Genomic DNA, 71,431 nt, shown 5'->3' with positions numbered 1-71,431 from the left:
ATGAAGTCCTATGGAAAAGTGTTGAATGTGTGAAGGGAAATAATCACAAAGACACTGCGTCCCAGTTCACATCCACAGGCTGCACGGAGAAGTCACTGGCTTAAAAGCAGCAGCAAAAATTTTAGTAGAGAAACACTAATTTAAAAGAATGGGTTACATATTCATATAATTCACTAACATATTGAAAATCATGATGGGTGTTCCTCAATACTGTACTAACTACTGATTATGAAGTCATTGTATTTATAAAGAAATTAATTTTACTAGTGCTTTGAGCACAGAACCAAATATTAGTCTTTTAAGTAATCAATAATACCAACCCAAAGGCAATGTTCATGTACAACATCCTGCAAAGCACTGTTTCTCAACTCCTGGTACAGTGAGCATTACTCCTCAATTTTGGTGTTTTAAGATATGAAGCTATATATAACGCTATGACTTTTTTGAGTACTATTACAAAATCAGGTTTCCTACATCTTAATGGCCGAGGAAAGAAGTCAGTAGCCTCATGTGAAGTAACTGATGGTGTCAAGTCATCAGCAGAGGACTGTGTTTCTTCATCATCACCCGACAAGAGGTCTTTAGCGATTTCCTCCTGTATCATTAAAATAAAATAATAAAACCTCAGAGTGACTATAGACTGGTAAGCATTTAGATTCAGCCAACTGTAAACCTCATTAATTAAAATGAGTTACCTTACCATAAGAAAATTTAGCTGACCATACTCCCTTAATTAAAAAGCTAGTTTGCCCCTACTAACTCTAAGAATATAACCATTCATTTCAGAGTCAAACATAGAGGTTCATTCCCCCTCTGTCTCCTATCAAAACTGATGCACAAGAACTAACTTTTGTAAGCATCAATCCCAGATGTTCCTCCAATTGCTTGCTGTAAAAAACACCAATGGAAACTGCCCCACATATTTAGCATTCTGTCATTCTTTGCATCACAGATATACTGAAGCTTTAGAAGCCTACTGCCCCCTGAACTCTGGGGAAAAAGCCAACCAAACCAAAAAAATCCCAGCCAGGTTTTTTGTAGACTTTTGCTGAGAGGAATAGTTCCAAGTAATAGACAACTTTCCAAAACACAAAAAAATCTGATGTTTTCGTAGGTTAAAGAAATGATATTAAGAAAGAAAAAGCACACTGCGTCCACTAGCAGACATGTTTGAACCCCTCTGACTGAGATTTGGAAGGGAAAGAACTGTATTAGACAACAAGCCAACTACATTTTTGTAGCCTCAACACAATCGTGAATCCTAATGAGAATCAGATGTGCAGAGCCATCATTATACCCTTCTTTCTGTGGAGTTTACCATTACATCATACAGGAAAAATAAAAGACATATACTTACTACTTGCATACTTTCTAAGCTCAACTACAAGCTGCATGTGCTTTGTAGCAAAAATCAGAATACAATCTCAGAATTTAACTTGCAAACCACAAAAGCTGAAGTTTCAGGTTTTTATATCAGCAGTGCAACACATATAGTCACTGCACATAAAACAACCTCTCTCTCATTCCTCAAAGCTGAGACCTTCCTAAATGATATGCATTTGAAAATAAAATTACAAAGCAATCAAGAGTGCATTTTCAAGTTATTTTCATACCATTTTGGTACTTGATATGTGGTGGAAGTCGAAGTTATTTCTGGACATCGCATATGTTATCGAAAAATCCCACTTCTTAACTAAAAAAAACCCCAAAACAACTAACAAACCTCATACTTAAACGTTCTTTGCATGTGTTTTAGAAGAACTGTTGACATCCTGATTTTTCTTTTGTACTAATATAGTAACACTGAAGTTGCTATACATTTGAAACTGTCATTATTAGAACTAGATGCCCAATATCCATGAAAAGGTAGGATCCCAGAGAATATATATCAAATATAACAAGAGACGTATTTTGTAACATCAAGAGATAACGACACATAATTTAAGGCCACCGGGATTTCTGCTTTTAAACAATTCAGGTAAAAATGGTTCTGGACTTACTTTATCTAGAGTCATATCTGGAAGTTCATCTGCAAGTTCACTTGGAGAGCTATTCGCACTGGAACCAGGCATAACTGGAATTGTGGGTTCATAGCCATAGAATGCTAGTAAATCTTCCAGTGGCATGTTTCCTTCCTAATACAAGAAGAATTACAACATTTCAACACTACAGCCAATTACTTGTAAACAGGTCAGGCATAAGAAGGTAAGACATATTCTGAAGAACAGAAATAAAAACCAAAGAAAAACTCAACTGAAAGCAGGAATGATTAAAGGTTTAAGATACGGTGATTCTTTGATAACAGCAATTCATAAACATGTCTCTTGGCGTATAGTGAAGTCCTGTCAAGCTATTGGGGAAAACATTTTACTGGATGAAACTAAAGAGTAAGTATTAAAAATTTGCTCCCTGTCTGATGTAGAACATGATTTGTCAATATTTCTTCAAGAGAAATACAGAAAACCCTGAAGACTTTATTCCTACATAGCTACAGCTGCACACGTGAAAACCCCCACAAAGTAAACCAATATAGCAACTTTAAAGCCCTTCTTTTCATCTCCTGCACAATGTATTTTATATTAACCATTGACAAGGTAACAGAAGAAAGACAGCCAAGAGAAGGCAAAAATCAAGAGAAAGGCTTGATTTTTAACTTGTCTTTTCCAATAGCTTTTGATCAAGTCATTCTAGTAACTACCATCATACTTACATCCTAATACAATTAATAAAACAAAAAACAGTGAAGTTTTTTTGTAGTTACCTGGTTCAAGACATCAAAGTATTAAAAATATTTTCAAATATTTATACCTTTGAAAGTTATAACTCTAAAATTTACTGCTGAACTCATACACTGATTAAATTGCTTTTTTTTCTTTAGTCAGGCAAGGTCTTAGTCCTGTGAAGACTTTTCACAATGGGTAAATGGGAACTCATGTCCAAGTCTTTCCAGGATCAGGAACTAAAGTAATAAAGTGTTTAAGACGTGTGTCTCTCAGTTCTTCTTTCTTCTATCATAGAAGCAGTACGAGAACTTTGTGGAGTAACAACTCCACTTTAACCATCAGACCTGGCAAACTCCTTCACTACTATAACAGCAAACTCAATCAGCAAAAATGTAATTGTAAAGGCAGTAAGGCAAAAAAACCCCAGGAGTATAAGCACTGTCAACTCCACATTTAGAAAATCTGTTTTTACATGGACTACATAAACACAGCCTTGTATTTGATGCTAAAAATCAGTTTTTTGGAAGTCTGTTGACCAAAACCTGCAGTTATGCTGAGTGGTGTAAGTGGGTCACCAAACACTAATGCAAAGAGCACCAATTTGTGGGTGTTCAGCACTCAGCAGGCACTGAGAATGGGTGATGCACTGCCATGGATGAACAAGAGGTGTAAATATGAAAAACTTCTTATGAAGAAGATAAAAGGGAACAGGAAAAGCCAAAGAGCACACTGATCATTTTGTACATCCACTGAATGCTAAACTGATGAAACTAAGACACAGAAATATCATTTATATAGCAAATTATTGTGACCCATCATGCCTAAACCAGGATTGCTTGTCTGCATATTGGAAAAGTAAAACCTGACCAACATAATGAAATGCTGCTAGATGTCACTTTAATAGTACGTATATTGTACAGTTTCAACATACAAGTGATCTTAGATGACAGGACTCTAAAACCCGCGTCAGTGATTTCTCTACCAAAGCAAATGTGGTACTAAATAAAAAAAAAATATGAGTACTAATACCTTTGAGAAGGTAAGTTCAGCCTTTTCTGTGAGGATACACTGCTACATCTACATCCTAACCTGACTTTCTTTTAATCAAGCTGCAAAAGTATTTTTGCAGAAAACAGCACTATATAACACAAACTGAAGGACAGGTTGAATGTTCTTTTCACTAGAAAAGTTACAATATATATTTCACAAGGGACAGAGTCACTCTTACCTTTTCTAAATCTTCAATTTCAGAGCTGAAATTTTTGCTTTCTTCCATCATTTCCTCCTCTTCGAGAGTTCGCTCATCATCATAATCGTGTACCAGCATTTCAGCAGATGGGTCAAAGTCATGATCCTCAGATGATAAAGAGCCAACTATCAAAAAAAAACCTTAATTTGAGAAATGTTTTCCCTATACCATCATACGAAATTAAATCCCAGTAAAAAAAGTTGCATGAATTCTTTTACCAACAGGGTGACAGCTCTCAGCGGAGTAACAAATTTGTAAGTACTTCACAAATTCAGCTGCTTTAGCTGACCTTCCCTTTTCATATTTTTAAGTAATAAGCATAATTTAAGCATAATAATAAAATTACAGTTTTCTCTCTTTCTACAAACAGAATACTAGGGAGAAGCACCTAAACAAGTAAAACAAAGTTTCAGGCAGTACAATCCCAAACTAATATTATACTGAATAAAAGTTTGCTCAAAACACCCTTGAAATCATCATTAAGATACAAAGCACACACATCACAAGATATCAGAAGCTGGAAGACTGTGATCTATAGACTCTGATTTTATTGATGTGATTTATATGGTAACAAGCATAGTTTTTCACTGGCAAACAGGTAACTTAGGTTATGAATTCACATCCTACTAACAGCAAAATAAAGTGAGACTCGCTTCCAATTGCTTTAGCCTGACAAACGGGTCTTCGAATAAAATTAATTTGTAGTACTTGATCTAGAAGAAAAAGCACAGCAGAGTTTCAAGAAATATTATGGAAAATACACCAAAAATAACAAAATGCTTCTAATGGAACATATTAATTAACAAGACAGTGTAACAGGTCTGTGGTCCAACAGACACTTTTTCATTACTGAAGATGATACTCAGAAGTCATCAAAAAAGTACTGTTATTTTAAATGCACTTTGTAATTTCAAAGATTATCATTAGATTCAACAAGTTTTGAAGATGAAAATATTCTTCACCAGTAGTCAGTGTTCTACAGCAAAGAATCACCAAATTACAGGGTTGCTTTGCTCTTTAATGTTCACTTTTTTATGGCTTTCAGGTTGGAGAAAACAGACAGATTAGGATAATCCTCTTTCACTTCTGGTTTCCCCTTACATACTAGTCCTCTGTTGCAATCCTTAGCTTTCAAGCATCAATGAAAAGGTTTATCAAGAATTATTTCTATCAAGGAACTTCTTCAAAAGTGTTGAAGGAAATAGCTACAAATTTTCAACCCTCTTCAAAAAATACTACAGTATTCCTCTCTGCACTGCTTTCAGCCTTGAAAGAGACAGCTGTATATACCAACAGTTCTGAACCTTACGGAATGCAATTTTTCATCATTTATGGTAAATGTTCATTCTGTACATGCAGGTAATTGAACTTTGTTTAGCTTGCTTAAGACAAAGCAAGCAAAGTAAAGTCAAAGTTTGTACTATCATACTGCAGAGAAACACTCAGGCCAAAAGTGTTTTTTCACATGCTATTCATATTACGGTCTCATAAAACTTTCAGAAATCAATGCCGTCAATGCTACTACAGTTCCAATAACGATATTATGTGTTTAATTCTCCTGCTGCTGGCCATCACATTCTGCTCAAGCTCTAAGAAAGCATCAACTGCCTTAATGTAACATGTATTTATAAGGGTGTGCTCAAGATTATTGAAAGTAATTGCTTTTCTAACTAGTTTTCCATTTAACTCAAGGGGAAGTTCTGTTCCACAGATTTTACATTAAAAAGTTCCACTTCTCCTGTAGTTCTGAATGTTCAATACTCCATTTAAAATATTTAAAACTATACTGAAAAATACAAGTTCAAGAAGTTCCATAGTAGTTAAAGATTATGACAAACACTGCAGAATGCATTTGCATAGAAGCAAATATGTTCCCCAAATATTTGAGAATAGTTTGGCTGATGTTAACGATGCTTGGTTGGATATAATGTGTTTCAAAGAACCTTAACAGTATTTAGTTACAGCCATAAAAATTACTTGTTCTGATTTTAAACATTTTCTTTTACTACCAAGAAGTCAAAAATTTAGACAAGCCTGTTCTTAGCAGCAGCAAGAGAAGCTGTCTCTCTCCAGGCCATATGGCTTTACTGAGATGCTGTATTAAAAGTGCTAAAAACTTTGATTTCATTTTTGGTTCTGAGCAGTCAATTTCTAACTGCAACTGGACTTAAGTGAAGGATTCCGCAGCGCGCATCTCCTCTTAAAAACCTGGCAGGCGGTTAACAGCGTGCACACGAAGCCTTAGGAAAGCTACGAGGGGATAAATTTGGGAAGGAGCAGCAAGGAGAGAGCGGCGTGCGGGCGACAAGCCGGGTGCCGATGCAGGAGGTGGGCGAGGACGAACCTGGGCTCGAACTCCCAAAGGAAGCCTGCAGGGAAAAGAGAGCGAGCTGAGAGCGGGCTCCCTGCGGCCCGGCAGCAAGCAGGGCTCTTCATTTCACGCAGCCGTCGGAGCTGCCCCGTTTCCCCGCCGCCCCGCTTTCCCCCGCTCCCCTCCAGCCTCAGCCCCAGCGTCCCGCCCTGTTGGCCGCTCCATCCCGCTCACCCTCGCCCATCCCTCCTTCCCTCGCTCCCGCCCTGCCGCTCTCCGTCCCTCCGCCTCCCCTGGCATAAGGCCCCCCCAGGGGCCGCGCCAGGCCCGGCCGTCGCTCCCGCTCCCTCCGGCCCCGGCCGGGCGGGACGTGACACGAACCGGACCGGCCGCTGCCTCCTCCCCCGCTCCCAGCCCGGGGCTCGCTCCTTCTCCCTCCCTCCGGGCGGTTCTCCGTGGCCCGCGCCGCAGCGGCGACACCGCCGGCCCGTCCCGCGGCCCCTCCGCCGCCCGCGGGCCGCGCACCGGCATCGCGCCCGCCCCGCGGCCTGGTCGCGCAGACTCCGCCGCCCCGGCCCCGCCGCCCCGTCAGTCCCGCCGCGCCGCCGCGGGGGCGCCTCCCGGGGGTGCCGGGGCGGCGCGGGGGCGCTGCGGGCGCGGGGCTCCGCGGGGCGCCGGGCGAGCCCCGCGCCCGGCCCGCTCTGCCCGCTCACCTCCGCCATATTGGGACGATGGGGCCGAGCGGCGACGCCGCGCCGAGTGCCCGGATGGCGCCGTGAGCCAATGGCGGCCACGGGCCCGCCGGACCGTCCGTGCGGGCGCGGGGGGACCGCGACGGGCCGGGCCGGGACGGGCCGGGCGGGGCGGCGGAGGCGGGGCAGGGAGCACCGGGACCCGCCGGGACCCTCCTCTGGCGGCGCCGCCCCGGCCGGCGACGGCGCTCGGCCCGCCCCGGCCCGGCCCCGCCCGGAGAGGGCGCCCGCCCTTACCGGCGGGGCTGCTGCTGGGGCAGCCAGCGGGGAACTCGGGGCCGGCCGGGACCGGGTGACTCGGACACCCAGGGCTGGGAGTGTCGAGCTGGAGCGGACCCGGCCGCGTCACCTCGGTACCGGGTGCTGGTGTGCAGGAGAGCTGGTGGTTACACTGACCCCACGCCCGAAGTGTCAGGGACGTGAAACAAAACTCCGAAGCCTTCAGCCTTTCTGGTGTGCGTTGTCTGCTCTGGCAAATAGAAAGTAAAATTTACTTTGTAGTGTTTTTATCTGAAACGTGCCATGTCTGTTATGTGCAAGTTACATCTACTCCGTTTTACAAAATCAAAGAATCGTTAGGGTTGGAAAGGACCTCAGGAGATCCCCTCGTCCAAACCCCTGCCACAGGAACACATCCAGGTGGGTGTTCAATGTCTCAGGAGAGGGAGACTCCATGACTTCCCTGGGCAGCCCGTTCCAGTGCACTGCCACCCTCAATGTAAAGTTCTTCCTCATGTTTAGGTGGAACTTTTTTGTTTTAATTTATGGTCATTGCATCTCATCCTGTTGCTGGGCACCACTGAAAAGAGTCTAGCACCATCCTGTTGGCACCTGCGTTTGAAGTACTCATACGCATCAATGAGATGTCCTCTCAGGCTTCTCTAGACCAAACAGGCCCAGCTCCTGTAGTCTCTCCTCATAAAACAGGTGCTTCAGACCCCTCATCATCTTTGTTGCCCTCCACTGGACTGTCTCTGGTACTCCTTGTCTTTCTTGAACTGAGGAGCCCAGAACTGGACACTGTACTCCAGATGTGGCCTCACCAGGGCCAAGTAGAGGGAGAGGATCAACCTCTCTTGACCTGCTGGCCACACTCTTCCAGGCCTCTTAGTGGCATTTTTTGTTCCTCTACACATTAAGTTGGATTGGGCTGGTTTTAGCTTGATTCCTTAATCCCAGGCTATAAAGACTGATCCGTCTAATTCTAGATTCACAGGTTTCTGCTTCTGGCCACAATTTCAATGGCCATACTTTTTATATTAAATATTGCTCTGCTAGAGGGGTGATGTGTGTCACAGCAACACTCACAGGCAGTAGTGCCCCAGGCTGTGTCCCACATGGGGCATCAAGGCTGCACACAAAGTGAATGGCTCCTTTGGATGCATCCTAAATTGGGTTTTCAGACAGTGTAGAGATCTCAAGCTAGTTTAGGTGCTTGAGAAGGAGAGTTCTAATGGTCAATTAATTCTCAGACCTGTTGCTCTGAGAAACAGAGTAAATTAAATTGTGTCGTGGGGCACTGCTGAGTCTAATATAATTCCAGTACTCAAAGTGTCTGTAAGCCTTCAAACTACACAGCAGCTACAATGCAGTCATACTGCTTTCAGTGTACCTGGGGTAAAACGCTGGCAACATAAAAATTGCAAGCCTTTGCAGAAACACATTTTTTAGGAAAGTTGTCACAGTCACTGGTAGCTTCATCAGTACCTCAACCTGTTTGCCTGATCAGCCTTTGTGTTTTTTCAAAGTTATCTGGTAAAAATGGTCAGCGACAGACAGATGGGGTATGTCAGGGCACACTGCACATACTAAAACATTAAGAAGAAAGAGTCAATCCTTTCCACTCAAAAATTAAGAAAGCAGATTTAATCTTTTCCAGCTCTGACTGATCCAGAATACCATTATAATCCACTAGTGCTAGCTACTTAGCCTTTCTAAGTTTTGTTCCCTCCAAATACAACAAATTCAGGTCTTTATTCTCTTGAAGCCTCAGGCTGGATAATGCAAATAGTTTCTCATGAACGCAGAATGTATAACACATACACAGACCTGTTCATCTTATCAATAAAATAGCACAGAAAATGCAGCAGGAAAAAAAAAATCAATTCAGGGAAGTACATATTTGCTACTATATACATTTTATTAATAGGAATTGTCCTCAATTTGGATGCAAGTACCTATTTCGTAACTCCTGAAGTAGTTTACTTCAGAGTCATTTGACTGTTTAATATGATTAAGCTTTTCAGTTGTGTGCAATTTTACAGAAAAATCTATCGTTAATTTGCTACTTAAAATATTTTATCAGATTTAGAACCGAGTTTTTAATTATAATTCAGTTGTCTTTGATAGTGTGAACTCATAGCTCTATCACAGCAGATCATGACACATACTCGAGGGCTGCCATATAAGTTGCAGCAAGTATTCTGGAAAAACTAGTGCTCATAGCTGTGGACAGGGGGCTGCAAGGAAAATAAAAATTACTGGATTATAAAGCATAACAATGAAAAGAATTTTGACTGAGTTTTGTACTTGGAAATTGTAACTATACAGAAAGATGTATAAATATTTGCATACTCCAATACCTAAAAAAAAAAAGAGACAATCTGGATCTTGAAGATTGAAAGGAGCTGCTATGATCCTGTATCACAGTGGGGGTTGGATTGCAATAGCAATATCTCTAATGCAATTACATTCTATGCTGTTACAAGATGTTTTACCTCCCAGTGGTTTTTACTGAGTGCAGATCAAGAGAAAAAGTGAGGATGGTGAAGTTACTGGGCTAAAATTGTTTTTAATGGAAATGGAAAGAAACAGGGATGTGATTGCACTACTACTTTCTCAATTTTTCTCCAGGAACAGGGGTGAGAACCTGAAATGCTGGTGTGTAGCTTGGAAACAAAACCTTGTACTTTGGTGGAGTCTGGTATGGCATTGGTGTGGAGCTTCCTCTGCAGCCCAGTGCTTTCTCAAGTGTTTTTCTGCCCTCTGCCTTGCCTCCCTGAACAGAAAGGCAAGGTGAGATTGCTGTTTCCATTTTACAAGGACTCAGAATTAGACATGGCAGAACAAAATATACCAATGCATATACAGAGCAAATAAAATAATTGCATCAATGCAGATGCAGTTTTCCATAGCTACCATGCATATAAAAACCCATGGAGTTCTGTATTTCAAGGTGTCTTATCTCTTGAATTGGAATCAAGAAGATGGGACAAAAATCTCCCTAAACTATACTTTACGAAGTAATGGAGGATGATACGTTATATATATGTTTTGGCTATATTTTATCATCTGACTTAATCTCAGATTAAAAAAAAAGTTTCATTTGATTGAAATAGTAAAGAAAGTGGAAGCAACTATAATTAATTAAAAAAACCTGAAACAAAAAACCCAATAATGCAATGAAGCTGAACAGTTATAGATGGGGAGTTGTAAGATAAAGAGGGAAGAAGCTCTAGAAAAAATCTCTTGATCTATAGCAATTTTTTCTCCTTCAATGTTAAAAAGGGTAAAATTTAGTCTTTTGCTTCTTAGTGTGTGCTGTCATGGACATGTCTAACAGACACGTGATGATCAGAGATTACCATAAGCATGTTTGGAGTCTTAATTAGCATCTGGGTGGTGTCAGTGTGATAGTACTTTTTCACTTCAGTCTGCAGTCTTCCAGCAAATGGTTGCCCAAAGCCCTAGAGTAATGGCCTCGAATAGCCCTTTCTAAGCAGGCATAAGAAAAAGTAAAGCCTGCTTGTTCAGCAAATCAAGCTGGTCTTAGACCTTTTGGATGTATCTGTGCTAGTAAATTAAATATGCTCAGGAATGTTTGCTTGACATTAAAATGACCAAGAAGCACAGAACTGCACATACCTCTGCTTCTGCCAGAGACCACCTGTTGTAGGTGGACAGCTGAACACAGTAACCTGAAGGGTAATGAGAAGGAAGGCTGCTGGTCATGAAGCACACAGGAGCCATCCTACTAGTCTGATGTCAAGGATGACCATCTCACAGCACTATTCAACTTACTGGAAAAGAAAACATTATAAAAATACAAGGCACTATCTCCCACCAATCTATATTTGAGCTTTGGGATGGCAGGATGAAAGGAACCCCCTCTGTGTATTAGGCATATCACTTACTACTCTTAATCACATTTCTTGTTGTGCAGATGCCATCAATTTGAGGATTTTATTTCAACAGAGAATGGATGTGCAGAGTAAGTTTTAAAATCCCCCAGTTGTTTGTCATGGTTTAACCCAGTTGGCATCTAAGTACTGTGCAACTGCCTGCTTACTTTCCCCAGGTAGGGAGAAAAGTCAGAAAAAAAAGGTAAACTTGTGGATTGAGATAAGAACAGTTTAATAATTGAAACAAAATAAAATATAATAATACTAATTATAACAATAACATCTTCATCATCAACAACAATAATAATGAAAGAGAGAGAGGAATAAAACCCCAGAAAGGCAAGAGATGCTCAAATGCAGTTGCTCACCACCCAGTGACAGATGCCCAGCCTGTCATCCTGCACCAACAATCAGTCCCTCCCAGCCAGCTCCCCCCAGTTCACACCCTGGCCATGTCGGTCTGTGTATGGAATATCCCTTTGGCCAGTTTGGGTCAGGTCTCCTGGCCATGCTCCCCTAGCCTCTTAGGCACCTGATTGCTGCAGAGCACAGGACACTGAAATGTCTGTGACTATGGAAAGGATTTAATAATAAAAATAATAACAATAGCAAAACCCAACAATAAACAACAACAATTTTAGTAGTGAGCAAAGAGGCTTACTTTTGGTGAAGCTTACAAAAATCAGCAGATTTATAGCAAGATGTTTTATCCAGATATACAGATATATGACTTACACATGCAAATAATGACAGCACTGTTAATTACACAAGAGATGTACACAAGAGATGGTGTAATGTGAATACTTTAATTTAGGAGATTTTTACAGAGGTCTTCTAAGGAAGGCTTCCTGTCAGGGATATACCTTAGGCTGCAACCTTCAGCCTTCCTTAGGTTTTAACACCTATGGGATGGATAACCCTGGTGCGAAGGGAATGAGTCTTATGTTCCAGTAAAAGCACCTTCCTTTCCCAGGAAGGTCTTCTTGCTTAGAGAAAGCATCTTTCTGATTGTCTTCATACTGAAATGGGACTGCCCTTGCAATATAACTGAAAATAATTTTTACTCAGCTATGCAAAGAAAAAAGACGATCGAGTACCTCCTCTGTTGGTCAAGGAGGAAGTTTTTAATGAAAGGGTAGGTATGTAATTCAATTATAAACAATTAAGAGCCTAATGAGAAACAGATTCTCCTCAGTATTGCACACTGCAATTGGATATTTTCATTTTATAACACTGGCAGTTGTGTCACACATTATGAAGGAAAAAACCCCTTGTGCTTTTTGATGTCTCTCAAAATATTTCAAATGCATACACAATAGCCATCATAATTCAAAAAATATTTTCAAGAAACTTGCCTTTACTTATTAAAGATATGCTATTAGCCTTTCTGGCAACATTACTGTAGTGTAATATCTTTGTTTTGGGAGAAGTGGAGAGGAATACTTCCTAAACAGCAGGCCCAGTACTTGTTTTTTGAGGGTGTTTTGCCTATTTCTTTTGAGCCAATTTGTAATAATTACAGAATAACAGAATCCTTTATGCTGGAAAAAAACTCTGAAATTGTAGGGTCCAACCTCTGACTGATCACCACCTTCTCAATTAGAGCAAAGTTCCACTTCCAGTATTTCTTGAACACCTCCCAACTTGGTGTTGCTCAGGCAGGACCTGTCTTTCCTAGACCTGTGCTGGCCTGATCCCATGGCGGTCCTGTGTGCATTGTGTGATGACACTTCCGATGAGCTGTTCCATGACCTTGCTGGGGACCAAGGTCAGGCTGAGAGGCCTGTAGTTCCCTGGATCCTTCTTCTGGCCCTTTTTGTGGATGAGTGTCACATTTGGCAACCTCCAGTCAACTGGGACCTACCGAGTTAGCTAGGATTGATAATAAATGATAGAGAACAGCTTAGCGAGCTCTTCTGCCAGCTCCCTCAGGACCCTAAATGACCAAGTTCACAGAAAGTATCACCACTGTCTTTCAAAAAGTTCACAAAGATACACATACTTTCAAAAAACTTAGTACTATGTACATTGATGGGCAAAACTTGCAGAAAATCCTTACAAAAATGGTTTTCTTAACTTCACATGGATGTACAAAGTTTCTAAATTAATCTAGTCATTAAAAAATGGCAGCAATAAACAAAATGGCACAAATTGGTGCCGATACAGATTTTTAAAGAAAAAAGGGCTAAGGAAATAGAATTCGCTATGAAACAAAATGGCTTTAAATTGAGATCTGCTTATATTTAGGTATGTGCAAGATCCTGATATCATTCTAGTAATCTGGTCTCCTTATTTCAAATTTAATATGCTCGAAGTTCACAAGTTAGAAAGGTGAATTTTAGGGAAAACACAGGAATTTTACTTCATAGAGAAAAGAGCAGGATAAAGACAAGCATCTTGGGAAAATTAGTCACTTGGTATTGAATGTTTAGTTCATAATTCCTTCAATATAATTTATTTTCATCTAAACAGTTTCTTGTCATTCACAGTTACTATTCTAAGGTTTTTTTTTAAATATAAAACAGTGCATATTCACTTGCTGTTACTTCATGGGTGGCAGAAGTTGAGTACATTTAGAATTCAGATGTGTAATATTTTGCAGAAGGTGTATACCATGACTTTATCCTTCAACAGAAGAAATGTAATGTAGGCAGCATTCATCTGGGACATATTTGGAAAACACTTGCACCCTTTTAACCTCTATTTACTATCTCTCATGACAAGGAAGGAATACTACATAATGGAGATAAACCATTCAATTGGCTTCAAATAGCCCTTAGCTTAATAGTCCACAGTGTTTATGGAATGTGTTATTGGAGATGGATGCTTTTACTGTTAAAGGAGAGAAAACTACTAGTCAGACTATTTTCAGTCACAGTATATGTGAAAAACTTGAAATGGAGAAGCTGCTCTTCTAAAAGCTTGGTTCCAAAAGAGTTTCTATCTCTAATCAGCATAAACAAAAGCATGGCCTCCCAGTTCTTGTGCTGGCTTTTCACTAGTGTCACCAAGATAAAGATTATTTGAGGTAGGAACAGCCATTATCTTGAGAGAGGTAAAATGATCAATAGTATAGGTCAAATTTATACTTATGTATCATTCAAAATTTGTACTGTGTATTACTTCACAATATGGACTGTTAACTACAGCTTTATTGAAGCCTTTGCCCAAAATTCTGCTCCTGTCAAAATCAGTGGTAATTTTAATATAAAAGTTCTTCAGAAAATAAGGAGTCAACAAGCACTTACGTTTCAATTCCCAGATCTGTCTTGTACTTGCTTATTGTATTAAATGCATTGGATGCAGAGATGCCCAGACCTCTTGAAAAATCAAGTAACTGGAGGTTATACATAATACAATGCAAATAATAATAATGGCCAAACATTTAATACAGTCAAATTCCATTGTCTTATTTATGTAGACAGACCCACTGAAATCCTGAATAAATTGGCAAAGTCATCTTACCTTCCTTTCCTGGAAGGGATAATACATAAAAATAGACAAGCCCAGACACTTTATACTAGTGTTCATCATGTTATTGCAAATGATAATGACTATACTGCTTCCATTCTTCTAATTTTGCTACTTAAAATGTAAGTGAACATGCAGCTGAAAGATATTTAAAACTTTGCAGTAAGGACTAATCATTAGAACTGTGTTTGTACTGAGGAATTCTGTGTTTGGGAGCTGATTATACAAATAATCATTTGCTGGTAAGAACATATATTAAAGTTGAGCTTTTTATTGTTAGCATTAGGTGGCCATTTGCTTTCTAGTTTTTAGATACTGGGCTCACTGCATCAGACGTTTTCTGGATCAAATCTGTATTAATCAATTAATCAATAAACCTATTATACGAAAATTTTAATTTTGGCTTTCTGCCTGATCCTTTGATTCAGATTGGTTGTATGTTGGGCACACTGGGTTTTTTAAAAAAAGTTGAAGTGTTTTGTACATCTTCTGGAGTGACACAAAAATGTGTAATAGTAGGGAATTAATTATGTTTCTGTATTTTTCTATAGTATTTGCTTAATTAACAACATAAGTGTGTACTATACTCATGTATAATATCTTGTATTCTATTACTAGAAATGAAAGCACATTTCAAGTGCCTGTCAAAATACATTTTTGGTCTCATACTTCATCCCATTAGGTGAGGAAGGAGAGGTGGTGGGGTGTCTTTGTATAGTAGGGAGTATTTCAACTATAGTACAGAGTTCAAGGATGAACTCTATACTCGAGTATAGAGCTCAAGGACAGTGACACATAAGTTTGAGTCCTGATGGGTAGGAATCAAGGGGATGGCCAACAAGGCAGATATCCTGGTGGGAGCCTTTTTAAGATCACCCAACCAGGACAAAGAGGAAGACAAAGCATTCTACAAGCAACTGGCAGATGTCTCATGATCACTGGCCCTTGTTACGTGGGAGGCTTTACTTTAAATTGCTGGATCTCTGCTGGAAACTCAGCCCAGTAGAGAGGAGGAATTCTAGGAGGTTCCTGGAGCGTGTGGAAGACAATTTCCTCACACAGATTATGTGTGTGAGCCAGCAAAGGAAGACCTCACTGCACCTGCTGTTTGTGAATAGAGAAGAACTGGGGCTGATGTGATGGTCAGAGGCTGTCTTGGGCATAGTGAGAGCTCTCACAAAATGAGAGGTTTCAATTCTTGGTGAAAGAAGAGAGGGCATCAACAAAACTTCTGCCTTGGCCTATCAGAGGGCAAACTTTGGCCTGTTCAGGACAGTGGTTCAGAGAGTCCCTTGCAAAACAGTCCATAATAACAAAGGGAACCAGGAAGGCTGGACATACTTTAAGAAGGAAATCTTAGAGGCACAAGAGCAGCCCATCCCTATTTGCCGAAAGATGAGCCAGGGCAGGGAAAGAAGACTGGCCTGGCTGAATAGGGAGCTTTTCCTGGAACTCAGGGTAAAAAAGAGATTTTATGACCTTTGGAAGAAAGCAACTCGGGAAGTGTACAAGGATGTTATTAGGTCATGTAGACTGAAAATTAGGCAAAAGCTCAGCTACAACTTCATCTGGCTACTCCTGTAAAAGACAATTAAAAGAGTTTTTATAAAAAAAATAACAACAAAAGGAGGACCAAGGAAAATCTCCATACCTTATTGGATACAGAGGGGAACATGGTAATCATGGATGAGAAAAAGGCTGAGGGATGAGAAAAAGGCTGAGGTACTTAATTCCTTCTTCGCCTCAACCTTTAACAAGAAGACAGTTATTATAAAAGCAACCAGCCCTCTGAGCTGGTAGACAGGGACAAGGAGCAGAATAGAGCCCCTTTAATCCAGAAGTTAGATGGTGGCCTGCTTAGACACTCCAAAGTGTAGAGAGCTAGATGGAATCCACCCAAGGATACTGAGGGAGCTGGTGGAAGAGCTCACCAAGCCACTCTCCATCATTTACCAACAGCCCTGACTAACCAGGAAGGTCTCAGTTGACTTGAGTGGAGGTTGGCCAATGTGACACCCATCTGCAATAAGGTTGGAAGGATGTTCTGGGGAGCTACAGGCCTGATGTTGGTGCCTGCCAAGGCTGTGGAACACATCATCTTGAGAGTGATAGTGCAATCATATGGCACGTGCCGGACAGCCAAGGGATCAGGCCCACCCAGCATGGTGTCATAAAAAGTAGGTCCTGCTTGGCCAACCTGATCTTTTTCTATGACCAGGTGACTTGCTTAGTGGATGAAGGAAAGGTGTATGTTGTCTACATGGACGTTAGTAAAAACTCTGATACTGTCTCCAATGCCATTCTCCTGGAAATGTCGGCAGCCCATGTCTTGGACAGGTGCACTCCTCACTGCATAAAAACTGTCGGGATGGCTGAGCCCAGAGTGTGTTGGAGAGTGCAGTTACATCCAGCTGGTGGCCGGTCACGGGTAGGTTTCGCCGGGCCTCAGTACTGGAGGCACTTCCGTTTAATATCTTTATCAATGATCTGGATGAGTGGATTGAGTGTGTATCGTCAGTGTTGCAGACAACAACAAGCTGGGTGGGAGTATTGACCTGCAGAAGTGCAGGAAGGCTCTGCAGACGGATCTGGACAGGATGGATTAATGGGCTGAGGCCAGTGGTGCGAGGTTCATCAAGGCCAAGTGCTGGGTTGTTGGTTCATAGCTGGGCCAGGTGTTTCCTGTTCACAGTTTCAGGTTTGGCATCAGGCTGTGCAAATAATCAAGGGGCACAGGGAATGCTCTCGCACCCTGCCTGGGAATCCTTGCTTCTGCAGCACAGGCAAATAAAAGGACAAACAGTTTCAAGAATGAGGAGAAAGGAGATGTCACTGCAGTCAAGATTGTGATGAGAACCTAGAAAAACACTGCTGGTGTCAGAAATCAGAACTGGGGTTTAACTGCTCAGAGTTCAGCTGAAGATTAATGTAACCATAACTGTTTCAGAGCTGTTTCAGAGCTTCTGTCAGTTTAAAGATGAAATCAGCATGTGCTTTTTCTACTTTATTTTCTCAGCTGTTGATTTTTAGTAAATTTTCTGGTAATTGTTACTTTCTAGTGATTTCTATTAAGTTATGAAAAATAGTTTACTTTGGCCACATCTACAAGCCTATAAAATGCATTTTTAAAAAAAGAATTCTACAGCTTGAGACAATTTTTGCCAAAAGTGAGTGCATAATCTCACAATATACAACAACTTAAAACTTGGGAAGGAAACTGCCGAAGAAAATCTAGAATCAAATGCAGGGGCTACAAACACTTGCCAGCATTCTTTCTAACGATATCTAAATAAAATTTTCTAAGTTTAATTTTTACCTAATCAATTGAAAAAAACAATTTTAGTTGCGTTGGTAACAGGATTTCAAAACTGCAAACCCCCAATTTAAACAGTCAGATCCCAGGCACTAAGAATCTACCCGTCACGTTTCTCTCAAAACTGCACGCGCGGAGTAACTGCGCGGAACACCTGAGTATTTCCACTCGTGCTCTTGTACACCGAAGCCGTTTCCATCGATTTAGAGAAGATACTGGTATTTGGTTTGGTTAACTGGTGGTTATTGGTTCTTACTGGCCTCGGCCCCCGCCGGTGCCGCGATTAAACCGCGCTGCGGGCGCGGGCGGCGCTCGGCCCAGCGCCGGCTCTGTCCGCAGCTCCGGGCACGGCGAGGGCTCTGCGCTTGCCGGTGCCCGCCGCACCCCGCCTCCTCGGCCGGCGGGGACCTCACCGGCACACAGCAGGCTGGCGTCGGGCCGCGCTGGGCGGGCGCTCCCACCCACATACGCGGCGGACGGACCTTCCAGCCGGGGTCCCGCGGCGCCCACCCGGGCCGGTCCGACGGACCCGCGGCCCGAGCCCGTGTCTCGGTGTGGGTGCCCCGTGCCGGCACCGCCTCGGCGCTCTTTCCGCGGGCGCAGGCGGGGCTGCGCCACTGCACGGTTAATTACGGCGGCGCCGGGGTCTCCCGCCGTGGGGGCGGGGCGCGCGCTGGGGATTCCCAGTCCCGCGCGGAACGTTCGGGATGGTTCCCGTGACGTCACGGCGGGGGCGGTGCCGGGGAGCCCCTCCCGGGCTCCCGCGCGGGGGCTCTCGCGAAGCTTGCGCGTGCGCGCGCGCGCGGGGAGCACTGCGGCGCGGAGCAGCGCCATTTTGATAGAGCGGGGCGAGCGCGCGGCGCGTGTGTGCGGGGTGCGTGCGTGCGTGCGTGTGTGCGTGCACGCGCGTGAGGCGGCGGCCGCCGGGGCGTCCCTGGGGGGGACACTCGGGATACCCCCAGGACACTCTCGGGAACGAGCACGGGGCAGACACGGAGCAGCCGGGCTGCCGCTCTCCCTTCCGCGCCGTGCTACCCGGACCGCCCTCGAGGACGGCAGGGGGAGGTGCTCCCGGTGGCGGGAGCGGGGCGGCTCCCGGGAGGGCAGAGGATGAGCGCCCGGCGGAGGCCGTGTGAGCCGAGAGCCGGGGTTCTGTGTGCCTGCACACCCCGGCAGCGGGGTCTGTCTGTCCGTACACGCCGGGAAAGGTCGCGCTGGAGCTTCACCGGCGGCTCGCTGGCCCAGCTCAGCGCTTCCCGCCCGGGTGCCTTCTGCAGATCTGTTCACCTTTACCAATAAAACGAGAAATGACCCTTTCTTTCCCTGTTTTTTCTGCTTCTCTTTCCCCCCAGCCCCCACTCCCTGTCTCCCCTCGCTCCCGCCCTCTCTTTCTCTCGGGATTGAGAGGCAGGGGAAGGTTTTCGCTGATAGGCTGCGTCCTCCGTCAAGCGTTCCTGCCGCCCTCTCCGGGATGTGAGTGGAGGTGTAACCGAGGCTTCCGTTCTCGGGCTCGGCTCCCTGACTGCATCCGTGTTTGCTCTTTAGGATCCAGGTTTCTGCTAGTTTCTGGTTTTAAGATTCAGGTTTTTCGGTTTTGTTTGTTTTGTGTTTGTCTAGCGCCAGTCCAGATTTCATAAGGGAAAACTGATTTTTCTGTGTTTTTTTTTTTTTTTTTTTTTTTTTACCGTAGGTGGCTTGAACGACAGAGTCAGTCCTGGATGTTTGCAGCCTTTTGCTTCAGCTCGCAGAGAAGAAAAAAGGTGAAAACTGACCTGCAGCAGCTGCTTCCTCTGAAGGAGAAGAAATATCAGCCACTACTCTGGGATTACTTGTGCGTGCTTCGTCCTGAAAAGGCCTCTGAAACAATCAGACATCTGAGAATTGAAAAAGTCTTGAGGTTTTTTCTTCTAGCAGTGTCGAGCACATCACCCTTGGATTCTTTTGTCCACATGGCATGGATACATGGCTAAATTTATTAAGTTCTGAATACTTCAGCTGCCAAAATGAAGTGCTTTCCTCTTTTTAGATATCCTTTTTCTTCTCAGCAACATTTTGTCTGAGTCAGAGGCGTAACCAGTTTTGTTAACTGGCTACAGGTTAAATGTGGCCTGAGTCACTCTGGAGGCATTGCTGAAAAGTTTCATGGCAGATTGTTTTTCCTCCCTTATTTTATTTTTTAGATTTTCTGGCATAGTCTTCTCTCACTTTGCAATAAGACCTATTTTCTAAATGAAGAATTTAATAGATGTTTGTTTATCCTTTTATATTTTATTTAATATTTTTGTTTAAAAATGTTGTTGCCTATAGGCAGTATGGCAGTATCCAGATAACTGTTGTTTACAGTTGCCTGTGCTGCCAGAAGGTAGGAAATGTTCTACAGTTCATATGTGAAATTTGGGGTTTTGCCTTCACAGTCTGTGGTCTAAAACCTGTATTTATTTCACCTGGAACTGATGTTGCGTATAGTGATATCTACATGGAATAGACAAGAGAAGAAGCTGTCAGAGAAAAGAAAAGGTTTTTAGGACGGACATTTGGCAGACTTTGTAAATAGCCTTGCAGGATCTGTAAGCAAGAAGGATGGGTAGCTGATTTCTGTGAGGTCAAATCTATGTCAAACTGCTACGAATGTAGTATCAAGGGGAACTCGGGATATTATCTCAAGGAAAACAAACTGGAAAAATATAAATCACGCAGTACCTAACACCTTGTGCAGTCCTCTTGGATTAGGTAAGTGTTGTAGTGTTCATAAATCAATTTACTCTTGAAAAAACATTTTATCAGTAGGACAGTTAAACCAGTAATTTTTACTGACTAGAGGTTCTTTTGTTGTTGTGGTTTTTTCGTTGTTGGTGGTTTTTGGTTTTTTTTGTTTTTTTGTTTTGTTTTGGGGGGGGTGTTTGGTTTGTTTGTTTTGGTTTTTTTGTTTTTGTTTTTTTGAGAATGTTGAATATTGAAGCTTGTTAATTTTTACTTGCTGGTCTTCATAATTAATGAAATAATTCCTTAAGAATTTGAAGAATACAGGTACAAGAAAAAATGTGTAGGTGAGAGTGTGATTTTTATGGGCGACTAAGAAGTAAATAACACCTAGACTAAATCCATAAGAAAAAAGTAGATGCATTTAGACTAAATCTATAAGAAATTTAGCCTTCATGTTGATGTTCTAGTCTCAGCAGTTATTGTTACATCCTTTTGACCAAGTCTTCTGGATAGCTTGCATGTTTCAGTCCTTCCATTTGTGTTAGGTGTGTTTGCAGCATCAGAGTAGTAACACTATAGAGGTTTTTTTACTCTTTTTTTTTTTTTTTGCTTTCCACTATTCTTTGTCACTTATGAAAGCCAGAGGTTTTTTTACCAAAAGTTATTTTGCTGCTTATGCAGGCTAGCTTTTTTCTGTGTTGATACTTTAAGATTGGCTTCAGTGTATTTTTTATTCTGTAATGGGAATGAGTTAGTCTGACTGGTGTGCAAGTATAGCACCATAAAAAAACCTTGTTTCCTTTGAAGGATTTGAAATGAAATCTCGTGGTGAACTGGCTAATCTTCCTTGTTATTTTTAGATGTATTGTAGTTTCCTTCCTCCCACAGTGATTAAATATTTTTTAATTTTGGAATTAATGTGTTTATAATATTTTTTGTAGGTTTGCATTCAGCTGAACTGCTACTGCCTCAAAGAAAATTAAGATGGACAGAGCAACTTAATTCAGAAGTCAGTGGTAATTTTACTGAAGTTCTCTATCCCCTACCCCACCTTGATGATTCATAAGGCTTTAAATAATTAAAGCATTATTGGATAGACTTCAAACTGAGCGTCTGGTAGAGGTTACACATTTACCTCAGTTGTCACCTTTTAAAATATTTTTGAGAGCTTCTGCGATACTGAAGTATTATTAGTAGTGAATGAAAAAAAAGGTTTTCTCTTAAGGGCAGTGCAAAGATATTTGGGAAGATTGCTTGTGTTAAAACCTTGTAGAAAAAGTGTAGTTAAGCATGTGAAACTTAAGCCTAAGTATTTAAAAATTACTGTAGTGTGTGTTAAGTCCTGTAGCTTGTTATTTTGACCACAAATGAAGGACTTGCATCTACATAAATTTTGTAAATTCTCGGTCTCACTAAAGTTCTTACCTGTGTGTGTCAGTATCTAAAAGTTGAACTGGCTTAGGTTTTCTGCTTTGGATGTTCTTGCTGTTTTGTTATTTTAACTTCTGTTTCAGTTTTGTTGTTTTGAAAATATGGAAACTATGGAACGTGAGTAGGGGGCTGTTTCTGTAATTTCTGGCTATGACTTGTGGCTCTTCTGTGTTGAGTCTTGGTGTGACTGGGATTGACTGGTGAGCTGAGCCACTTGTTAAGGAACCAAACTAATGGAAAGAATGATCTTGTACATTCCTTTACTTGTATCAATACGTTTTGTTTGCAAGCATTTGGTAAATTGAGAGTTCAGGTGTGAGTAGCCATTTCATTTGATTGTTGTCTATTGTATGCTCATGAGAGTAATAGAAATATTCACTTCTTAACTCATAGAAACATGATGTGTTGCTTTTTTTCCCAATATATTAGTTTTCAATGCTGTGAGATACTTTTATTTCTTTTCAAGAGGCTCTCACTGAAATCAAGGAGCTACAGCCCCCACTTACTATTTTGGGTGACATATTTATCTAGACTCTTCTCCTGCAAGTTTTGAAGAGTTTGCTTTTTAGCTTCATTAAATTAATTCTGTATTTACACCTCTCTGTTTGCTGGTAGGATAATTCTTTTATTCCTTTCACAGTACATACGCTTGGGAAGTTGTAGTGTCCCACACTTAAGGGGAAAGGAGAGCCCAAGATTCATAAATGCTTGTGGTTGAAAGGGACAACAAAAGTTAGTGGAGCCACAAAAAAATCACCAAAATTACAGTTTTGTCTGTAAATTGCACACTTGGCATTGAAACGGGTATGTCTGTCCCTGGCCTACCATATAAGCACACAGCTTACATAGTAGGGATAGGGTAGAAGGGAAGAGATGAATTGAGGAGAAGGGAGAGAGAGGAAAAGAAAGAAAGAGAGAAAAAGAGATCGCTAGTCCTGGTTCCTAGTGTTGGTCTAGCTGATGTGATGTCCTGGGGTGTGCAGCCAGGGCTTGACAGGGTACCTTTTTATAGATAGGTTTTCTTCCCCTGAAGCTAAGGTTTTCAGTTTCTATGCAGATCAGTTATCTTGCATGGTCCATTCTTTGAGGCCTTCCTGGAAATGGGTTGGAGGGGTTTGGGGGGACCTTGGTGGTCTCATTATCCCCCTACTGCATTGGTCTTTGGTTAACAGTTCATGCCCGCTTCTGTGCTGATGCTATGTTTTTGTTGTTTTGTCCATGGATTAGAATAAGGATGTTTGTCCCAGAAGAGTGCTGCCCTACCTCTGCATGGCCCCTTCTCCGGCCACATCCCGTTTACCAGCAATCATTGGTTGGCTCTGCAGTCATCCAGCTATTGATGTTCAAGATATACAAGTTAGTCCCTTACCCTCAGGGATTATATAGAAGGGTATTTTTTTCTTATTTGTGTGCATATGTGTTTGACTAGGATTCAGGAATATTTTACAGCTGTGCCCTTGTACCTGAGCAAAATTCGTACCTATTAAGGAGAGAATGCCAAGCATGCTGGTCCACTTTAATTTCTTCCCTAGATTTTTGTTTTTCAAGTGCTTATAGTCTGTTAAGTGCTTTGCAGACAACTATGAAGGTAATGTCCTTGCACCCAAAATCTTACACTTTAAGCCTTGATGTAAACTTAGCTTTAATAGTGGAATAAATGCCATCAGGTATCTTTTACTGATGTGTTTATTCTGGTAGGTTCATAAAATGGGTACAGTTGTACTGGCTAATTCTTTAGAATGGTGTAGGCTGCTCTACTGTTTGAAAAAACTGTTGGTGGAAACTTGGGAAAATAAGTACCCTTTAATCTTGCAGCAAAGCTGAAATGGAATTACATCAGTAAAATGGTAGAGGCAAATTGTGCCGATATTTAGTGTTGTACAAGTTAATGTACTTTGTGCTCCTTTTATTTTGTCCTCCATTCTAATGAGATTATTCCATTTAACATGTGTGGATGAAGCTGTTACCGTGACAGTTCATCAATAACGTCTGAGGAAGTTGCTTTTATTTCATTTTTTTTAGTAGTAGTAGTAAATTCTGTCCTGCAGCGACAACTATTTGCAGACCTCATAAACAAATGTGAATGAAACTTGGCATGCTTTTTGTTTTGTTTTTTCTTACTCTGTGTATTTGAGTAGCTGAACATGGCAACTGATGATAATGCCCTTTGTGGTGCTATCAACTCTTCCACAGTCTTCCTCCTTTCGTATCTTGGGTAAACGTAGGGAAACAGCTGAAATAGGGAATTGTTTATCTGCTTTATATGCTCAGCACAGGGCAAAACTTCTACCTTTTTCAACTGCTACTTATTCCTTGTGATGACTCCAAAGTGCTAAAGAATTCCTGGTGATTTCCTACATAATGTATGCTAACTAAGGCAGTGATGTAATTGGACTAACACTTCAGCTTTTGAGTTTGAACCTTGCTAAAGGGCAAAAAATGAACATCTATCAGACTTTAGGCTAAATGATCAGTACCATTTAGTTGAATCATTACACATCAAAGTCTGTAGACTCTCAAGTGGGAGAACCTGTGTGGCTGTGGTTTACTTTCAATTGTGAAGTTATTTCGTGTTATAAAATAGTTTGCATTTTGAGTTTTTACATCAACATTTTGGTACAGTGCCAAAATGAAAACTTGTGGCTAAAAAGTCATCATTATGTTATTTGAAGCACTTAGCAGCTTCATCTGCATCTAAAACACTTCTTAAAAGATGTTTTGATTGTTGTAACATCTATATTTGATTCACAAAGATGAAGTTTAAAACCTGTTGCTTGTGAACCGTAATTATACGTAGAAAAGGGGACCATATGATGAAGACCAACGCTCACATTCTAGATCCTTATGCAAAACAGTGTGCTTTAGTTAGTTCATTCTCCCATAAAGAACTTGCGCCCTAAGTAGAAATGAAGGTGGATTTTTTTTGGGTTAGGTTTTCTGGTTTTTGGCTAAGTCTATGTACAGCTAGGTGTTAAGGCTGTGGCCTTACTAAAGAATGTGTTGGCTTTAATTGGTTAAAAAATTGACCATTACATTTTGACTCTGTACACTTCTCATGCCTAAGCGTAAGTGTTCAGATCTAACAGAGGACCTTGCTTCTTCCTCAGTGCTCTGCAGGAAATCTTAGTTTTTATGCTTGTTTTTAAAACATGAGGCAAGAAGGTAAATTATAAATTCAATGGGTATCTTCTTTTGTACTTCTCTATTGTCCATTGGTAGAATATATATGAGGACAGTTCTGTATTAGATGGTGGGGACAGCAAAACTAAAACTAGAGATTGTGCTTGCTCTGCAGTAGCGTGATTGAAAAATTAGAGGCTGCAGTTGAACTGCTTCAGAATTTTTTGTTTAACCAGTGGGAGAGATTCTCAAAAATTTAGCTCCCTTTCCTTGCTATTGAAGTTACGAGTGTTTGGCAATAAATTCTAGAAAACAAAAGAATGTGAGAGAATTACCATACCCAAACCTAACCTTTTTTTAAAAACAGTTTTACATTGAAATGTCACAAGGGGTGACGTGACCACTTTCCCTTCAGAGTGTTAAAAGTTTGACTGTGAAGATGTAAGTTTACTCTGTTGTTGTGGCTGTTCAGTTACAAAGAGAGAAAAGAAAGGAAGAAACTTCAACTGAAGATTCTATTTGTCATGCTTTTGCAGCAAGTTATGATCGGTAGAAATGCTTCCAGTTTCAAAAAACTTAAAAAGCTTGTGTAAGGATTTAGTATTATATTCTGATTTATTAACATGCAAATTTTGGATAGCAAAATAACTTGAAATTAGCTTATTTTGATTTGTTGAAACTACATGAATCACGGAGTAGTAAGGAAGATGCCTAGTAAACTGTGTCTTCAAAAGAGAAATGAAAATTTGGATGTATAGGTTTTAAATAGAAGTATTGCTTAGAGCTTAATTTTAGCAACTTGACTTCAAATTAGTGCTACTCTTGACTAGAGATAGCAGAGAGGTGTAACAGGGAAGGATCTGGTATCCCTGGAAATTTTTCTTTTGAGAGAAGATGTGTTTTATGGCAGAAGAAGAAACCTTTGGTGGCGTGGGTTATTTTGAAAGCCTGCTTAGTTTGAAAAAAGTCCCGAATGATTCTTTATATAAAGAGAGAGAGTGTATAGTCTGATGGCTGGGTCTTGTGCACATAGTTTCTTTGCTTAATTCAGACCAACACTTGGTAGTTTGCCTATGGCTCACGATAAAGAGCTGAAGCCAAGATTTGAAGCTGGCCCATGATGGGAGGACTGAAGGGACAGTATTCTGACTACCTTGTTGAACCCTCTGAAATTCATACATATGCTCTTGTTTGTCTTCTGATGAAATAAGAGTTTGATATGTATGCTGGCGCTCATTATAAAGGAAGCAAAGCAGCAGCAGTAGCAACAAATTGAGACACTGAATATAACCTTTTTTTCCCCCCTGCTCTCAACAACATTATAGTGTACTTTAATTCTCATGGCTTACAACCTTCTTTTACCCCATTTATTATATTATGCTAAAAATTACATTGACAAAGTGAGGGTGGGTTGTCAGGTGTGTAGAGTAGAAATGGAGTGAAGGGTCCCCTATGTAATTTGTGGTGTGTTGTACCTACTATAATGATGATCTGTGAGGCATTAGATAAAAGCTCATAGGAATGTGCCACTTAGATCTGCATACATGCTAATTTTAGACTTCCTTGGAAAATACGAATGCAGATATCATCTCAGTGCTTTTAACATTTATTCTGTTCGCGGTTTTCTCTGTGCTAATCAGTTGACTGAACGTCTAAACTGGTCTTCAGGGAGCGTGAAGAAATTTGTATCTCTCTGCTAATTCACTGAATTCATGGCTTGAACTTTCCCCCCCGCCTCCATTACAAGATTTGAAATTCCATTCATAAGCTTCAAGTATTCCTACCTGTTTGAGTTTATATTGCCGTTTATTTTAATGGTCTTCTGACAATCTCTCAAGTTCCCAAGTGTCACAGAAACTATTTCCTGTAAGATGATACAGACTACACAGAGACAGAGCATAAGTATAGAACATGAAAATACAGAACTATTTTCCCTTGGTTTTGCTTGTCTTCTGGTGATGGGTTCACCTGTCAGGATTTGGTTTGGTTTTTTTCCAATTTTAGATTTATTTTAAAATTTGTTTGTCCTACAAAACTTCGGTGAGCTTCATTTAAATAGGATGTAGTTATACTATGGTAAATCCATTCCAAAAGCACACAACTTTCAATAGATTAAATTTTTAAAATGTAGGAGTTTTGGCTGTTTTACTATGTTATTGGCCTGTTTTTTTCTTGTTATAGTAATGACACTGTTTTATCTGTTTCTTCATGTTAGAACATTATGAAAAAGCAAAGCTGTTTTTATTTATTCTCACAGTTCAGACAAATAGTGTTACCAAATGTATCTTACCTGTAGTAATTGTTTAAAGTATTGAAGATAGCTTTCTGAGCTAGAGAAATACCTTTATTTTGTTCAGTGAAAGAGACTTCCATGAGGTTGGATCTATTCAGTTCCAGTGAGACTGTCTCTGCCAGCTGAATACTGGTTAGACAAGTTAAACAACGCCTTTCAAATTGGGTGGGGACCATCTCTGGTCTCATGTCCTTGTCATCTTCAAGCTGTGCTGTGCTTTTTTCTCCACCCTCAGTGAAGAAAGAATCAGGTTAGGGAGCACTTAAAAAACTTGTAAGTCCAAGGGGCTTGACAGGATGCTGAGGGTTCCATGATGGGTGTTCCATTCTTCCATGAGTGCTGATGCTATTGCAAGGCCATTCCTTATTGAGAGGTCTAATGGTCTTTGGGAGGGGTTCTCAAGTAAGAGAAGAGAGCAAGTATTAATCTTGTCATCAGGAAGGTTGAGAAGGAGAATCCAGGGAACTACAGGCCAGTCAGGGACACTTCGGTCCATGGGAAGGTTGTACACCAGCTGATCCTGGAAAGGTGTTTCCAAACACTTGAACAACAGGAAGGTGAGTGAGAGCAGTCAAATGGCTTTAAGAAGGGGAAATCACACTTGAACAAGCTAGTAACCCTCTACAATGAGGTGACGAGCTTGCTAGACGAACAGAGAGTGATGTATGGTGTTCCTATTGACCTTAGTAAGGCTTTTGATATTGTCTTCCATGACATCATCATGGAAAAGCTGACAAGTATGTGTGGAGAAGTGAGCAGTTAGGTGTATCCAGAACTATCCGAGTGGTCAGGCACAGCTTGGCAGGGACGTAATCAGTGGCACAAAGGCCATTTGGAAGAAGCTGAACAATGTACCCCAAGGATCAGGACTGGAGGTCCTGCTGTAGAACATCTTCATTAAAGTGCTGGACAGTGGGGCAGAGTTTACCCTCAGCAAGTTTGCAGGTAATATAAGATAGGGAGAACTGGCTGATACAGACACTTGGTGTTTGTGCTGCTGTGCAGAAGAATGTGAATAGAGGATCCTCATGAAGCAAAGGGAAAATGTGAATTTTCTGGAATAGCAGCTGCATATGCCAGCTACAGAGAAGGACCTGGGAGTCCTGTTGACCAGCAAGCCAACCATGAACCAGCACTGCATCCTCATAATGAGTAAAGCCAAAATCTCTCTGGGTGACAGTGGGAAGAGTGCTGCCAGCAGGTTGAGGGGAGTTCAGCTTTGTCTTGTATGCGGCCCTGGTGAAGCGACATGTGGAGGACTGTGTCACCCTTGCAGGCCGTGTAACACGGTTACAGGGTCTCTGATATAAGAAAGGGTGGGACTTCGTGGAGAGAGTTCTGTAAAGGACCACAAATACAATAAAGGGACCACAGTATCTTTCCAATGGGCAGAGGCTGATACTTGGTTTGACGTTCTAGGGAGGTAAAATTCGCCATTAGTCTTGGTTTGAAGTTCTAGGGAAGTAAAGGTTGGCCATTAGTCTTTCAGAGTTATCTCTGGGTGTTATATTTTAATTTTTCAGAAGGTTCTTTCCGCATTTAAAATTAGTAAGCCATTAAACTCACTTCTCATGTAGAATTGTGTAAAGGTGAAAATTATGAGGGAGACTTTAGTTTTGTTAATACTATTGATGGGACTAGAGACTCTTGGTACAAGAGTAAGACAGGTTTCCATCAGAAGATGTTGCAAGGTAGCTTTGTTACAGGGTGGTGCCTAAAGTTCATGGGCCTCTTTGTCATAAAGAGTTGCATTGTTGAGATTTTCCTGCTATAATCTGTGAAGGGTGTGGACCTAGAAAAAAAAAGGTAGGATTACATGTTTTTACTCTTGATCCTTAGGAGCTGTGAAATTGTTACAGTGTTTATAGGTAAGTATATTAAAAAAGTAATGCTAAATGTATTTCCTCTAGAGCTACTTAAACTGAATAATGAAAATCTCAAATCACAGCACTTAAATTGAATGCATATTATTTTATATTCCATGGTCCTTTCCGGATTCTGTATTTTAATAATCAGGTCTATTCTTTTTCTTATTTGAAAATTTTCTTATTTTTTCTTATTTGAACTTGTTTGTAGAAAAACATAACATGGAACTGAAATCCCAAATGCTTTTATTACATCTTCTTTCTCTGTCCTGCCATCTTGCAGTATTTCAGAAGGTGATTTCTTTTACCCTGCCATCTATGGGCTCTCTTGTCCACTTATTCAGACAGTGCAGAGATTGCCTCCAGCTGAATTCTCAGAACAGTCAGTTTTCCAATTCCTGTATTGTGCCCTTCCAGAGATGCTCTGTGGCTATTTTTAGTGTTGTGTAAATAGAGATATTTTTTTTAATGCTGTAAAGGTTTGATGAATACAGTTGAAACAAGAAGAAATTCTGGGTAAAGGATTGTCTTTAAAAGGAACCAGGAGTGACTAGGTGAATTATGTTTTTTGTGTAACCAGTTTATTCCAGACCTCAGTAGCCTTTGTTTTCATGATACATTTAAGGCCAGATTAAATACTTTTGTAGAGGAATTTGCTATTCTACTGTGTTGTCAGAAGCAGTGCAGAAGACACGATGTGACTTTCTACTATGTGAAAGTAGTCTGCTTACACTGTAAATTTTCCAGAGTTTGAACTGGAGACTTCCTTATTTTATTTTTTTTAAATTTTATTTTCTTTTATTTTGAATTTTATTTTTAGTTTATTTGTAGCTTATTTTTAGTGTAGCTTATTTTGTAGTTTATTTTATTTTTCATTTTAGTTTTAATTATTTTAAAGCTTTGTCTGTACTAACTGTTTCCAGCATTTTATAGATGCCTGGCATGGGGGAAAAAGAATAGTCTGTGTCTGTCTTCATGTCTTATCCTTTTTCTTGGTAATGTTTCGCAGCACAACTGCTTCTTGGTGTAGTGCTGCAGCTAAGTGAGGTAGTAAATACACACAATTTCGTCTGTACTGGCTCTGCAGTTGCCCTGTACTGGGTCTGGTGTGTGACTGCAGTGTATTCCCATTTTTGATGTGCTACGCAGAGATACAATCTGGAGTAACAGATGCTTGCTGGGGTTCTGCACTGTGCTTAGCCAGTGGTGCTCTCAGGCTGTACTAGTGGTTGGAAATACTGCCACATACCGCCAGCCAGCCTGCCTACTTGGTGGAATTGCCCCAGGGTGAAGGGTGTGAAATCCATGACTAACATGACTGTGGTGGCAGCAGTCCCAAATTTAGCACAAATGGTGTGAGAATGAGCAAGCATTTTTTTCCCCATGTCCCCATAGTAAATAGAGGAGAAAAAACCCCAAGAATTAAAGAAATTAATTTTTGCTGCAAGAAATTACGTAACTTTATTAAAATGTGACAAACTGTGTTTGTTAAAGCCAAGATGTACTCCATAACACTGTTTCAGCTAGTTTGTTTATCTGCATCTCCTTGATCTGTGTATTTCATGCCCCTGTTTCATGTGAGAATTGCATGGTGGAGGTTTTAGTTTATAAAATAGCTTTGCAAATGAAACTTAAATGTTATAAGTTTGCTTGTCCTAGTAAGAGTGAAGTAAATGTTGCAGACAAAGTAAAAATTTTAATATTAAGATGAAGTTTGAGGAAGCACTTTACTAAAGTGATCTGAAGGCAAGCTAATCTGAAAGTTGTGAATAGAAGAGTATTTCTGCTTTTGTACCATATTGAATTCTATATGTGTTATTGCAGGAAAAAACCAGGATTTTACTTGCATGTTGGTTGTAGTGGGTGTTCTTCATGCTTAAAAAGTTAGTTTTTTAAACTGTATATTGATTTCAATTAACAGCGGAGAGAAAAAGAGTTGCTGGAGAGACATCAGTCTTGTGTGGTTAGCACTGAAAACGGGGAACAAGTGGATTAGCTTTTACAGTGTTACCTTTGTGTAATGCATCATCCTGGACGTTAAACTCTTTAATTACAATTATTAGGGTCTGATTTAGAAGTGTAATAGACATCGTCAGGATTGAGTATTTGTCTAAGTCTTAAAGCTGTTTCAGAATATTGTTCTTCTGATCTTCAGGACCGCATGTCTGTCCACCCACCTTCAATCTACTGTGACTGATACCTTGTGATTCTGGTGGTGTTTTGGATTAAGATACCTCCTTTCTTGCTGAAATTTACTCCTTTGGATGTTCATAACCACTTTCTAAATACACCTTATGTCATTATTTTTTGAGGCAAAGTAAGCCAGTAGACTTTTCTTGTCTGTGATCACTGTAATAGCTTGTTACTGCACCAAGTAAAATCTTGAATTCCTGTGCTGTTATTCTTAAGTGTGATTTCACTTGTATCTTGTTCTGTGGGGATTTAAAAAAGAAAAATGTAGTAGTGCGGAGAAAATGGACTGTTGTCTTTAATGTTTGATTTCTTCATTTAATTTGGTAAGCACAAGATAAACTAATGATACTTGCTTTAGCTTCATTTTTGTTTTGCAGGTTTGGGTGTTGACTCTAGGTGTTGTTTCTTAGCCTTTTCCCAGAAGTCCTGATTCATGCAATTGCTTTCTGATTCCCTTTTCATAGCATGTTACTTTTTTTTGTAAAACAAAGGCAATGCAACAATTTTTCCCAGATGCTATGCAGATAACAAATTTGTTTAGAATATAGTGTTTCCTGCTGGTTTACAAATGGTGAGAAATAGTGTCTGTCACAAAAGAACCGATTGACTCAACCATGAAAGAAGCCTAGCCCAACCTCTTCTGTGTGTTGGTTGAGTGTATTTGGTGCAGTGTTCCTCTTTCAGCTGCAAAAGTGGCTCAAAGTAGATGACTGAATAATACTTATGACAAACCTCTTCACTGTACATCATCTGGAACCAGCTATTCATTGCTCCTTGGTAGTCACTGACTTATTACTGAAGATCGTATGTCACAAAACTATAGAATTAAATTTTATTTAATTGAATATTGGATTAATTATTGCATGTTACTTGAAGAAAAGTGCTTTACAGACTTCTTTCGGATCCCTCCCTCAAGATCTAAAACTTAAGAACAGGATTTCTTTCTTTGCTGTAAACTATTCTATTACCCACAACACAGCAATACATGACTTTTATCTAAATTTATGGGCTATAGAAGACTTTGTTTATTGAGGTCACTAAGGTCGCTACATACTACTTGAATTGGTCACAAGAGGCTATTGCTGAGATGAGACAATAGTTCAGACCAGTCTGATTAAAGATGTTTAAATGTATTTGAGTGTTAATAGTATGAGGATAGCAGTATTTCAGTATCTTTTTCTTACCTTTCTAGAATTGTGCAGCTCTGCTTCAGCAGCAGAGAACCTGAGCCAAGTTAGCTTTTGCCACAGTTCGGTTGAAGAATGGCAGATTTTGTGCTAATAGGTAATGGTGGCTTAAATATTAATGATAAATTTTGGGCCTGCTCTTTTGTTATGAAGAGAGTTTCTGAAAGCACTGGAATTGTGTTTGAATCGGTGGTGTTTACCTCACTGAGTTTACTTCTGATAACTGTATTAAGGCTGGGAGTACATCAGGTGCTTTGTTAGTGTTACTGAACAGCATTTATGTGGTGTGTATGCAAGAGAAAATGTGCTAGTAGACATATGGTTTTGTGTCAGTGTAATTAAAGTAGTGTCATGCTACTGACTTACATTCTATTCAAATACTTTAAATATTGTTTTTGTTTAATTTAAAAGTAGTAGATAGTATGTATCTGTGTAAAGATTGGAAGTACTTTGGTGGACGCAGAATGCAGACACTCTTGACTTTTTGGGATAGCTTAGGTGGGGGACCTGAATAGCAGGAAAGGAAGGAAAAAAGAACCTTTTTAATGTTAGAATGTGTTGCAGAATAATTTGCTAGTTGTTGGTCTAGCTTAAAGTTGGAAAACAAGCAAGAAACACACTAGTGTTGGCAACCAAGCTGATTGCAAAGGGTTTAAGCATAGTAAATCCTGCCTGTGGCAGCAGAGTTGCCTTGCTGACATCCCATTCTTATGTTTTGTGATCTGTTTTCAATTTATCAAAAATACCTTCCTGAGAATGAAGAGTATCCTAGAACTATCATAGAGCTATCAAATATGTGTCAGATCATTTGAACAGAGATCATGGTTGTAATAAAAATGTTTTTATATATGGGGCAAACTTGTTGACAACATCAGAAAGCTAGAAGCTGTAGGAATGTTTATGAAACCTGGTAAAATATGGAACCAGCAACTTTAAGCTGGGTAGGCTATGTCCTTTAAAGCAGTTCTAAAATATCTTTTCCTGACCTGCCCTTTGTTTCCCACTTTAATTACGGCTGGGATGTTCGCGCCTATTCAGAATTAGATAGGCTTAATAATGAAAGTACTCTCAGTTCCCATGTCTAATTGCTAGACCAATCATATGTACAACGAGGTGAAAGAAAATGTTTTCTTGACTTTGGTGTGGAGCATCCAGTATCCACAGGAGTTGTTTTTCATGTTAGTCCTTAACTGCAAACCTCTGAATTTGGTCAGGTAGTGTTTTAGAAATACATCTGTGCTTTTTTTCTTGCTAGTTTTTTATCAAACCTATTTGGAAGAATTAGCCCAGAAGTTTGTCTCTATAGGCTTATTGAAACTTATGTATATATTCTGTTGCTGACTTTGTGCTCTGAGTTTTGTGTAGTTTTGGTCTCTGTCTTTACCGTCAGTTTATTGCTTTCTAAGAAGGGGACTGACTCATCTGACAGAGCAGCACTGATGAAACTTTTCAGAGCTTTTTTAGCTGAGAACATGAGGAAGACTTGAATCTGCTTCTAGAATAATTTTTGTGTGAAGAAATAGCCAGTGTCAGTGAGCTGTGGGAAAAGGTATTTTTACAAAATACCTTTCCAGTCCTTGGGATACTTGGTGATCACCCAGTCTTTTGTGCAAAGGATTAAAGGTAAGGATGTTAGTGAGTTAATAACAAACTTTTCTCATAGCAGATGCATAAATAATGTTGGAAAGCTTGACTAGTTTTCTAAAAACAGTAAGATAAATCTATTAATAAAGTTAGAATGTTAATGTATTTGTTGTCCTGTACCTAACAGTTGATGCACCAGTAACTTGATAATACTTTGTGGAATCTTTATGGTCTTACTCAGTATAAACCTAATCTTACTCATTGTTTCTCAGACTGTAAGTGCCTCAGTCTGAAGACTTTGTTGTTGTTGTGCTGATCGTTCAGTACTGAAAATCTGTGTTGATAATTTCTGAAGATTTCATGATTCTTCTGCTTGGAGATGAGAACTGTGTCTAAGTGAAGGAGAATGAAATTTTTTGTTGCTGGAATCTGCTCAGATTTGTTGTTTCTTAATTTGACATCTCTTGGTTCATTTGTAAACATACGCCTTTTTGTATATTATTGCTGAATTGGATGTATCAGTAAAAGTGAACATGGTTCCTTTCAGAAGGAGAATCCATTTCTGTGATGGTTCATTGACTCTAGAACTTTTTTCATTTTTATTTTACTGCTTTGATATAACTCGAATATTTAGAAAATTTCTCTGGAGTTTTTGTTGAAATTAGTTCAGGAATAAGTGTTGAATGATTTCAGCAGAGTAATTTATAGTTACTTATAGTTACTTTAACCTTGTCTTTATTTAACTGTAATAATTGTACATCCTACCTTACAGTTTTAACTACGGTATTGGAGGTACCTAAAAAGTTAAGTATGAGCTCACATCATTAAAAAGAACCAACAGCTCATTTAAGTACAGTTCTATACTAAGTTAAATCTAACAAATCTGTTAGACTTTGTTTTAGAAGCTGGAATAGTCTTGTCTGTCAATGGAAATCTGCTATAGCTTGCAATATTCTGGTTCAGGCCAGAGAACAGCAATAATTATAGTTACCAAGTTCAGATTCTACATCTCTTACTAATACTAACATTACAGCAGCCATAGATTGAAGTGAACTACCTCTGTGCTCACTGACTAAAAGATATGCACTCTGCTGGGCAGAGATGTGGAATATACATTTATCTGGGTCTCCCTATGAAATGTGTGTGGGTGTTTATTATGTTTTCACTAGCTGGATTTCTAATAGCATGTATATCATGCTTAAAATATTTTTGAGTCATTGGCTGTTTTGCAGTGATCAGCTGCAGAGCATGATTCACTTACACTTGTATAATTCAGGCAGTGTTTCATCCATGTCTTTCCTGTCTGTGCTATAGTTCAGCTTCAGGTAATGCAGTTCACATTACCTTGCATTCTCTTGCTTATTGAGAAATATTTTCTTACCTGTGGAAGAGTGTAGGATAGAAAAAGTATTCTTAGGTTTTAACTGTAAACCATTACATTCTTTGGCCCTTTTTCAAACTGGAGAATTTTACTGGATTTTGACACTCTGGACATGCAGACTCTGTTTCCATTGAATCTAGAGACATCGTGAGGTTTGTGATGATCCCAAATATCTAGGTTTTTCATAAGGAACTTTCATATGGCCACTGAGACTAACTGTTAGGGATTAATTTTAAAAAATCAGCTTCTAGGAAGCTAATAAGATAGCTACTGAAATCTGTTCTAGATAGTACCAGAAAGTATTTTAGCAAGCTAATTCTGCCATAGTGTTCTGGATCAGACCTTACACAAGATGCTTCATCCTGTTTATAAGAGGAAATAAAGGAAGAAATGTTACAGTATTTTCATTATTCCTGTGATATATTTGATTTAGTGACATTTTATTTAGTTACAAAAGCACACATTTGATGCTGTAAATGAGATGAGGATAGTTAGATTCTAAACCAGATGTGAGGAAAATAATACAGAAAAACAGGAGGGAGATACTGAACAAAAGACAAGTGTAATGCCCTTGTAAAATAAGCATCTGAAAGGACTAATTCCTTTTCTTCTGATTACAGGGACTTGCCATGAGGTGCTAAGCCTTTTTTTCTTTGATTCGGGGAGACTGGACCTAAATGGCGCAGCATGACTTTGCTCCAGCCTGGCTTAATTTTCCTACTCCGCCATCATCAACAAAGGTATGTTTTGTACTGTTCTTTTGAAAAGGCACTCTCTTTATTAGGGAAGTCTAAGTGTCATAACCTTAGTCACAATAAAAATGCAAATCTCTTCATGAATACTGTGATGACAGATGACTCCAGTAGAGTTTTTGCTTGAGCAGCTTAGTTCATGTAAAGAAGCACATGCCTGGCTTTAGCTGTGGTTGGGTTAAGCTTGCCTTCATCAGGAGTTTAAAATGAACTATTGTGTTCTATGCTACGAGTACCAAGATGGGGCATGTACTTGATGTTCTTGCTTCTGATTTTTCTCTGTGTCCTGTAAATTTTACAGAAGTATTATCCTGTGTCATAGGTTAGCAAGCATAGTCCCGGAAGGGATGTCCTTGCTAAGGGGTGCTTACAGTTTCCTCTGGGACCTGACAGAACCTATCAGCTGGCCAGTTTGAATATGGACAATTCTCTAAGCCACTTAAAGTTGTGATCACCTCTGTGATCCACACTTAAGAATAGACAAACTCCCCCCCTACAGCTCTCTCTTGTTTCTGGTGCTGGGACAGGTGGCTGCAGTCCCATGTGGGGGCCAGTGGGCCCGGCCAGGCCCTGCTCGGGCCAGGCGGGCCGGGCCACGGCCACCCTGGAGCCGAGGGACCTGTTCCAGTCGTGGAACCCCCTCCACTGCCTTGCCGTGGGCAGCCAGATCGGCTTGGCTCTCCCCCCTCTCCACTGAGATAAGCCACATTCCAGCTGCAAGGCCGAGGTGAGATTAACCCTTTTATTGCTGTGAAGAGCTGAAAACCTGACGGAAGAGAGAGAGGAGATGCTTAAAGCTGGAATTCTGTTGTGAAGCTATGATATATCAGAGTATCCTGTTGTACTTTCATGAAGATATGGGGGTGGAGTGTTCAGCTCGTAAGCAGAAGCACCTGCGCTGAGATAGGCAGATGCTGACGCAGCTGTAATTTCATGAGAAGTTTGGACAGGGAGACATGGACCAGATGGGGACTTTTGCTCCAAACGGGAAAGGAGAAACCTCAGTTCCTAGAGATGCTCCCAGAGATAGTCCTAATGATGATGATGATGAAGACCCTTTGCTCCCAGGGAAGGAGAAGGGCCTCTGTTTTTTGTTTCTGAATGGCTCAACCTTAAAATTGTACCCCAAAAAACTTCAAGAGTGGACCCTCGAAAGCAGTTGTGGGAAAAGCTGCAAGTCGGGGGAAGGGACTCACATGCGAGCAGAGAGACTCCTCTTCCTAAATGGACTGAACAATATTTGGAAGTGGGCGGCTGTCTCGTTGTGATAATGTTTTCATAGCACGAGCAAGAAGAGACTTCTCTTTCTAAATGGACTGAACAAGGTCATTATGGAAGTGGTAAACAGACTGAACATCTTAAGGGTTGTCTTTTTACATTGTCAGTGGGAGAAGGGAGGAAGGTGGGGGGAGGAGGAGAGTTCTGAAGGTGGTAAAATTTTTTTTTCCCTTCTTTTAGGTCTGTTAATAAACTTCTTTATATTCTTTCAAGTTTGGTGCCTGCTTTGCGTTTCTCCTAATTCTTATCTCACAGAAGATAAACAGTAATGAGTATTTTAGACCAAACCACTACATCCTGTCATCCAAGTGATTAAAACTATGCTTTTTTAGACTTTCTGAAATGGCTCTGCAGTTGATGGTGGAATGCTTGTTGCTGCTGATGGAGTGTGATGCTTTCACTCTGTTACACATCTTTACTCTGGTTGTTTCATCTAGACTGCTGTTACTTTATATAATGGGACAGCTTGGAAATAGGAAATAATAATCTCTTAATTGTTAGAATTTGTAAATATTCCTGGAAGTCTTGAGTATGTCTTTCTCAGAAATGTTTTTTCCTGGCCTATCTTTCTACTCTTCATTAATTTGTGGAATGCAGAAGCAGAGTCAGCACTGGATATTAAAACTCTTCTCTGCTTCCCTATTCGTAGACCTATCTTCACTGTAATAGTTTGAATTCTATATTTGTATCTGCTGCTCTGAGGATTGCTTTGCTTTTCTTCAGGGTATTTATATAAGCTTCATGCAGTCTTTCATGTCCATGTCAAATGCTTAGCCTTGAGAAACTTAACGGCAGTAGGCTTGTGGTATTGTCAAATGCACAGATAGCTGACAGTGTTAGTTGTGTTCCTAGTGCTTTGCTTATGTATGTCTACACAAACATGAAGGCATTTTTTTAGTCAGGTCATTAAATGTCCTTATTTATATCACTCTGTTTATGTTTCTTCTACCTTGACCTAGCTAGATTGATTGTTTAGTATAATCTGCTTCTGGGAACATCAGGCCTATCCGTTCTGGGATACGTAGTCTCTGAAAATCCAAATTAGGATGCAGACTCTTTGTTTTCTTTCTCTGTGATTTCTGATGCATTCAATTGTTTTAGTCTGATTTTTTCAACTGAATATGTTTTAAATTGGGAAAGTATTTGGAGCTTAATTTAGTATGGTGTCACAACTGCAAAACAATCTTCACCACATATTTGAAGAGTCTGCTGCAAGAGGTTTACCTGCATGCTTTGTGTCAATATAGCAGGATAAAAGTAAGTTCCAGAACTACTTCACTACCACTAGAATATAACTGGGTTGTACTTGTCACCTCATTTCTGAATTGAGTGAAATTTCATTGGAAGTGTATTTTGTGGCTTCTGTTCTCTTCCATGATTCTTTGCCTCACGGAGTTTAGTTAGATTTTCTTCTCTTTCAAAAGCTCCATGCTGTATGCTTACTCTCTTTTAATATTTGTGTGTCATTGTCAGAATGCACCTTATTTCCCTGGATTACTTGCTCCCTCAATGATGAGCATTCTGTGATACACAGCACATTTGCATATTAAGTTCTTGAAAAGTCTGTTTGGTAGTTCTTAGTTCACAGAATAAGACTTGTAGATCCTCTACAAGACAGGTCTCAAATGTTGTGGCCCCCTGTCCCCTCTATTTCCTAAAATAGATTTATTTTCTGCTTCATGCGTATCAAAAAAGATGAAGAGAAGAGGAGATAAGAGGGATGAAGAGGAAGGTTGGGGTGAGAAAGCAAAGGTGTCTGTTTTGTTCAGAATGGAGCTGGAGTGAGCCTATGGTATCAACAACATTTAGTCTTGAGAAGGAGAAATTGAGCTCTACTTGGTCAATTTTTGTTTTCCGGAACTGTAATCACTTTCAGGGGTTACACCTACAGGAGCCTGGTTTTCCCTTTGAGCACTTACTAGCTGAGATGTGTTTCCTTACATAGCTCAAGGCTGGCATTATAGAAACCTGCTGCCAGGAAGCTGTGATTGTGAATGAGCTGTTTAATGTGACCTAGAGATTACAGCTTGATTGAAATCCATCTCATCTATTGCTGCTGATTTCCTTTTAACAGCAAGCTTTTCTCGTCTCTCTCTCTCGATTACAGCAAAATCCACCTAAGTGGGTGTGTATCTGTCACTCAGCGGGTTTTGTTCCGGTCTGGAACTAAGGTGTTTGTGTCAGTGCAGTCTTGCAGATGGGCAGGTGGAATGAGAAGGTGTTGTAAATAGTGAAACCATCTTGGGATATGAACAAAACTTCTAAGAAAGTATTGCTGTAAAAAGGATATAGAGACATTGCAGATAAAGTCAATTTTTACAAGTTCACCTTTACTTCTTTTTAAGCCGTTAGACTTCCTGTATTTCTTAAAATCTGTTTCGTTTCTATCCCTTTTTCTTGATTGGCTGAACCAAATCGGATAATTTCTCAACTTCCAGAAATTGCCAATAAATTTCCTATTAATTACAAAGCTTACTGTGATCTCTGCCTTGAGAGGCTTTGTAGACTGGTATCTCCATCATGTGGGGAAAATGGAAACTGCATGATCTTTGCACACTATTTAGAAGCTTCAGATTCGTTATAGCATGTACTGCTCAAATACTATATATAAAATGCTGTCAGTTATACTTTGCAAAAAAATGTTGATAGTTTTGACGTTAATACAAAAAAATTTAAATTCCAAAAGCAATATTAAGAGCTTGTTGTGTGTAAATGAACAAATGAAGCATCTTCTAAAATTTCACCCAAGATTGGCAGATCTAGCACTTTCTGAAACTTTTGGCAGCTTAGTCAAAATCTGTTTAAGGATTTTCTTTTACTTAAATATTTAGATCAATTTGGTAATTTTTGAAGTACTTTTAATAGGTTTTTGAAGTTTTCTGGTTTTTTCTCTCTCCAAGGAGAGTTTGTCAAGTAATTCACTTCCTAGGTCTCAAATTGAGAGGGTAGTCCCTCTTTATTTGACTTCTGTACAATTTGGAAATACATGCTTTGATTTTTAAATATATACTTATTTGAGTTTGAATTTTGAGAAGTGAATATTGAACAGCACCTTGAGCTCTACAAGGGCATTTTCCATAGAGCTTTGGGTATCTTTTTTTGTGTGTGGGGTAGGTGGGAAGAAGGAAGTAATTTTAAAGGTGCACCCAGACATAAGGAAGACATGGGTTGTGCAAGGCAAGATATTTTTTTGGTTTAATCCCTTTAGATATGAATTCTAGTCAGGATGTGGTTGATTTCTTAGCGCTATGCTCAAGATAAGATTTTATTTTATAAACTACTTCCTACTGATACATTAAATATTTATTTCTTTAAAATTTCTCTAATGCATACTTATAAGCTGAAAATTTGAAGTATCTTTATAAATCTGGACACTTTTGATTCTACATTTTATTAGTATTTCGTAACTACTTGTGTTTGCCTTATTAAGTTAAAATGACAAGGTTAATGAACCACACTTTATTTGGGTATAGCTGCCTTGGGTGGAAGTGGTTCCTTGCTTTCTGTGGAATGCATGTATGTAGTCTCTGAAAATCCAAATTAAGATCCCAGACTTCTTTTCTGCCTTCCAAATTGTGATCTTCTGTCCTTTCTTACCTATTAAAAATTTTTTTTCTTCTGCTGCGGCACATGTCACTTGTGCTCTGTTCTGCTGCCAAAACAAAAGTAGATGCTTTTTATCTTGTGTCACAAACATGTGACTTAAAGGCTGTTTCAGTGTCCTGGAGCAGAAGATGCAGCTTCCACTTTGTTAGCCTGAGAGATGGCAACACAGCTCTGAACTTGACACAACCCTGACCTCAGAATGTGAGGACTGCTTCATGGTCTGTCATTCAAAGTTCTTGAAAGAATAAATTGTATATTACCATAAACAATGTGCATGTTACAGTTCTGATGATTAAGTTTTGTTATTAACCAGATCTCAGGTCTACCACTTGTGCTCCTTTACAGTCATCACTGAATTTTGAGAAACATTCTGAAAATTTTTCATGGGCAGAGAATCGTTATGAAGCAAATCGTAGAAGACACAACTCTTCAGAGGGATTTGATCCTAATATTGGAAGGCCGAATGGAGGTATAATTTATGGAACACTGTGAATATGTTTGCATCATTTCTTTGTAACACTAGCTAGAAAAGAAGTCTGATGATGATAGCTCATGTATGCTAAATCCTTTTTCTGCAGTGAAAGACTGATAATGGAAAGACACATCTTGGAGAGGATGTGAGCACTATGGGTCGGTCAAAGTAATGTGATTCCAGGTGTATTTCTCTCTTGAGTAGAATAAAAGTGTTGAGTTAATACTCTAGCCAACAGCATATAAATGAGCAGCCAGAAAAAGAGGTTGACTTGGCATAGTGTTGGCTGGGTATCTTCTTTCTCTGTCACTGTTTTGTAAGATCCTTCCCTGCTGCTTATGTGAAATAAAACTTGTTTACTGTGCTATCGTATCCCAGTATATGGAGCTGCTGACTTAACTACTTTAACAATTCTGCAAAGTAAAATATGCTTTTAAAATTGTTTGTAATTGTATTTCTTTAAAATTTAAAAATCCAAGGTCATTTTGGGCGAAAAGAGAGGAATGGTTGGCGTTCACAAGGCAGAAATGGTCCAGAAAATATAAACCATCGTGGGGGATACCATGGTGGAGGTTCCCGTACTCGTAGCAGCACCTTCCATTGTGGAAAAGGCCAAGGCCTGCATGAAAACAGTGTACCTGATAATGAAACCTGCAAAAAGGAAGACAGAGAAGTACCCAACCAGTTTGAGGCTGAGGATTTTGTAAGTAAATTATAATTACCATAAAAAAGGTTTATTTTTGTGTGCGTTTTGTCCATTACAAGTTACATAATGAGATTTTACCAGTTTCAGATCGTGATATAAGGAATCATCTTTTCCATAAGTAAGGGAATGTTAGTAGTTTGTCCATTAACTTGTTTCTCATTTTATATCCAGATTTTGTCACTGTATGTTTATTACTGTTACTTGTGTATTTAAGTGAAACTACAGTTGGATTCCAGTTTGGTGTGGTATGTGTATGTATTAGATTCTACACAGTTACCTTATTGGAAATCTGAAATAGTAACAAGGTAATCTTCATGCCTATGGCCTTTTGAGATCCCATGCTTCAACCTGCAATTAAGATGTAAGGAGAAGGGTGATCTTGCTCTTTGAAGAAACATGCATTGCTGTTTTTTGCTTTCTCTGGGCACTTCATGTAATGACATTGGCTGCTGCCTGAGATATTTTGTTGGAGAAGAGAAACAAGTGAGCATTGACCTGTTTGGTTCATGGGGGAAGTGTTTAGTCTGTCAGCAGAGGTTGTGCTGCTGGTGTTACTGTGATTATTTCATTCATCCCACAATTCAAGAGTTAATTTTTTAATAATGATAAACCTTTCTTTCAGCCATCTTTAAACCCTGAATATGAGAGGGAACCAAACCAGAATAAATCTCTAACTGCAGGTGTGTGGGGTGAGTATTTTTGGTGTTTTTAAATGCAAAAATGTAGCAGAGATCTGAAGTTGTTTTATTTGAAACACAAGCCTCTTTTTAGAATTATAAAGGTATAGATTGAGAAAACTTCAATACTGTTACAATGTAGGTAACTTTTTGTTAAAGGGCTAGCACTTCTATTTGAATATCAGTCAGCTGGTCTGCATCTACAGATGCAGCCACAACTAGTATTCTTTCCCAGAAGAAGTATCCATCTTTTTTGTAAAGATGTCAAGAATTTATCTTCATCTTTGTTTTCAAGAGGCAGTGCAATGAAGGTTGGTCACCTAAATTAGTGGTGTTGATTGCTAGCTGAAGGGTTTGTAAAAGAATGCTTCTGATTGATCAGATATGTTGGAAGAGTTTGGAGAGAAACATGGGAGAGCTGGAAGAGTAGGTTAGCTTGCAGAGATTTAAGGTCTCTTCCTGGAAGCAAATGTCATATGCTGTTGGTTGTGTTTGTGAATTATTTGTATAACAAATACAATCCTGAGCATGGGCATTGAGCAGGCCTGTAGTCTAGGACTGTTTTCTCATCTTCATCTGATTACGTTTGGCTATCATTTACAATTCTAATTGGCTTTGTGTAGTCAATTGTTTACCCCTAAGAAGGTGGTAGCTTTAGATGGCAGGGGTTTTAAAATAATAAATGTACTCAAAATAAGAACATTTCTCTTTATTTAAAAAAAAATAATTAAACATAAAAGCTTTTACTTGTATACTTAAACTACTGCTAGTACTGAGATTTTAAAGGTATTTTAATTTGCTGATTCTGGTTCTCATACTTAACCAGTTTTTTTTGCACTCTAAAGTGACATTAGATATAGGCCAACACCTCAGTATAAATATGTAATTGCTATAAACCTTTGCAGCATCATAAATAATTGGACAGCTTTCTGGTTTTGTGGTGTTAGCAGCTTTGCACGTGATAATCTACCTTTCAATAAAAGAGTCTTGTTTTGTAATTGAAAAACTGAAATTAAGGCTGCTATTATTGCCTTTAAAAGGGAACAGTATTCAGGACAGAGGAGTGTTACAGTCCCTTCTAATACCTGTTAAAAATGTGTGCATCTTTTAGATTGCATTTTACCCTGCGTATATGTGATGGGAGCCTGTGAGTATTGTGGAAAGTCTTGTCATGAGGTTTAATGAGAATGAAGTTATGACAAATATTTTGTAGCATCTACCTACTAAACAAAGCTAAAGTCATGTATGCTTTTAAGATAGGGTTTTGGTTTTTTTTTTTTTTTAAACTGAGGATATAGTGACTCTGAAGTAGAATTGCTTGCAGGGAGAGGAGGTAGTACTTGAAAAGGTTCTTAGCAGTGGAATGCATGTACAAAAAATACATTTTTTTCACTTTTTGGCAATTTTAGAACTGTTTTTAGTAAATGTTCCTTAATACTGCTAAAGGACAGTTTCTCTAGTTAGACAGCTGACTGTATGTCTCCTAATTTGTGCTCCAGCGAACAGGGAAATTTTGTCCTGTTGTGTCCATCTGAGGCATGGAGCTAGAGAAACTGGTCATTGCCATGGTCTAAAGTGTAGTGCACATCTTGTCTCATGTTTATGGAACCTCAGTGTGGAGCTCTAAACTGAGCTGTTAATAAATGTATAACTAATTATTCTTTAGGAAATCTTAAGGGGAATACGAAAGCCATAATTTCTTTTGAAGTTTGGGGAGCTATCAATAACTAACAGTATTTTGATTTTAGAATTGCTATGCAGCATTCTCTAGAACTGTGTAGCAGACTTCTTTGAAGAGTATCTTTTCTTTCAAAAAATGCAATTCCTGCGTTGCCAAGTGAAATATTTTTAAAATTATGACAGTGGGGAATGGAACAGAACCTGTGTTTTACCAGACTCGCACACTGTGTTATTTGTGGAACTAATTCTGAACTAAGTTCCTGATTTATGCCTGTTTACTCTAGACCATATGGCTGTCCCATACCTTAGGAACTAAAAACTGGCAAGATTGTGTACACATGCACATACACACACACACATACATATATATATATCTATATACACACACTTCTTTTTTTTTTTGTTCCAGAGTACCCTTTAAATCCTAAATCTAGATCTCAGAGAATGCTGGTCATTAAAAAAGGCAGTACAAAAGAACTGCGAATATCTGGATTCCCAGTAGTGGGAAGTCTTCATTCACAGCCAGTAAAGAATGGAACTGGCACTAGTGTTTATAAAGGATTAGTCCCCAAACCTGTCACTCCACCGGCAAAGGTGAGTATTGGGTACCAGTGTCATGAAAAACATGCTGAGAAAAATCATACTGTAATTCTGAATGTGCTTATTCCATCCCTTAGAGTACAGTTCCTGGATTATCATGTATTCAACACTTGCGAAGTGCAACACAACCCAAAAATGAGTAGAAACAACTTTGCATTTTTTTTTCTAAATTATTTATTTAGTCTCTCTTTGCTTCTCAACTACCATTTTTGAGAAGTGTAGGAGCTGCACAAGTGAGAGTAAAAATGATATTTCTAACTTACAGAATAGCAGTGCATTTTGTATATATGATTTTAACAGCACAAAGTTAGATGTGTAGTGGAGAGGTATAGTCAGCATGATAATACCATCAGAATTTATCCCAGTTGTAGGCAAAGATGATATTATAACCTATTAGTGTCATTCTGGTCTCTTTCCAAATGCAGCTTTCCGTGTGCAGAATCACAGAATATTTTGAGTTGGAAGGGACCCACAAGGATCATCAAGTCCAGCTCTTAAGTGAATGGTCCCTATGGACTTCAAACCCATGACCTTGGCATTATTAGCACCAGGCTCTAACCAACTGAGCTATTTTCAGTGGCTTCATCTCTACTTTTTTGTTTCCGGATTTTTTTTTGTGCTCTTGAGAGCATGTGATGGATTAGTTCTTAACTCTGTAACATTCTGAATCTTAGATAATACTTCCAGCTGTTGAAGTCCCATATTTCATTTTCAATACCTGAAATACGAGGATCTTAATGGTTTTGAAATTTTAGTCTTTATAAAAACAGTGTGAACAGTATTTATGAGCAGATGAATTGCTCATAAACAGCCTCTTTTCCACAAGAAAACAGATGTTTGCACTACATTAAGGTTGCAGTTATGATTTGCTTTTGCTTAATCATTTTTCTGAAGATTCTTGAAACGAATCCTTTTGTAGTTAATGGTTCTTTACATTTCTGTTTATATTTCTGTCTAGCCGACACAGTGGAAAAGCCAAGCAAAAGAAAATAAACTTGGGCATGCATTTCCTCATGAACCTGCATATGCTGTTGGCAATTTCAGTTCTTTCAAATCAACTGTCAAGGCATTTGCTGTAACACAAAATTCAGTTAAAGAGGTAAAGCAGTGTCTGTAGTCAAATCTATGTAACATTTAATGTTATATATGATAATGTTTAAGTGAGGGCGATCAGTAAATTTTATGCAGAATTATATTAAATATGTTTTTTTGGAAGTTAGTGTGTGAGAAAGATGGAAGGCACATCACTGGCCTTAAAGTACTGCACAGTTCGCTTTGTGGGTATGATTTGGAATAAAAACCTGCATTAGGAAATAAAGCCTGATATGTTTAGACTTCAAGACTGCTAAAGGTATTACATGTTTCAGAAGGCCCACTGTTCATGAGCAGTGCTCCATAAACTTGCATCTCTGGGTTTACATCTACAAACTGTATACCAAAATACAAATCTTCCCTCTGCTTTTGACTGTGAATATATGTGAAACCTAAAACAACAGATACCCTTGTCTAAAATAAAAATTTTCTAAATGAGAACACTTCTACCATTCTTTCTTTTTCTGACTTCCTACACTAGTATAATCGGTCAAGTTCTTCATCCCCTGTTGACAAATCTGGTCAGCCTCGTTTAACAAAATTGACAAGAATGCGGACTGATAAGAAGAGTGAATTTCTGAAAGCATTGAAACGAGATAGAGTGAAAGAGGAACATGAAGATGAGAATCATGATGGACAAGAGAAGGTAATTTTGTTCATACCTATTGTAGATCCAGTAGGTTTCAGGCAAACCATAAACTACTTTTTATTTTGCTGTAAACAGCTCTTAAATAATGGTTTTGAATCTCTAAATGATGGAAAAGAATTATACTTTGATGAATTTAAAAACATTTTTCCAAGTACTACTCTTCCTCCAGTGCTGCTTTGTAGTTTCTTTTTGTCTTTCTGCAGTATCTGTTAGTCATGTTAATGACTTAGGTACTTGTGTGTCTTTAGCAACAATAAAAAGGATAAATTAAGCTTAGTAAACTAACCTAATCATAGATGAATTTATGTTGGGAAATACCATTAAGATCATCGAGTCCAACCATTAACCCCATAGTGTCAAGTCTGCCAGTAAACCATGTATTCAGTGTCACATCTACATGTCTTTAAAATACCTCCAGGGATGGTAACTCAGTCACTTCCTTGGGCAGCCCATTCCAGTGCTTGACTACCCTTCCTGTGAAGAAAGTCTTCCTGGTGCCTAATCTGAGTCTTCCCTGACACAACTTGAGGCCATTTCTCGTGTTCTATCACAGGGTTGGCCAACCCCCACCTGGACACAGCCTCCTTTCAGGCAGTTGTAGAGACTGATGAGGTCTCCCCTGAGCCTCCTTTTCTCCAGGCTAAACACCCCCAGCTCCCTCAGCTGCTCCTCACAGGACTTGTGCTCCAGACCCTTCCCCAGCTCCGCCGCCCTTCTCTGGACTCACTCCAGTACCTCAATGTCTTTCTTGCAGTGAGGGGCCCAGAACTGGACACAGCACTCGAGGTGTGGCCTCACCAGTGCCCAGTACAGGGGGACAATCCCTGCCCTGGTCCTGCTGGCCACACTATTGCTGATCCAGGCCAGGATACCATTGGCCTTCTTGGCCACCTGGGCACACCCTGGCTCATGTTCAGCTGCTGTCACCAGCACCCCCAGGTCCTTTCCAGCCCCTCTGTCCCAGCCTGTGGTGCTGCCTGGGGTTGTTGTGACCCAAGGGCAGGGCCCACCACTTGGCCTTGTTGAACCTCACACCACTGGTCTCAACCCATGGATCCAGCCTGTCCAGATCCCCCTGCAGAGCCTTCCTGCCCTCCAGCAGATCAACATTTACACTCAGCTTGATGTCACCAGTGAACCGACTGAGAGTGCACTTGTCAGATCATTGATAAAGATACTAAACAGAAGTGCTCCCACTGCTGAGCCCAGGGGAGCCTCACCCATGACCGGCCACCAGCTGAATATGACTGCACTCACAACACTCTCTGGGCCTGGCCATCTAGGCAGTTTTTATCCAGTGAAGAGTGCGCCTGTTCAAGTCATGGGCTGCCAGCTTCTGCCGAATTCTGTGGGAAACTTTGTCAAAGAAGGGCTTTATTAAAGTCCAGGCAGAAAACAACAACAACCTTTTCTTCATCCACTAACCAGGTCACCTTGTCATAGAAGGAGATCAGGCTGGCCAAACCTATACACTGGGCCCGATCCCCTGGTTGTCCTGCATGTGCCGTGTGATGGCACTCACAGTGATCTTGCCCATGACCTTCCTTGGCACCAAGGCCAGTCTGACAGGCCTGTAGTTCCCTGGAATTTCTTTCCAACCCTTTTTATAAATGGATGTCACATTTGCCAACGTCTGGTTGCTTGGGACCTCTCCGGTAATCCAGGACTGCTGGTAAATGATGGAAAGTGGCTCAGTGAGCTGCCGGCTCCCTCCGTACTCTTGTGTGAATCCCATCTGGCCCCAACAGACTTATGGAGGGCAGTATTTCATACCTGGGCTGCTAGTTATCCTACAAAACAAAAACCTTGGTTCTGCTTCCCAAACCATTTCCTTTCCAACTATTATTTAGGTAACCAGAAGTTCTCTATTTTGGTCTAATCATAGGAGCAAGAGCTCAATATATGCAAAAACCACCGGTTTTTTACTAATTTGGAACTTGAAGGCCTATAATGTCTGTGTATTATATGCATCAGGTTTCTTTCAGTCTGAATTGATTTATGCAGTGCTTGACTCATACCCGAGAATATTTGTGCCAATGCTACCAGCCACCAACAAGTTATCATACATAGACCAAGTGAAGATAAGTATTTTATTATTCAGAATGAGATGATTACAAGCCTTTTTGCTGTAAATGAGTGGTTTAAAATGTCTTATTAAAACAAGAAATTCCATAAATTACAAATCAGCCAGATAAAAAAGTGATTTTGAGAAAGAGATATTAGGTTTCTGAGATACTAAAAAGGAACTGTGCCAGTGTACATTGCTCATAAAAGTGAGATTGACTTTTCTGATCCTGATGCTATTTCAGCCAAGATAGAATTTACTGTAATGGGACTGTACAACTTAGCTATATATGTGAGCTATCTTTTCATTGGGCATTCTGTGACTGAGTGCCCTGAGATGGATATTGGAGGTAGTTTTGTTCATGTGTTCAGAAAATACACAAAGATTTTGATTTAAGATTAAGAAGATCTTGAGGTTCAGAATTCTGAAATAATTAGGCAAATTTTACTCAGCAGCTGAATCACACTTGGAAGATGTTTTTCCCTATATATTGCAATTGCTTAATAAATTTCTAAGTTTTTCTTGATATTATGTGACATTCTTCAGGCATATAATGTAACAGCTGAATTTATGTTTACTGGGATATGTGTTCTTAACAATATCATGCTGATGATTCTAAAATTTCTGAAAGCAGACAACATGTGAGTGGGAGGGAAATGCTGATGGTCTTGATCCTGTGCTCTGAGGTACGGTTTCTTAGAGCTGTAGAAGATTGCATGATTTCCTCCTGCTATGGGTAATGCTTTTATGTGCCCAGTTTAGGGATTTTGTTGTTGAAACGGTGTTAACTAGATAATGATTGTACTCTTCTTTGTTTTTACAGTTGGTAATACTTCAGAGGCTCTTTGGCTCATTCATAAATAAGAATTACGGGTTGCTGAATGAGTAGAGTAGAAAGAAATACCTCACGTTTATAAGATAAAGACCTTTTAATCTTTGAGTGAACCGGAACAGTTTGCTTTCTAAATAAATTTTCTTCCTGGTTTGTATTTCATGGCTAGTAATTTACAGTTGCTGTTCACAGTAGCCTGAGAAGGTGGAGTTGAGTGCATGTGAGTAAGTGAACTTGTCTGAATTTAAAGAGCAGTATCCAGTCTTTCTGAATTCATGGCAGAGAATTTGCTATTTGAGATACGGGTGTTGTGACCTGCCCCTTAAACGAAGTAAATTTGAGAACTCATATATTTTCAGACTTCTCCTGACACACATAGCTCTGATATTTATTAGGAAAATTATAAATTCAACAGCCTGTTACTTTCGTGAGTATGAAGGGCAGCTGAAGTAAGTTTGAATTTTAAGGTGTGTAAACTTTGCAGAAAAAAAATGTGGAGAAAAGCATGCGAGTTGCTTTCTGCATTACTTGATCAGTAGCATACCTTAAGAATTCTTTAGTATGCAGGTATTGCAAACGCCAGAAGGGTGAACAGAATTACCCCGAAGTATACAATCTCTGCACTTAATTTAAACTAAACAGAACCACTGAATTCCAGCACTTCTGGATACTTACTTGTGGATGGAATTCACTTTAAATTTTGTAATGTAAAATTATTTTTATATTTAGGACGAGGAGTCCTTCAGCGTGCATAATGGCAACAGTCCTCATTGTGAGAGAGATATAAACCGAAACTTTGAAAATGAGATTCCACAGGAGAACGGCAATGCTTCAATTACACCTCAGCAGATCATTCAGTCTTCAGCTTTCCCTCAGGCAAATGTTCTTTCAAGCTCACTTGAGGCAGAGCATAGGTATGTACTTTATATAACATAAAGAGTGTTCCTTCATGGTAGCTGAGCATGTTCATAAATACCTACTAGTTCAGAAGTCAGAATCTGAAAACTGAGAACACATAAAATGTTTCTTGAGTAATGTCAAATTTGTCTTTTAGACATGTACTAATTTAACATGAGATATACTTTGTTTCTTAGACCTGTGTATTGACCTACATCCAATTTTTAGGGAAGAAAGTTTATTTCCTAGTAAAGAATATAGCAAACTGCATAGTGACTTCATCCCTCTGATTTTGGTTTAGGTATTTGGGAGGAACAATGCATGTAATTTCTGTTTGTATGAATAATATTTAAAATGCTGCATCTTATATAAAACTCCAGCAAGTTTTTCATCATTATTAAAGTAATTAATTACTTTTGTAGCTGATTTGTTGACACTGTTAGTGATATCACAGGATAGTCCACTGGAAGGTAGGAAAGTAATTTCACAAAAAGGATTGAAACAATTTTATTATCCCAGTAAAGCAACTCCAGTAGCAATTGGTAGATATGAGAATGATGCTGCTTGGAAAATCACAACCAAGTCTGGAAATGAGCTAGTCATTAGCTCTGTCAGATTCTTATAGTTTCTGGCAACTACAGAATTGCAGTGACAGATTAGACAGATTTTTTTCTGTGATAGAGTCTATACATTGGACTAGAGGACTCTTTGTTTTGTAGCACCTGTAGAAGAAACTTTCATTTCCTCTTACTCCTCATGAGTATGAAGAGTACAACGCACCCTGCTCTGTTCCTTTTTTTCCACCATTGGCTATGGAAACAGAAAGCCTTGGCCTAGTCTTGGAGTAGCAACATCACTGACATGAGTGATACCAGGTGGGATGAGTTCTGTCACTGGAGTGTTGTGGATGGTGGCAGGCTCCTCAGGACGCACAGACAGGCAGGAGAGGTGCGGGAGTGGCATTGTATCTAATGGAGGGGCTGGAATATATGGAGCTTGCAGCTGGCAGTGGCATGGTTAAGGGTCTCTGGATAAGGATTAAGGAGCAAACAAAGAAAGCAGATGTCATGGCTGGAGTCCACTGTAGGCCACTCACTCAGGATGATGACACCGACTGTCCTTTAAGGAGCTAAGGAACGCCTCTAAATCAACTGCTGCTGTCCTAATGGGGGACTTCAACTTGCCAGATGTTAACTTGGAATACCATGGACATGTGAAGGCTACAAAAATGCTGCTTGTCATTGCAGGGAGAAAATCCGTGACTTTCAGAAAGAGACAATGTTCTTCATTCAGAGTGTGGCTGGGCACTGGAACAGACTTCCCAGGGAAGTGGTCACAGCACCAAGCCTGAGAGAGTTCAAGAAGTGTTCGGACAGTGTTCTCAGTCACAGGGTGTGATTCTTGGAGTTGTTCTGTGCAGGGCCAGGGGTTGGATGCAATGTTCCTTGTGGGTCCCTAGGATTCTGTAAAATCTTTGGCTGCTAGAGGCTGATGATTTTTTAACTGGAAGATGGCAGTCAAATCTAACTCTTAGTTTTTCAATTCAAATTACTTTAAATGGCCTTAATAGGATTTCTGGGAAAATGTATTTCTTTTGTGATATCTCAGAGGGGCTGTGTCCATACTGCCTCAGCCCTTTGGCTGTGAGCTCAGCATGTACATGGGACAGATTTTATGGTTAGCCTTTTTGTGGTAAATTTTACTTGGGGTCACCAGCTTAGCCCCCAGGTTACTTTTGCATACCTAGTAAGAGTATTGGCACATTTTGTAGAAAAGGGCTTCCTTCCTACTGGGGAAGTTTCCAACGTGCAGCAATCCTGTTACCAAGTTTGCTAATCCAAAGTGATTTTTTTACGTAGTTCACACTTTTAACCATTCTAGAATGGTGTTGATTTAAGGGACATTGGTGCTGCTAACTTTACACAATGTTGCTTTAAAGTTAGTTAGCCATTACCCTAAATTTTACTTCCATTAACAGGAGCTCTGTAACCATTTACTTAATTGAATGCAGTGTTAGTGTCTGAGCTTGCTTGCAGTAAAACTTGCTAATTCAACTATCACTGAACTCCATTTGGCCTTATGTTTTTCTGTATGGCTATACAAATGTATGTATTCTCTTAGCGTTTTGGATGACTTGCATATATTTTTACTGCTTCCTGATTATTTGATTGTTTCTGCCTGTTACACTGTCCAGTTTGGTCCAAATGCTACAGGGGATTCAATTTCCATTTCTTTTACTCTCTTACTGATGGTTTTTTTCCTCCTTCTACAGTTTTCTCCTCCTTCTACAGTTCCAGGCTTTTGTTACGGTTCTAAAAACAGTCATTGGTGGCTTTGGTTATCTTCAAGTTTCCCCAGTGCACATCCACTGTATTGGGATATAGAGTTCTTTGTGGGGAGGTTTGTGTTGAAGGGCATTTTTTGCTGATGTCTGCCTAAATGAAGTGCCTGGCATATGATATCAGCTGTGAGTTTGTCTTGCTTTCCCATTTTAATATGTTCACTGTTTTTTAGCTTTTAATGTCAGCTCTGGCATATATTTTAGAAACCTCTTTATTTTCTGTGGAATAGCTTTAGTCTGCTTTAATGTTTAAGGTCAAAAGATGCCTAGTTTGCCTGAAGAAGGTGCTAATCCTTTTGGCAAAAACTTTGCAGCAGCAAACTTAATAACTTCACAGTTATTATGTCACAGTGTTTTCATCCCTCACATGACCCCTGTTTTCACAGCATCTTCAATGTAAAACCACTGTCTTCTTGCTCAGATACTTCCATCCCTCTTTTGGAACTAGCCAAAACATCTTTGTATATCTCAGGCTTAGTTACAGGAGGAATCTTTCTTCTTCTCATTTTTCCCCTTACCCCAAAATTCACTCCTAGGTGTTCAAGCTGAAATACCAGCACGTGCTGTTGGGTGAGACTCAGTTGTGAAGAAGCCTGACAGAGCTCTTGACATGAACATTTTTGTAAAAAAGAAATTACATGAGGCCATTGCATTCTGAATTGGCTTCCATTGAGGGACACCACCAATATTCCTCACTCTTTGCTTTGTTATTCAGGAGAACTTGCAGAGTCCCTCAGTGTGTCTTTGTCTCTTCATACTGTTCTCAGGGGAGTACATTGCTACTTCACTAACAGTTATAAGTTATGTTAAGAAAATACATTCTTACTGTTCCACCTGACACAGATATTAGAATGAAATTACTGTTTTTACCACATATAGTGGTAGAATAGGGTCATCTTTGAGGGATCTGGGAACTTAGCTTCTGTGCTTTACATATCTTTTATAAGACTTTGAACTCACACTTATGTAAGAGTATGTTTAAAAAAAAATACAGGCTGATTAATCAATGCATTTGTTGCAGATCTTTAGACATGTAAGTAGGCAGAGCTTGAAATATCTGAGTGTGTGTAGCAAATTCCTTAATGTTGTCCTTCATAACTTAAAGGTTGTTAAAGGAGATGGGCTGGCAAGAAGACAGTGAAAATGATGAAACATGTGCTCCACTAACTGAGGATGAGATGAGGGAGTTCCAAGTCATTAGTGAACAGGTAACATTAAGTTAATTTTCCTTTTTAAACCTGTAGTTGGTTACCCTAGATGCCTATTTTTGAGGAGGATGTGCAGTAATTTTGATTGTTAGGGACGTTGCTGTTCTACTACCATTTCAGGACTGTGCTTTTAGAAGTACAGTTGCTTCAAAAAACCAATGCTGACTGTAGCTCAGCCTATTCACAGAGTATCAAGGGAAGGGTAGGGGGTGCTTCTGAGTAGTCTCAGTATTGCTGTTGGTAGAAGTGCACAGACTTTAAAGCTCCTCAGCTTAGCCTAAGGAAAGAGAGTCTTCTTCCAAGGTAAATTTTATGTAGTTTCCTTGCTACTCCGCAAGGTGCATTTTCTTTTTTGGGAATTGAGAGACATTTAATTTACTAGTAACAAAGTATGAAAAGGCAATCTAGACTTGATTTTTCCTTAATTTTTTTTTTTTTGTTAGGAGTGTTGAGTATACTTGGTGGGGTCAGTGAGAACGAGTCAGAAGGGAGAATTGTGTGTGGTGCTAAATCTGAACATTCAGTGTTTCTATGTCTAGCAACATACATATTGAGTAGAGCATTTGGAATATTGAACTCTCAAATGCTTGTCTTAGTGCACACCTGCATTAAACGTGAAAATGCAGTAATTCCTTTCCTTTTATAGAATCTGTGTCTTTGACTTTCCAGTTGCTGAGAAATCCATTCCTTTCTGCTGCATCTCTTCTGCGCCCCTTCCCTATTGCCCCTTGCCCTTCTGAGCACAGATCTTTGCAGCACTGTGGGAAAGGGGACTGCCTTGCAGGGAGAGACCATTTGGGAGGAGGAATCTGTGGGCCAAGATGTGTGGGGACGTGAGTCAGAACAGGGTGAACTCTCGTTGACTGCAGGAGTTCAGCACAACTGGAGACACGTGGATACAGGTGGCTGGCCAGGAGTGAAGGCTTGCAGGGGAGTTATCCTTTGTGTGTGTATCTGAAAAGCTGTGGATCCAATGTAGCCCAGAGGTGAAGATGCAAAGTGTTGAATTGCAACAGATGGTTGTGTTTGGCATTTTCTTTCTCTAAATGTATCATGTTTTCACATTTCAGTTACAAAAAAATGGCCTTCGGAAAAACGGCATTTTGAAAAATGGCCTCATCTGTAATTTTAAATTTAGCCCCTGGAAAAACAGCACTTTCAAACTTGCTCTGGAGAATGAGGATTCTGAGACGAGCAGCAGTGATACATCTGATGATGATGATGTGTGAAGACTTCTGTAACACCTGTAGAAGCCCATTTGTTCTCGTGAAGATTTGGGGATGTGTTGTCCAAAAAACAAGAATTATAGTTTCTGTAGTTACATGCCCACTACAGGGACAATGATTGGATTTTTCTGTGAAGGAAGCAAAGAATGTTTTGTTGGGTGTGTTGAAAATCACTATAATTTCTCTGTAAATGAATGTTGTAGAATGAGGCCTTGGGTTCATCCAGCATTGACTTTCATCACCGAAGCATTTCTGACTAGCAGTGTGACAGTGTTACAAATCAGACTTTCTCACTTAATAATAAAAGCAAAGAATTGTGTAATGTCTTGGAAAGCTTCTGTCTTAAAATGTCTAAGGAGAAGAAGCGCAACTTGACACAGTGTTTTGCTTGCCAAATAATTTCTTTCCTACAGTGGAGATCAGTGAGTCCACTTTGTACACAAAATGGGCAATGTAGCATGTTGGCTAAAATGAGCAAAGTGCACTAAAACTCTTTTCCTTAATTGAGCTGTTGAACTGTTCTACAAATAACTGCTCTCTAGCCATTTGTAGTGTTGTCGTTATTAATGGCAAAAGACTCTGATGTTACAGTTCCAAATTTCTAGAATTAACTTTTAAATTGAAAGCTTTAAGGGGGTATTGCAAGACCCTTATTTCCCACAGTGACTTGTGGGAAAATAAGCAGTTTGATTTTACAATTCAACATGCAGAAAAATCGTTACACTGACTGGATTTGTCCACTACATGGGAAATAAACTGATTTACGGAGTATTGTCTCAGTGCACAGCATCATGGGTATTGTTTTTAGATCTGCTAAGTTTTGTTTGCATTTATATTACATGTACTCTGGCAGCAATGCAGTTCTGTATTTCAGAACAAGGTAAAAATACTTGCATCACCAGATCTTGCTTTTATAGCAGCAGAAGTATATGTGTGCAATAACCACCTGTTTTGCTTATTCTGTGTCAGACTTTTTCTTTATGATCTCACATTTAAAAAACAATATTGTATTATTTATAGTTTTATTTGGTTTATTTTAGTTTTTAAATATTTTCCACAGTTGTATAAGCTGTGTAACATTAATTCATAAGCACAACTGCTCTCGGGGATGTCACATATGTTTATAACATAGCAGATATATATATAGACACTTCCCTTTCAAGATGTTTTTGAATTCTATAGTAAATTATTTCCAGTTTAGAACTTGAAAGCAAAAAATATTTGTAAAGTTGAGATTTTGTCCATATTTCTTTAGGAAAATACTTTTTTTATAAGGTGGCATAATTTTGGGCCAAAGTTGGTACGTTTCCCTTTTTTATTTATTATTAATTTAAATAGATATTTCTTTTCAAGAGGCCAGTTTTTGTATTAGAAGAGGCTTGCAAATGTTGATGTAGTTAATTTTAGCATGGTGTATTGAAATACTCCATTTTCTAATCTCAAGAGGATGAAAATGATTCTTTTTTAAAAAGTAAACAGCCATATTTGTAATGATGTTTTTCCTACCTGCATGCCTTATACACCTTTCTCCTTCCCCTCTCCTGTAGTTTTTTTTTAACTGACTTTGACACGTTAGTGTCTTGTGTTCGCTCTCTGGTTTTCACGTAGTATCAATAGGATGTTCTGCCTATCCTAATTATGTAGTGAAATGTGGATGTGCTATTCTAATACTAAGTGAAAATGGTTTATGCCTTGGCATTTCTCAGAGAGCGTTGTAGCCTTTCCCTCCCTTCTTTATTCAGTTTAGTAGTAAGTGTCACCTCAGCAATTAACTCTTTGGGAAGATAATGTAATTGCAGAAGAATTGTGTTAAAATTGTGTGGACTTTGGAAATTTACAAGTTGCAATTGAGAAAATTCTCTTTAGGGAAAGTAGAAATACTAGTCATACTTGGTACTACTTTTTTGCTAGTTTATATGCTGAAACTGGTAACGGAAGCACTGATTATAATGAGCTGTGATCAAAGAAGTTAACAGGAACTGGGCAGTGGTTTTGCTTTGTAGAGTGAAACACTTTTGCAGTCTTTGTAACTTTTCTCTGTGTAGTTTCTTCTCTTGTGTCTGCTGATACATGTGGAATAATTTCTGGTCCCGTTCAGTGGTCCATTCTGCCAGTTCAGAGATTCCTCAGAGGTCTGGCTGGCCCCTGGCTTAAATGGCTATCTGCCTGCTCTGTCACTTCTGTTTGCCCTCACGGCAGTGTGGGAATGGGTGAGATTTGGTATTTCCACTGAGGAATTGGATTCCCTTATGTTTATATTTACTTATGATAAAGCTGAGTAGAGTATCTGTCATCTTTTGTGTCACCTTAAGAAACTCTTAGTCACTTACTGTGGAACTCTCAGTTTTTTATTTTCTTGGGAAATGTCACTCGAAGCAATTTTTGGTTTTTGTAGTGTACTTCCATAAAATGTATGAAAGCACTTTATTGCACAGCTCCCCTCCCTTTTGTTCAGTGCTTGATGATGGTAGAGAAGAATGAAATCTGATTCTCTAGTATTTAAAAATGAAACTTCATCTGTCTTTGGCTTTGTTCCTTTCCCAGAGCAATTTAAGTAGTGCCTTGGCCTCTTTCTTCTCTCATATGTGAACCATGATCCATTCCCAGAAGAAGTTCTCTAGTTTTTCTACTTGAGCAGGTGTCTGCCTTAAAGGATTGAGAAGCTGGTGGCTAAGCTTGCCCATTTCCTTAGTGGATATTGGTAAGCTTTGGAGGTAATTTGTCAGTAGTGGGCTGACAGAGCTTGACTTCAGTGATGGTAATCACAGATGGCTGCATGCATGCATGATTTGAAGTCACTACCATTTCTCTTCATCTTCCTGGCTTTATTGCCAGAGAACCATGTGTTTCTGGTTCCCTGTTCCAGCCCTCTTCAAAAGCAAACAGGAATGATCAGTCACTTACTGATTTTTCTGATCCACTGTTGATGGAGAGTTTGTTCTCTGCCTGCTGCTGGCATGGAGGGTGCCTCAGTTTATGGTGGGGAGCTTGGGATCCTTCACCTCTTCCAGAATGACCAGAGGCCTCCCTCACTGACTTGTACCGGGCCTTTCTCTCTCTTAAGGCCTAAGAAGCCAGTTATCTTTGCTGAAAAAAAACTACATTAAAGTTGTCCACTGATTCTTCCAAGTAACCTGGGGTGTAAAAGTGCCCTTACCTAAAAGATGCATCACTGCTAGAGTAGGGTAGGAGTGGGGAGAGAGGCCAGAGTGCTCTGAGGAGGTAGGGGGAACTGGTACTTGACTGAAACGGAATAAAAAAAATTATGCACAGTTTGGCCTAGGTCAACACTGGGCAGCTACAATGCAGGTTAAACCTTCATTTTCCTTCACTTTTTGTAGTTGGTTGGTTGATTGGTTTTTGGGGGTTTTTTGTTTGTTTGGGGGTTTGGTTTTGTTTAGTTTTTTCCTGGTTTGTTATTGTTTTGTTTTGTATTTGAATTTTTGGCTGCTACTAAAACTTCTGAAAGGCAGATGGATTCACCTTTGAATTTTTGTTGATGTTGTGGTGCAGAGACAGCCAATTGGTAGCAAAAGAACCTGCTCAGAAGCTGCTCTGTTTGGATCAAGGGAGCAGGACACAGCCAAGACACCTTCACGCACTAGGACTCATTGGCTTCTTTCCCAAATGCCCAAAGGCAGGTAGCAACTACAGGTAGAGCTGGCTTCAAGGAGTGAGGGTAGAGAGATAAGGCTGGAGTAGAATCTTCTGAGTAGTGGAAAGCAGATTCTAAAGTAATAGTGATAACCAAGGATGAAGAGGACTCTGCAGAGGCATAGCTCTCATGGCTGGGTGGTAGAAACAGCTGGGCAAAATGAAGGATGGTCAGCTTGGCTGTGCTGAGTAGAGGGGCTTTGGCAGTGCTGCAGCTGTGGATGAGGAGCTGGGCCTGATATGCCTGGTGGGGCTGTGGGAGCACATAGGGAGAGAGCCATGAGGGCAGCTGGTGACACTCCAGCTCAGAAACCTGCCTGGGGGAAGAGAAGCTGCAAGGAGAAGGACCAACCATATGAAGTTCAGCAAGGGAAAGTGGTGGATTCTGGGCACCTGGCATGGGGCAGCCCTGGGGAGTATGGACAGACTGGGGAGTGAGGGGCTGGAGAGCAGTGCCATGGAAAGGGCCCTGGGGGTCCTGGTCAGTGGCAAGTTGAACATGAGGCAGCAGTGCCCTGGCAGCCAGGAGGGCCAAGCGTGTCCTGGGGGGCATCAGGCACAGCATCGCCAGCCGGGCAAGGGAGGGGATTGTCCCCTCTGCTCTGCACTGGGGCGGCCTCACCTCCAGTGCTGGGGCAGCTTTGGGTGCCACAGGATAAGAAAGGTATTTTAACTACTAGAAGGAGCCCAAATGATGGCAACAAAGATGGTGAAGAGCCTTGAGGGGAGGTCGTATGAGGACCAGCAGGGTCACTTGTTCTGTTCAGCCTGAAGGAGACTGAGGGGAGACCTCATTGCAGTTACAACTTCCTTGTGAGGGGAAGAGGAAGGGGCAGGCACTGATCTCTTCCCTGTGGTGACCAGTGACAGGACTGAGGGAATGGCCTGGAGTTGTGTCAAGCGAGGTTTGGGTTGGATATTAGAAAAGCATTCTTCACCCAGAGGGTGGCTGGGCACAGGGACAGGCTCCCCAGGGCAGTGGTCACAGCACCAAGCCTGACAGAGTTCAAGAAGTGTTTGGACAATGCTCTCAGGCACATGGTGTGACTCTTGGGGTGTCCTGTGCAGGGCCTGGAGTCGGACTTTGAGATACTTGTGCGTCCTTTTCAACTCAGCTTTATTCAGTGGTTCTGTGACTGATGGAAAGTGGGTGCTTACTGTTTCATAGGGCAGCCTGTACCTGGCACAGGCTGCAAATACCAGTAAGTAGATGAGCAGATGTCTGAGTACTTTAATGGTGTTTAAGCCCTGTTAAACAGTAAACGTGGAAGCAAGTGGAGGAAATGTGGGTGAAATAGTTCTGGCTGAGCAGTGAGTTTTGCTTGGTGGTTATGTGGATAAGGGAGGCAGGGAAGCTGAGCAAAGGAGACTGGTACTGCCACTGTTTCACTGTTAATTTTGTTTTAAAAGGATGATAGAACCCCTCTCTCTGCTATATGATGTAACTATTAGGATTTACCAAACCAGGGTAGACACAGACTTTATTAGCTAATATGTAGCAAGCCTCAGCAAAGCTGGTACCTTTTTGATGACCTCTGAAACGGTGGCAATCTTGGCAGAGCTGTGGTGTGACAAGGGGACGTGGTGTTGTTGGCTTTCCTGGGAGGTGAGCTGAGGGACCTGGTGTGGGGGAGCTGGGTGGTCAGTGGGTTGACCCCGTGCTCCATGGAAGGATGCAGGGAGCTCTGTGAACCAGGGAAAGATATTTCATAGCAGTGCTAAAGTTAGGGGTGTCCAGCAGCAGCAATATGCTGGCTGCTGTTTCATCATGTGTCAGTGTATGTCGAGTGTGAGGAACGATCCTTCTACCATTGAAATTTCTTCCTGAAATTTTCAAAACAATAGGATAACATATATAAGTCAGTGCTGCAGAGGGCACTAGCACCCTGTCACTCCCCTCTATGTGTTTATTAATTGCCTGGGTCTATTGATGTCATTCGAGCAGAAGGGAGGTTTTTGCAGTGGTGCCTGCAGGCTCTAGGAGCCAGAAGATGGTGCTGGAGATCTTCTGCTTGCTCTGCTCCTGCTCTGCCCACAGCTTTTGTGCAACTACTATTAATATGGTGTTGTTTTTCTCAACTAGTGTAATTAAGTATTCTAGGAGTTTTTAATATTTTACTGCGCCAGCACCTAAATGTAGAGACAATTACACTGTTCATGGAATTGCCCGACTTTGGTACAATACATGCCTGTACTCATGAAATGTGTGAAATGGCAGTCTGTTTTAAATTGGAATTTGGCTAGAAATGTTTTTAAGCAGAACAGCCTGCATGGATAGGTCTGTTGTAAATCAAGGAGGGAAAGACTGTTCTGACATATTTTTAGCTACACAAACTCTGTGCGTGCAAGAAAATTAGTTTAAAGAAAAGACGGAACTAAAATCGGTTGCGTTCTCTATTCTGCTGTGATTCTCCCCTGAAGTAAATCCCCTGTTTGAGGTTTGCAGGTTGCCTTATGTGCTGCAGTGATGCTGTCTGAAAGTTAGCAGTTAGGTTTGGGTAAAGGTGATGTTTCTCAGTTAAAACTTGGCCTCTTTTGAGACGTGTCCTTGCCAGTTCGCAGTAGGACAGGTACTTCTTTGCTTTAAAAAAACTAGTTAAAATGGACAACAGAAAAAGGCTTATTCTGATTCTGTTAATCACTAAAAGCTGACACTAGAGGGCAGAAGAGAGATAGTTGAGACGTGCTGTCATTTTTTTATTTGCAGCTAGATTGCATCTCTTCAGAGCTGGGATGACATGGCTTTTTATAGTCTGCAACTTGCAGCTCACTTCTAGGAGTTTTCCAGTGGATTTTTGTAAGAAGATTTAATCTCTGTCTTGCCCTGCAGTTCTGGTGCCGATGCATGCTTATTGGAAATGAGCCATGAGCACTTCTAACAATTTTTGTGGCTTTTGGACAAAAATCTTCAATTTTGAGGGGCTAGCATTAAGCACCTTTATTTGGATATGTAATTGCCTCATTTTTCAGAGATGGAGAGCAAATCCCTTGCTGTTCACCAGTGGGAGTAACAAATACAATGAATGAAAACAAGACTTCACAACTTGATTTTAGACTTCTAATTAGAAGAAAATTTCCTTTAGTTATCCAGACCTAAGGGAGTTAGGCAATAACATGTATTAATGTGCCAGCCTGCCCCTGTGGATATAAGGTGATACTGCCTCTCTTGCTCGGGGAGACAGGCAACACGCCTCCCTAGTTTCTTCTTTAATCACACTGCTGGAGAAGGAGATGCTGCAGGTGTTTGTGTCCTTGGTTAAATGCCCTTCAGTTCCTCAGTCACATTTGTAGTTGTGGGCACATTGTCCTGCTCTGTGGGGTGAGAGAGCTGCTTAAGCATTTTTATAAATAAAAATCAATGGCTACATGTGTAATGGAAGTCAAGTATTTACACAGCACAAAGCTCTTCTTTGGTAGGGCTTTGGGGATTCATGCAGGTACAAGTGAAATAAAGGTGCCCACTGTTGTCTCCATCTCCTTGGAAAACGTCAGGTATTCATCCAAGAATGGGAAAATAAATCCGTAGACCTTTCTCCTGTTACTTCTGTACTGGAGGAGTTAATCCCCCAACTGCCCACACAAGAGTTTTTGCTCTATCTCTCATGCAAGCCTCCACTTTGTTCACCATTCAAATCAGGGCCCAGACTTTCATGCCTTCAAAAAAAAAACCAAACCAAAACACACTTGCAAAGGGTAATTGGAAAGAAATCTTCTGCCCTCATCTTCTTCCAGATCTTCAATTGCTTTTTTTGCCCTGTAAGAAGAACTTGGGGGTTCCAGTTCTCCCTTCACTCAGCAGCAATACCTTGAGTGTTTCAAATCTGAGGGTTTCTCTCAATCGTGCCAGAGGCAGAGCAGATCACATCTTTCACAGGTTGGTGGTGACAGCGATGGTGCACAGGCTGGGGCGTGCGCAGTGGGTGCATCACGCTGCTGTAAGCAGATGGCATCGCTGCCGCAGTGCTTGAGGCAGAGCTGTACGACAGAGGAAATTCTAACAGCTCCAGACCCATTAAATCATTTTCATTGCCTGTAAGTCGGGCCCAAATCATTCCTTTTTATAGGAAAGAACATTTTGTAGTCTATGTTGCTCTACTGGTAAAGGCAGAATACATAAAGCACATCAAAATATGAGGGATCAGGCTGCTGAGACAGGAGGTGCTTGAAGGAAGACACTTGGGTGTACAGTGGATGGACAATTGAGCAAGCTGAAATACAGGAGAGGTAACTAACTGTCTCATAAATGTCACTATATGATGTGATGTAAGCATGCAGCAGGTTCTGGAGGTGAGAGTAAGGTACATAGGTTGCTGAAGTGGGCAGACCTGCAGCTGTTGCTGAAGGTGCCTGGTTTGACACAACTTGAGTGAGTGCCTCACTGCAGCTTGTGCTGCTTTGTGTAAGCCGACTATACCCTTATCCTCCCTCCAGGCTTGGACTACCTCCTGACAGTAATAACAAGTTACTGTCTATGTTTGTTACTGATTAAAATCCTGCCTTGATGAAGCAAAATATAAGCTCTCTTCTAAGGCCTGAGTGCTCACAGGTTGTTTTCAAGTGTGGTAGGTATGGAATGAATAAATCTAAATGACAATCTGGAAGAGCTGATTGGGTGGAACTCTGCTGTCTCCTCCCTGACTTACCTGTTCAGTCACCTGCAGATTGGCACCTGTGCAGGCGTAATACCTGCAGGTCTCCCTAAAAGCATCTCTTCAGTGGCTAGTTCTTGTGTTGGCCACTCATTTTTCAGTATTACTAAACCCCACACTGACTTTTAAGTATATCAAGCAGTTCCCCTCAGAGCAGGGAGGCTGGTCTGTCCCTCTGCCATGCCTTTCCCATGTATGAGGAGCACTGCAGGGCACGAGGCTGTTGCTGGGGTCACTGCTGGGGCCCACTGATGCCAGTCCACCCACCAAGGACAGGACAAATGGTTCAGCTTTTCAGGACTTTTCAAGAAAACCAATTTTCTTTTCCTGAAATATGTGATTTATATTTATGTGAGCAGTGAATTGCCTTACTATGCAAGGAAATCAGAGGCAACCCTTCCAAAGGTTATTTACTGTATGTCTAAAAAACACAGTTTGTAATTGAGAAACAGAGAACTCTTCTCACACAGTGTTTGTACATGCAGATTAATATATTCTGTGGTTGAAGTGAACACTCAGTCCAATGAACTCATCCATGTTTGTTTGTTGGTTTTTAAAGACCTTACAGCGTGCTTGTGTTTACATTTGGGAAACAAAAGTAGCGATGAGCAGTTTTTGGCTTTCGTGTATCAGATCTTTCCTAAATGGAATGTAAGTACACTTTTGTAGTAATTAGCTTTGTGTTGACTTTATTTATTATATTCTTTCCAAACATTACATGAACAAAATAAAAGGGTAGGGGCAAAGCAATTTTTTTTTAACCAATGTTTCTATAACTTGTTACCTGCAGGTCTTAAATCTTCATTTTCTTCTGTTTATTGAGCAATGCAAGTAATTCACTTCATATCTTATTGATTTTGAGCATTTTCAAATTGATTTAAACAATTTTCACTTTTCTTTCTGGATCTCTGCAGTATTCCTACACACAGGTTTTATAAATTGCAAAGTTCTCATGCATCAGAATAATATTTAATTTTCAGCCATGCAGGGACAGCTTGATTAAACCATATTTCTTTTCTACTGAAAATCAAGATTTTCTTGGCTCTAAGGTTAGCTGGCAATGTTCATATAAGTATACTGATTTGTGTTTTATGAGTTTTAATATCTTTTTTTATTCTGGTTCTACAATGCTCAACAAAAGCTCTGGGTGGAGTTGGTCACATAACTTTTATGAATATTATATATAGCTGAACAGGATTTACGCAGCTTTCTTCAGTAGGAACCAACAGAACTTCAAATTTCAGAATCATAGAATGGTGGATGCTTTCAGGGACTGCTGGAGGTCATCTTTCCCAGCCTCCTTGCTGCCTGGAGATGGTTATCCAGGATCATGTCCACATGGCTTTTGAATATCCCCAAGGATGGGCAATGGGTTAAAATTCTTCAAGATTGCTCTTGCCTGTGGGAGTAATGTGGCCCTGGGCTTGCAGTTCCCACATTCTGCTGGGGGTCACCCCCAAGGCAGTGCCCCTGGGCTCCAGGCTCTGTGGTGCCACTGCTGGGGCTGTGTGTCACTGTGACTCAGGGGCAGCAGTGGGGCTGTGCATGGCCCCACATGCCACAACCCGTGTGACCTCTGCCAAAATGCTGTGTGCCCTGGCATCGAGTTCTGCTATACAGACCTGCCCAGGGGAGGTTCAGAGCTGCCAGCCCACCCTGCTGCTCTGAGATTTTCCCTGTTATTGCTGCTGTAGGGACAGTGTGAAAGCCTCTGTGTACCTCAAATGTGATTGCCCACAGAAATCTGCAAGCCACCCTGGACTTTGCAGTGTGTTGGTTCTGGCTGCTGCCCTTCCAGAGCCCCAGCAGTGCTGGGAAAGGGTTCAGTGCCAGTACAGTGTTGTATGAGTGTGGCCACCCTGCCAAGCCTTTGGTGATTGCTAAGTGCTAAACAACTACTGACAGTGGAGAGCTGCCTGTGTTCACTGCTATCAGTCCATCCCCTGTGTTTATCACTGGCAAGAAAAGCACACAAACCAAGGGAAGCAACCTGGAAGAACAGTGGATAGGAAGGCAGAGGAACAGCCTTTTCTTTGTATAGAATTTGTAGGAAAAGTTTTAGCAGGCCTGACATTTGACCACCTCAGAGGTCGTCCTTTTGCAGATGAAGCTGCTCTCCTGAGTCAAGATATCCAATAGTTCTGTTGTCAGGAGTGTGAGAATTGGTCCTTAGGGAGGAGGAGAGGGGGAGAAGCAGCCCTTGGGAAGAACTGTGTAACCTACATCCAGCAGAGTGGTAGCAGCTGCTGATGTGATCACTTTGAGATCATGGAGAAAAAGGTGGTTGTCTCTTAGATTCCTCCAGATTCTTGAAAGTTTAACTGTGAACACAGGAATGTTTTTGCCAGGACAAACAAGCAAGTGGATATTTAGGAAAACAAAAAAACATCTAGAGTTTGGCAAAAAAACTTATGAATGGTTGGAATCAGCAGCAGGTGAAAAGCTTGTGTGTTAAAACAAGCTAAAGACCTGGTAATGTCAAGCACTGTTCAACAAGGGCAGGGGAGAGGTATTGCTCCCAGACAGCTTGCTACCATTTATTCAAGGCATAATTCCCTGGAATTAATAACATGAAGAATTTTGTCTGCAAGTTGTGCCACTCACTTGAAAGCAGCACTAGTGTCTGACCTAAAGTAGTGAATATTATACAAATTGAAGAAGTACAGAAGTAACTGGGAGGACAAACATGTTAGCTCTGCATTTCTGCTGTGCTAGGGCATGAAGAAAATTAGTCTTCCTGACGTTTCTACAGAATTCCTTCTCATTTTCTCATGGAATTGTCCATCAAAATAGAGCCAGCTCCAGGGTATGTGTCATCTTCAAAGTGAGGTTATAGGCAGGTGTAGGGGAACTGGAGGCAAGGTAACTGCTCACGTGTGCAGTGGTGGAACCAGAGAGGGAAACTTTTTTCTGGCACCTGGGCTCTCTGCATGTGGGGCTCCCTCCTTCCTGTGGGTTTGTGGTACCGTCAGCTGATGCTGGGGAACACTGCCAGGTAAATTGACCGGTGTACTCCTGCGTAATTTTTATTCCTGTAGTTCCTGTTTCAGTGGCCTTTGTCTTGCTTAAGTAGTGAGGTAGTTTCAGCTGCCTTCCTTTTGGTTTCCAGTGTAAATCTGGCGAATTAGGCTGTGATAATTCAATTGCATAAACCTGGCTTACAAAGCTTATAAACTCTTTTAAAAGAATTAAACCCATTTTCACAGAGCAAGTAAAATTCTGTTTATTAAAATGTACTCTGTTTATTAAAATGTTTATTGAAGTGGAGCTATATTCACATTTTTATGAGCAATCCTTAATATGATACTAGCAGTTGTACAGTGTTACTTTTCATGTCACTGTAAGATGGCTGTATTTTATATAGCAGTGGAACGAAGGGGATAACAGGCAGCAGGTCATTTCCACAGCTGTGCTGGTGTCCCTCTCTCATGTTGTGCACTCTTTGGAAGCAGCTCCTGAAACACTATTTTTTGTGAATATCTTTACAATCTGGACAGACTTGTACAGAACTACTACTAGTAATTCAGCCAGCAAGAAAAGGAGAGATCTGAGGTTTTAGGGGTTAAGGTATAGCAGAGGTGGAAAACAAGCAGGTGACAATTCTTCTAATAGACATGTATTTGATGCTCTAAGCATTGTGCAGGGAAAGCAGTGCCTCGCTCTCTGTCTACTCCCTTCCATCACAGTCAATCAGATGTGAATGAAGACTAATGAACTATTTTTCAAACAAGTCCTTAATCAGGAGCTAGTGCTGTAATAATTAAATCCTAGTTCCTTGAGGGCTTGTTGAAGTAGTTACTGATTTAAGGACATCTTTGACTTGAAAGTACGTCTGTGAGGGAGTATTTGGAAAGCAGTAAGTAGCTCTAACCTTCTCAGAGGCCATGTTTATTTGATTGTAATATAAATAATGCAGCATTTTAAGGTCAGACTCTGGGGAAGGTTGTTCCTTGTGTGTATTCTGGTAAAGGTGAGCTAAGATTAGTGTTTGAAGAGGATACACCTTTGAAGGGTTTGCTATATTTAGGAGTTGGTGTCAAGTTCTAAATCAATAACTTATCTGGAAACTCGTGCACGGATTTTGTGAAGCATATTCCTGCAGAGACGGGGGACAAGCACTGCCTACACGTGTTGCTCTCACAGTGAGGCCTCACCATGACAAGATGTTACACAATGCATGTGAAAGCTACAGCTCAGTGACTGGGGTGGAAGATAAGATTTCAGGCAAATGCTAAGTGTGAAGAAATCATAGCTCATCAGAAACAGTTGAGCTCCTACTGTGCTGGATGTTGTGTTCAATATCTTGATGCCGAAGTTCAATGGCTGATCCTGAAGGCCATGTGCTTTATAATAGAAGTGTAAGTGCTTTAGATTATTTTCCTGTTGTAATTATTTATCCAACCAATGACAGAGTTTCCCCCAGCCCCTTTTAATAGAGGACATTAATGCTTAGGGTGACTTCTTGTTCCTTCACCTTGCAAGTCTGGCAGTGCTGGTTTTGGAGATCTGTGGGAGGTGGCACATTGCCAGTGCCCACCAGAAGGTACAGTTTGCAGGCAGATTACATTAGATGTACTCAGAAACAATCAACTTCCTTTGAAACATTGGGAGTAGTTTTCCATACCTTAAATTAAAGAAGTTCCATCTACGTCAAACTCTTGATTTCCAGGAAAGATGAAGATTGTTCAACAGGATTATATCAACACCAGATTTTTTTTTAACCTAAGGAGTATCTGACTAAATGCAAAAGCCCTAGCAGAAACTGCTGACCTTTTGCATGATTAGACTCTGCCTTGCTGAAGAACTGTAAATGAATCATCCTGCAGTGAAATATAAACAGGATGCTGCCCTTCCATTGCTGCTTTGTTTACCAACATGTGCTCATCGAACTGCAATGGTATCAAATTAGGTGACAAGAGCAGTTTGTAGCAACACAGAAATCTAAGGTCAGAACAGTGGGAATGGGTATTGCTCCCCTTGCCCACCCACTGACTGCAAGCACAGAGCAAAGCAGTGGAGTTCTCATCCTCTGCTGCCAGGTCTGAATAGTCCTGTTTTGAGACTGATTCGGGTTAGAGTTACTGGTGATGTCTGAAGTGCATGGAGGGCATGATTTGGGACTCTCTTTCTTTTGTTCAGGTTTCACCTGAAGCCACAAAACTCAACCAAATCTCAGAGTGAAATGAGAGTCATTCCCTCTCTTTTCTCCTGCCAGGTTTCTTGCCCACATGAAAGTGAAGCAGCAAGATGCCAAAGTAAGTCCTAAAAGTTCAAAGAACATGAAACAGAGCAGCCAAAATAACCCTGCTGGTTTGGTTCATGTCCAGGTTGGCTGTTTATTCCTATATTTTTCCCCATGCTGTTTTTTTTTTTTCCTGCTCAATATAGGTGAAGCCATGGAAATCCAGCTTTGCCCTCTGTTCTCTGTAACAGCACTAGGAAAGCAACCTGATGCTGAATTGGAACAAAACAAGTAACTGCTGAGCCAAGATGGTTCAAGAAGGCCTTGAGCAAATTAATGGAAGTAGATTGAATACACAAACTCTGATTCAGGAAAGCCTGTAGGTACGATGTCCACAGAAATTATCAATATGGTGCCATTCTGCTTGCATTTGTGCTTCTGTTCCTGGCTGCTGGGGAGGCAGGGTGCCCACCTGGACCTAGTCCAAACATGATATTTTTTCTTATGGGTAGATTTGGTGAATTTTAAGTTCATAAAAATAACTTCAGTTTTTTGTGCTTAGTTGACTTTATGGTATTTTTGAAATACATCACGTTTGGGTCTAGCATTACTGGGATTTAGAAAGGGGCACGAAATTTTATGCTCTGGGCATCCTGCAACTATATCAAGGTCTGAGGTTCTTAAAATAGTTTGCTTGGTATGAAAGCCAGCATGAATACATGGCAAAATGGTAGCACAGTATGAAGGCAAGTAAAGAGGAGAGAGACCAGTGATGTCTATGAAATAAAATGATTTGGAGATGCTTTAAGGAGTAAAAAAGGGTGCAAGGACATGTCAGTATATGTCAGTGTCTGTGAAACTGAATTCTGTATTCTGAATTCTCCTGGCAGTCTCTGTGCCTTTTGCTCCTGGTTTACTTCCCTTTGGACAGTCTTGTAATGTGTGACTTCTGTTTATATAGGGCAAGATGATTGAAAGGCGTTTGAAATATGGTTGTGGGTCCCAACCCGCAGGACAACCAAAAAGTTTAAAGATTATTAATGATCTTTGTGAGTCAAAATAGCTCATGTTTGTTTTGGTTTTCTTAAAATTGAAATCAGATAATCCCGGAGATAATGCCTTTAGGATGCTTGCATTTGAGTTGGTTTCTTGCCCTGCTACTTTCCTCCTTGAAGGAAATTTAGCTACAAAAGATAGATACTCTGATTTCCAAATCAAGCATAGAATTGAAAGGGATAGCAGGAACTGGACACAGGAGTCTGAAATAAAACTGAAGGCCACAGTAGACCAACTCATGTGAGATAGGGACACATGCTGGTGAGTCCTTCCCTAGTCCTGCCTGGTTGCATGTCTATTTGTTTAGTTGCGGACTCCAGTTTGAGCAGGCGCAGTGAAAGCTCTATGGTGTCTAAAGGTAACACAGGGTGGATGTAAACAGCTGAAAATCCTGCTTGTAGAGTTGTCCCTTGCTCAGTTGACAGAAAACTTGGGAATAGAGGCACAGAAATGGATCATTTCTCCACTGCATTTATAAAAATGATCAAATCTCCACAAAAAACTTCAGTTTTTTTAAACTTTTTTTTAAACTCTGTCATCCTTCCTGGAATGGTGGGAGCACAAGAACTCTCTATATTTGGGTTTTCTTATTTATGGAGGTGAATTCTAGGAATCACATTGAATTCTAGGAATCACACTGAATTCTTTGTAAAACCTGATCTGTGCTGAGGTTTGTTTACTGTCTGCAGGATTACAGGAATGAATCCAAAGAGTTTGCACTCAAATTAGGTCTTTTTTTCCACATTGTTTTTCGAAGTTTGCATGTTCAAGCGAACAGGTGTATGCTGTAAGCTCCCCCTAGCAAGAGATGCTCTTGTCATTTGTGAAAAGGAAAATAATGTTCCAAAAAAGCTTTTTATGTGACTTAAAATGTTCAGTTGCAAAGAACACCTGGACTATGAAGAGCTAAGGTCAAGTGTCACATGCCTATAAAAGGATAATTTTGGATTTGAAAATTTTAATGATTTGTCATGGGATGCTTCTCAAAGACTGATCAGTGAGTCCTAATTTCTGCAAAAGTGGAGCTAGGGAGGGGAAAGTACACTTTATGCAAGTACAAAGACAATTTCACTGGGGCTGGGAAAGGGCCTCATTTCTGTTATGTTAATTTG

General features: G+C 40.4%; 2 protein-coding genes across 9 annotated transcripts in view; one reads left to right on the top strand and one right to left on the bottom strand.

Moving 5' to 3' along the window:
- Positions 1–7,126, bottom strand: part of MIER3 (MIER family member 3) — a 19,721-nt gene extending 12,595 nt beyond the window's left edge. The window contains exons 1-5 of one of the 2 annotated variants that reach the window (XM_039566967.1): positions 6,997–7,126; positions 6,317–6,341; positions 3,952–4,097; positions 2,001–2,135; positions 475–595 (exon numbers count right to left, since the gene is read on the bottom strand). In XM_039566967.1, the coding sequence (XP_039422901.1) occupies positions 475–595; positions 2,001–2,135; positions 3,952–4,097; positions 6,317–6,341; positions 6,997–7,005 (436 nt within the window). In that variant the 5' untranslated portion in view covers positions 7,006–7,126. The remainder of the gene's footprint in view (positions 1–474; positions 596–2,000; positions 2,136–3,951; positions 4,098–6,316; positions 6,342–6,996) is intronic. The other variant, XM_039566966.1, reaches the window with a different exon arrangement.
- Positions 7,127–18,770: 11,644 nt separating this feature from the next.
- Positions 18,771–56,795, top strand: GPBP1 (GC-rich promoter binding protein 1). 7 transcript variants are annotated; one of them, XM_039566755.1, is made up of 13 exons: positions 18,771–18,814; positions 19,631–20,670; positions 21,585–21,652; positions 36,318–36,437; positions 41,654–41,802; positions 42,285–42,508; positions 43,134–43,200; positions 45,278–45,462; positions 46,427–46,567; positions 47,042–47,206; positions 50,836–51,020; positions 54,450–54,552; positions 55,623–56,795. In XM_039566755.1, exons 4-13 carry the CDS (start codon positions 36,385–36,387, stop codon positions 55,779–55,781), a joined length of 1,431 nt encoding a protein of 476 aa, XP_039422689.1. In that variant the 5' UTR covers positions 18,771–18,814; positions 19,631–20,670; positions 21,585–21,652; positions 36,318–36,384; the 3' UTR covers positions 55,782–56,795. The 7 variants fall into 7 exon arrangements, with proteins under 7 accessions (XP_039422689.1, XP_019138941.2, XP_019138938.2 ...); XM_019283396.3 differs by lacking the exons at positions 18,771–18,814; positions 55,623–56,795 and adding exons at positions 18,826–19,492; positions 52,251–52,395 and having other exon boundaries at positions 54,450–54,555; XM_019283393.3 differs by lacking the exon at positions 18,771–18,814 and adding an exon at positions 18,831–19,492.
- The last annotated feature ends 14,636 nt before the right edge of the window (positions 56,796–71,431 follow it).

The sequence above is a fragment of the Corvus cornix genome, chromosome Z, assembly GCF_000738735.6.
Source record: "Corvus cornix cornix isolate S_Up_H32 chromosome Z, ASM73873v5, whole genome shotgun sequence".
Taxonomy (NCBI): domain Eukaryota; kingdom Metazoa; phylum Chordata; class Aves; order Passeriformes; family Corvidae; genus Corvus; species Corvus cornix.
This window is presented reverse-complemented; position numbering and strand designations above follow the sequence as displayed.

What these genes read in the sequence shown, in the direction of transcription:
- GPBP1 (XM_039566755.1), top strand. Translation starts at nt 36,385, where the DNA reads ATGACTTTGCTCCAGCCTGGCTTAATTTTCCTACTCCGCCATCATCAA. An exon ending in AGTTTGAGGCTGAGGATTTT is followed by an intron (nt 42,509 to 43,133) that starts GTAAGTAAATTA and finishes CCTTTCTTTCAG; the next exon opens with CCATCTTTAAACCCTGAATA. An exon ending in TCTAACTGCAGGTGTGTGGG is followed by an intron (nt 43,201 to 45,277) that starts GTGAGTATTTTT and finishes TTTTTGTTCCAG; the next exon opens with AGTACCCTTTAAATCCTAAA.